The sequence below is a fragment of the Arachis hypogaea genome, chromosome 16, assembly GCF_003086295.3.
Source record: "Arachis hypogaea cultivar Tifrunner chromosome 16, arahy.Tifrunner.gnm2.J5K5, whole genome shotgun sequence".
NCBI lineage: Eukaryota > Viridiplantae > Streptophyta > Magnoliopsida > Fabales > Fabaceae > Arachis > Arachis hypogaea.
The window spans coordinates 148,416,713-148,488,801 of NC_092051.1; the positions used below are offsets into that span (position 1 = coordinate 148,416,713).

Sequence of the window (72,089 nt, forward strand, 5' to 3'; positions counted from 1 at the left end):
TTTTTAAGTTCGAACCACAAACTTATTTAAAAAATTTATTTTGTGAATTAAAAACTAAAAATAAACTTAAAAAATTTAAATGACATTAAATTTATTCTAAGTTTTATAATTTATAATTTATAAAGAATAATTTATTTATCTATCAATTTTTAGTCATATTTCATAACTATATTTAGAATTTATAAAAAAATTTAAAAAAAACTATAATTTTAACCATCTTGCCTATTGGTTAGATTTTTTTTTATTTAATATAAGTGAATAGTTAAAAATCTAAATTAAAAGTAATTTATTTTTATAAAAATAATTTTGACGAGCCAACCAATGAATTTTATAGTTTTTTTTAAAGTTTATGGTCTAATCTTTTAACTAATAAGCCTTACAAAATAACCAAATCTAATCTATTTAATAAAATTAGCTGAGTCTAATTAATCCTAAAACAAGTTGAGCCACAAGCTCTATGGAGTAATCGAGCCTACTTCCACAGTTCCACCTTAGTAAGGTGTAAGATTAAGTTTACTAAAAAGACTTTATATTATCCAAATACTTTTAATTAATAATTTCCAAATAATGTTAGCGTTTACTATATGTTATTGAAACATAGGAAAAAAAAGTTATTGAAATATTATTAACCTGTTTAAAAACTTTTAATAATATAGAATTGAATTAAATTCTGTCAAGTAATACATAAAATATTTTTAAAACACATTTAAAATCATAAACAAAAAATTTAAATATTTGCAGTGGTCATAATTGCATATATAATAGTATTGACAACTTAAAGATTGTGATTTTTAAGTTGTTTTTCTATCTAAACCATTTTCCAATGCAAATTAGGATGTTATTACATAGTATGCACAATCAATATGATTGAATAACTAAACAAATACATATGGTCAATTATGAATCGCTTTCTCTTAAACACATCTACAATATCTGAGATCCACTTTCGATGCAGAAGGATTAGCGATGCTGATGAGGACTAGTATGACGAATAGTAGGACGAAGCGAGGTTTGCGAACTGAGTGGCGAGGAGGAAGGCGATGCCAAGGACGAGCGAGGCGGACGACGGCGTTGCAGAAAAACGGCGCTGGAGATGACGCGTTGGCGCCGAGGAGGACGGTGGCGCAGATGAATAATCACACGGACGAATTAAAATCTTCAATTTTACTGAATTTATATTTTTGGAAGTGTATTTAAAAGATAATCTATTAATAATTAAAAATAATAAAACTGAAACAAAAATTTAAAATTTTAGTTTTATTTAGTTTGTATTTTAAATGTGTATTCAATTTTAAAAAGATACTAAATCTATTTAAACTAGCGGCTCAACAGGCATGGAATACAAATTATAAAACATATCTATTATTCGCTCAACAGGCTCAATAAGTTTTAAAAATTCACATGCTATTTAGTTTGTTTTATTTTTTTAATTATTGTAATAAAAAACTGAATATTGTACAATTTCTAAAGGATATTTAGTTGAATTGATAAATATTTTAGACATTTTATATTTTAAGTGAAATTATAATAGAACTAGAATAAGATCCGTGCGATATGTGGGGTGGTAAATTAATGATAGTATATAATAAATATTAAAAATTATGTTTTGTAGAATTAAATTAAATATGTGTAAACCAAAGTTAAATTTGAAAGGTGTTTTATTTAAAATGATTTGTAGTACAAAAGATTTGGATGTTAGAATTGTACAAAGTAACATTTTTATTTGGTGGTTTGATTTTTGCATTTGTTTTAGTTTATGGACTTAGTCTTTTTATGCTGCGGTCGTCCTCCTTTTTTATAGTGATTGTTGTTTGAGTTGTTGTTTTCTTTTTTCTTCCGAAGAGATGTGTCTTGAATTTGTATGATTTTCTTTTTCCTTAATCTCTTGATGTGCATGCAGTTTTTCAATGATATCTACAATAAAAAAACGAAAATGTATAGATTTTTTTAAATAAGTTATTTTTAATAAGAATAATTGAAATAATATAAAATAAAATTATCCGTTAATATTTTTCTTTGACCCGCTCTTCAGACAATGTTTTAAGTAATGCAAGAGTAAAAAGTTTGCTTTCATTGTACCTTTAATTGGTCTATACAAATCATTTGCATTTTCTATTCTCAAATTTTGTATAGTATAGACTTTTTTTTCTTCTTGTAAAAATATTTGAAATTTTTTCGTCATTTTTTTTTCACAATTACATGAAGAGGTGTTCCATGCAGTATTAGTAAATCATAATTAATAGTTAATTAAAAAAGTTGATTACATTTTTTTATGTTATTAGAAAAGGAACAAGAATAGTATAGTGAAAGAAGTATAATTTTAATGATATTAAATTACAATTATATAAAAAATATTATAAAATAATATAAAAAGTATAAAAAACAAAAATAATTAAAGTGTTTTGTTCGTAAATTCAAAAATAAACCAATTGTCGATTTGTTTGATGATATTGTCCAAAGAATGATACTTCATTGAATAATTTATGAAGTTTGAATATTTATAACGTAAAATTTATTATGATTAATAATATTATTATGACATTTGTAATATGAATGTTTATTACATTTAATGAGTTATTTATAGAAATTAATAAATTAATTATTGAGGTTATATATTTTACTGATTTGAAAATAATAGTTGATTAATAAGAAGAAGAAAGATGTCTTAAAAAATATTTTTATATATTAAGAATATATAAATAGATAGAATTTTAGATTAAATACGATTATATTAAAATTGAATTGAATTTCATTTAAATTAATTTATTTTTTTTTTTTGGTTTAAAACACTGTAAAGAGGTTTCCAAATATGCTATATTACTTAAAAATAGTAGTTTACTTTAAAAAAAAAAAACATTTCTTGTGAAAGAAGAATGGAGTCAAATTTCTACAATTATTATAAAGATTTTGTTTCAAGATTGATAGAATCGTAATTCATTTAAAAGGTTGGAGTAATCTCTGTTTTAATCAATTTGAAACGTACCCTTAGCATCAGCATTCTCCCATAGTCAAGATGGCTGCGACCTCCAATCCCAAAACCAAAACCGAACCGGATCTGAGTCGCTATTACAATGTTGTGACAGCAACAGGCCTTGGATTCCAGATTGGTGTGGCTGGGGACACTGCATTCCAGTTTCTTAAAGCCTTATATGCTTCTCCCAAAGGTGTTAGTACCTTCCACCGCCTTGGAAGCGCGTGCCAGAACGTGCGTCTCCGACCCTATGCAAGCATCCTCACCGCCATTGTTGGCAGTGCTTGTGCTCTTCACAAGGCCCACGACAAATGGCTGCGCCCAATCCAGGATATTCAAGACACACAAAAAGGTACCCCGTGTACGTGCTTCCATTGCAAGTTCTTGATCAAGTGTTTTTCTTGCTACTTTTCTCAATATAAAATTGATTTTTCAGGTAAAAAAGAGCAAGAAAGTGCACTCATGCAAGTATGATTATAAAATATGAAATCTTCACAAGATTTAATAGAAATTTTATAAAATTTGTAGAGTCATTTAAAATTATAAAATAAAAAATTTAAAGAGTTAAATTGAAATTAATTTAAGAGTATAAGATAAAAGTGGAAACTAAGGTGCAGTCGTCGACTTACTTACGTGAAGTTGATAATTGAGAGCCGTTAGATGATTTGACTGATTTGATTAAATTTTCATCTAACAGCTCTCAACTATCAAGTCGACTACACCTAAATTTTCACATTTTATCTAAATTTAGTCAAATCAGTCAAATTATCTATCGACTCTTCACGTGAGTTGTGTTTCCACCTTTAATAACTAAATTATAATAAAAATAAATAAATTTTGATAATTTTTAACATTTCCTCTCGTAAATTTAGAATCCAAATTGTCAGTAATTGTTATGTTTTGTGTTTGTTATTTGAAAAATTGTTATGTATGTACAGTTGTTTTAACGAAGGATCAATCCCTGAAAGGGTGGTTTTGTGAAACTGCCTATGCAACTGGCTTGAATTTCCATTTCGGGCTTATTGGGGGCTCCGCCTACCACTTTCTCAGAGCAGTGGACGGCGGTGGCTTCCCCCGCCTCGGCTGTGCGTTCCGAGCAGTGAGCCTCAACACGCTGGGTGTCGCCGGCAAGTTTGGTGCCTGGTCCCTACTCGGCGACACCTTAACATATGCATCGTCCGTTGCTTTTAAACGGAATTATGATGACTCATGGAAAACTACCATTGTTGCTGATGCTGCTGCCGTAGGGCTGCTCTCAGCCCGCCGTGGCCTCCCTGCCGCTGCTGCCTTTGCCGCCCTTACCGGCGGTATGGAACTTCTTCTCCTGGGGCTGGACCATTGTCTTCAAGATAACCGACCATGTAAACAAAAAGGTTTATTCTCTCTTATCAATTTATGTTACTTAATACATATGCTTACTTATCAAAAATGCTATTTTTAGCTTTTTACGTTAAAATCAACCTATAATATATTTATATATAAATATATGTATAATTTAATTTATTTTTAATGTATATTTTAAAATATATACTAATAATTAATTTTAGTAACTAATTTTAATATACACGTAATATAATCGTTTTATTATAAATACTTGACTTGTTATTTAATTATTATATCATTGCACAGAGAATATTTAAGAATTTTTTCATATTATATGCTAAAAATAAGTCATTATATAAGATACCTAACTAATAATCATGCAAAATTTTGATTATACTATTAGAAAAGATTTGATTATTTTGCTGTTACATTTTTTTATTACTTCTAGAGATGGAAAACTTTGTTAAAATAATATGTCAAACAATAATAAACAATAATAACAAAGTTTTGTCTCACTACATAGAAAAATAATATATCAAACAATATGTATAAATATATGAGTCTAATTTAGTGACTAATTTTCTTTTTTTTCAAAATAATATGTTTTATAGCAGCTTGATAAAATAGTTTGTATTTCCATCATTCAAAACATATCGATGTTCGTAAGATTGTGATTTTAGGTGGATGATGGATCCTCATAAGTTGCTTAATCCAAATGAGTTTATTTATTTATTTATTTTGACTGATATGCTAACATATTTGAAATTTGATGTCAACAATAAGCATGCAAAGAAGGGGTAGAGGTAGAGTAGAGGTAGAGCATGTGGATTATAATATTCAAGATATGAATCCAACTCAACAAGCTGAGAAGACAAACACAAACATGGTTGAAGAACAAGACAATGTTGGAAGCTAAGGCTATGCATTATTTTGCATTATTTTTATACAAAATCCCAGTTATGTTTTTTTTTTCTTTAGTTATAAGAATAGTTTATTTCAAATAATAAGAAATGATTTTCTTATTACTCTTTACATATAATACTACTTTACTTTGGTTAGGAAAATCTTTAGTATATTCATGAGACTTGAGAGTATGAGGTCAGTTGGCATCGAATTTGATGGTCCTTAGATATTAAATAATTTTATAACAAAATATGTTTTTAAAGTTTTTTAATAATTGTTTAATAGTCTATATTTAATTTTAATTACAAATTCATATTTTATATATTATTTAATTATAAAATTTATTTTTTGTTTTATAAATTATTATTTTATTATTCATCTATCATATTTATTAATAATAAAAAACAAAACTAATAACGAATTAAATCTTCCATTAATCGTAATAATTTTTTTGTCAATTCTAATCTATTAAAATTTTATTTTTAATCCACTATATCCCTATAGAATTGTGAAATCGTGTTTTTTAAAAAAATCAATCCATTTAATTCACAAAACAATTCATTGAATTTCAGATTTTCTATAATTAAATTTAAAATTTTTCAACCGGTTTTCTCGCTGTCCAGTAATATCTCTTTTGGCAGGGTGATTGTGAGTTGAGTTTTTGCAGCAAAAGGAACTGAATGAAAAAGTTTGACGATTAAATAGACTCTTAATTACTCTTCAAACCCTTCTCATCCCTTCCTTTTCCTTCTAAAATCTCAACTCAGATTTACACCCTTTGCGAATAATACAGCTTACAGAAAACAGTGAATATATATTAATCCCATGTTCAATCGTTTGAATCATGAAAACGTAAAATTCAGTCGATTGTTTTGTGAATCAAATCGATTAATTTTTTAAAAAATTTATTAATTTTGTAAGAAACAGGATATAACAGATTAAAGATAAAATTTTAATAGATTAAGATTATTAAAAAGATTATTATGATTAATGAAAGATATCATTCGTTATTGTTTTTGTTTTTTATTAATAATAAAATAATAATTTATAAAATAAAAAATAAATTTTATAATTAAATAATTATAAATAATTAATTTGTAATTAAAATTAGATAAAAACTATTTAGTAATTATTAAAAAATTTAAAAAACATGTTTTGTTATTCGACCATTTAATAGTTCAAACGTTTCAAGACCATCAAATCCTTTAACGTGTTACATATCTAATTAATCAGTTTAAAAAAAACTAATAGAAAAATTAGTATTGATTTTTTTTTTCACACAATACATTTATTTGTCAAAATCGTTTTTCATAATATATATATTTTAAATATTTTATATATTTATCTTTCATATACTCATATGCATGATAAAGTAGGTTATTAAATAATCTATATTGTATGACTCCAATTTATATATATGTATATATGCGTATATATGTCATATTTTATTATGGATCAAATTCGAATTAAATAAAAAATAAAGTTAAATATTTATGTTAACGTTTATCATATCTCAATGATATGTTAATTGTTCTTGAAAAAGAAAAAAAGTTTAATAAAAAAAATCATATAAAAAAATATTGATATAATTTTTAATTGAACAAATTTTTTATTAAAATATGTTACTTTATTATATTTTAAATATATTATTTTAAATAATATATACTATTTAAAAGCACATTTAAAATTTATTATTTTGTATTAATAATATTATTATAAATATATTATTAGTTTTTCTTAAAATAATATTTTTTTTCTTTGGTCATCAAATAGTGATAACAAAAATATTTTACATAATTAGGTCTACTAAATAAATATTATATTCATTTATTTCTATATTGCATGCAAAAAAATAACTAATGTTTAAAAGAGTTAATTACATAATTTTATCTTAATAAATTATAATAAGTGAATAAAATGCAATGTTGCATATTTTTTTTGATACAACAAAAAATACTTTTAATTATATATTAAATAGAATAATTATTTATTAGGTTTGTTCTTATACAAATAAGAATTTTTCTTAGTTTTATACCTGTAATATTTTATATCAATTAATTTCAAATTTTAATTATTTTTTGAATAAATTAATAAAACAGTAATACAAATAATTGTATAAAAATAATAACAATAATAAATAAATTTAATTTATCTAATAACTTTTAATAATAAGTTAATTTTTAAAGAGTATTCTCCTCTCTACTTTGTCTGTACACCAGCAGTTTTATTGAATTTTGGCCAGCATGTAATCAGCAGAGAAAGGTGAGCCATTGGATGAAATCTCACACCAATCTCACACCATCAAATCATCATTGATGGCTAGTTGATGGCTAACAATCACAAAAATTGTTGGCCCATAGCATTGCTGTTAAGTTAATTTAATTTATCTAAATACAAAGATTGTTGCCACTAAGAAGCACAAATGGCCAAAATCTGTGCTCAACGAAGCTTGTGACTTCAGTAACTTGCTATCTTCCCTTTGAAAAAGGGTTTGCTTTCACCACATCCTTAAACTTCTTCTCTTCGTGTTCGGTCCACAATCGCCTAACATCTTCCCCTGTCTTGTGTAAATTCCACATGTAAAATGCATCACCCAATTCTAGCTTAAGTTTAGCCCTTTTCTGAGCAACATGAAATTGGATACACTCAACTGAACCTTGAAATTGGCAGCCACATGAATCTTTTCTTCCAGCTCCAATGGGATCCCTTTCGATAAGATTGGTATTCACCTTTGCTGCTGGCCATATTTGGTTTCCAAACCATTTTGAATCACTCTCAACAGCCATGCCAGTCCATTCAGGAACTTCAGCTTGATGGGCCGGGCCAATAGGAATGGGCACGGTGGCAGGTTCATCAAGTGACCATCTCCCGTAACATCCCTTTGTTCCTCCAGCATGTGATTTCTGGTCAGTTTTTAATCTCTCCCTAAGATTGTAGTTTGCCCCGACCTGATCATCATACATGCAAGGATGCATCCTTTGACCCTGCCAACTAGGGTGATCACTTTTCAGAAATACAGCTTCCCGGAACAACAAAGCCTGCTTCCAGATCTCTTCACTACCATATGACTTCCACTTTGACTTTTTGGGCATTGAACCCATTGCAGGATCACAAGGATTCTCAGCCCTATCAAGAATCCAGTGCAGCATTTCTGACATAGACTCTCTCTTCCTCTTTCGACCACAGCTCCCCTTATTAATACTATCTTCATCGCCACTATCACACCTCTTGCCACCATCCGAAACTCCAGTCAGGCTGTTTACTGCATCAGATATATCCGCTATTGATGTTTTACTTCCATTCAAATGGTTGAGTCTATCCATTGCATAATTACGGCTGCATAAGTTTCCAACACTAGCCACATTTGTCTTCCGGTACAGTGAGTTCAAATCAACAATTTTTTTGGAATCACTGAGCTTTGGATTCAAGCACCTAACTCTATTAGTTCTACACAACTTTCTCCCATCTAGTAAGTCGCATACACTCTCCACCATGATAAAATTGTGAAAGAATAGGAAAAGAAAAGAGGAAAAAATTTTATTGATTGTTAATTGAATTGAATTGAATTATGAAATTAAAACTAAATATATATATAGCATTGTTCTATAAAAGATAAAAATAAATAAAGATAAGATAAGAACAAATAAAAATAAGATAAAGATAAGATAAAATAATAAAAACTAAGTGTATTAGAAAAATAAAAAAAATATCTTTTTGAAAAGTTACAATTTATATCTTGTTTTTAAAAATCTTTTTCCTTAAAAAAAGATGTTTTGTAATCATTGATAAACAAAAATATCCTTACTAAAATTTTAAAAAGTTATCCCCTTTCTTTCATGAATGTACTATACATTCAATGTCTCTTTCATGCCTTAAACCTCGTAATGAGGTTCCAACTCAAACCGCAGCTCCTCTGGTAATCTCTGGTTCTCTTGCTGCTATCTTTTTTTATCTATTTTATGTTTTCAATACATATATAAAAAGTCAATTGACTATTTCATACAAAATCAACGCAACTTTTATTTTCTTTTGTTATAATCACACGTGATATCTTTTATTTTTGTTTTTATTTTTATAGATGGATTATATTTTATACGGTATTAATCTTGGCTTGATGTTTGAGATTCAATTTCATTGAATCATTAATTTTCAGTGTTATGATATTTTAAGAATCTGTATCTAATATTTTAGGAGCATTATTATGTAATATTTTACCGAATTCCCTATTGAAAGAATTATGTAATATTTTGAGATAAAATCTTTAATGATTTGATATAAAATATAATCATATATAAATATAAAAAAATATACGAGTATCAAAATATTAAAAAGTAAAAAATCTGAAATGATTCACAAATAAAAATAAAACATATTCATTTAGCTTTTGTGAAATATATAAATATAAAGATTGAAAGTTAAAATATTATTGTTTTTTTACACACTCAACAACAAATCATCAGATTCTTTTTTTTTACCATTTCTTCTTCGTATTGTTATTATTATAAGCTTCATATTACTGTACTTTGTTATTATTTGCTTTCTTTTACCATTTTTTTTCATATTGTCTCTGTCTTCATATTATTTTACGTTTTTGTGTTTTTTTTTTAATTTTTTTATCATTTTGTCATTATTATTATTAATTTATTTGTGATTTTTATTTGGTTTTTTATCATAGTATTTTATTTTTATTTAGTGTTATTATATTCACGATTATTATTTATATTATAATTTATTTTATTAACGTTATAATTTATATAGTATGGCTCCAAAATCTTTAGATAGGCTTGAACAATGTTTTAAGGATATCATAGCTACTAGTTATAGTGTTTGGGCGCTATCAAAAGATCCAAATTCTGAAGAATTTAATAAGAACAATGAGAATTTCAAGAGTGGAGATGAAATGAATTATACAAATGAATTTGTTGAAGAAGACATTGTTAATTATACAGTTGTTCAAAGCCCTACTAGAAAAAAAAGAAGGAAGAAGACTTCAAACAAAAAAGTTGAGAAACGAGCTGGAATTAAGGGAGATGATCCTTGCTCAATAGAAAATTGCATCAAGTTGTCACGTAAATTACCTGGTCTAAAACCATATAGTCCACAGTTCTATTTGGGAATTAGATTAATGGCTAAGCCACAATATAGAGAAACTTTCATTGCATTGAGTGATGATCCCAATCAACAACTTGGATGGCTAAAATCTTTTAAATTAGATGACATGAACTGTCTCTAAACTTTTTTTTTCTGCATAAATTCTTATTATTGTTATTGTTGAACTTTAATTCAGTGACAATGTTATAATTTGTGTTTTGATTTTATATTTTGGAACTTTATTTAATAATGACATTGTGAATAGTATTTTTTGCTTTGTTATCTTATTTTTCATGTTAATTTAAATTATACAGGATGAATGATTATGAAACAGATAATGATACTGAATATGAAGAACATGAAAAAGATTACGAATCAGCTGTTATATTAGCTATTTATGGAGTTGCCAATTATTACTTGCGATATGTCCTCAAACAAGAGAAAAGGACTTCAAAACTATCAGGATATCAATGGCTATTAGAATTAAAGGAAGGGAATGAAATGCGATTTTTTGAACAATTTAGAATGAGAAAATTAGTGTTTAACCGTTTATGCAATGATTTAGTTCTTAATTATGACTTGAAATCCACACATGTTAGTGGAGAAGAGATGGTAGCAACATTTTTATACATGCTTGGGCAAGGAGCTTTTTATAGAATGTTAGAGGAGCAATTTCAACATTAAGGTAAAACTATATTTCATCATGTTCCATCATGTGTGAAGAAATTAACAAAAAATATTATTAGACCTATTGATCCTAGTTTTACAGACACACCTAAATATATTATGGATAATGATAGATATTGGCCATATTTCAAAGATTGTATTGGAGTTATAGATGGTACGCATATAACCATTTATGTTCACCAAGATGAGCAAGTACAATATATTGGTAGAAAAGGAAATACTACAACAAATGTGATGAGTGTGTGTGATTTTAATATATGTTTTACATTTATATGGGCTGGTGGGAAGATTCTGCAAATGATACAAGAATTTTTATGAAGGCTCTTCGAACAAAAAAGCTAAATTTTTCACATCCACCTGAAGGTTAGTTATGTCATTTAAGTTTATTTTGAGGTTACATTCATTTTCATGATAATATGTAGCTTGATTTTTGTATATTTTTTAATGTATTTCAGGTAAATATTACTTAGTTGATGCTGGTTATCCAACTTTTAAGGAATTCTTACGACCTTATCATCATACAAGGTATCATATTCCACAATTTAGACTAGCTCCAAATTTTAGATCAAACAATGAAAAAGTTCAACTATTGTCATTCAAGTTTAACAACAGGAATTGAAAGGACTTTTGGAGCATGCAAAGCAAAATAGAAGATACTACAAAACATGCCATTAAGAGCCAAATTTAAAACCCAGCTATGCAAAGCAAGATGGAAGATACTACAAAACATACCATTAAAAGCCAAATTTAAAATCCAGTGTGATATCATTGTTGCATGTTTCACCCTTCATAATTTTATAAAAATGATGGATTCTGATGACATAAATATTTTGCAAAAATTTAAAGATATTATTTCGTTACAAGCCAATGAAGATGACAGTAAGAAATGGATCAACAAATTCTGAAATTAATGAATGGGAAGAACCAACACAAGAAGATGTTTGGGCAATGGAAGAAATAAGAGACAATATAAGAGATCAATTATCGAATCAAATAAATTAGTATAAATAATTATTTTTCTTTTATTATTATTAATAAACTCTTTTATGATTGAATGTCCTTTTAAGTAATTTTATTATTATAAAAGTACTTTTGTATTTTTGTATCTAAATAATAACATCTTTTAAATAAGTACTTTTAACTAAAGTATCCGAACATAAAATCATTTTTACTTTTGTAAAAGATCTTTTTTTAAAAGATCTTTTTCAAGAATGACGCCCAAACAAACCCTAAAATTGTAATTGAATTTATATATTCTATTGGATTCAAGGTTCTGAGAACCGAACCAGTCATTGAACCGCTCTAGTCACTAATTCACTGATTTATTGGTTCAACCGTGGTTCAACTGGAAAATTTATTTTAAAATAAAATAATAAATAAATTATAAATAAAATATAATTATAGTCTAATATAAATCTTAAAATATTTTCAAATTTTAAAACATTACATGAAATATCATCAACCAAAACTATATGATTTTATCAAAATACAAACTAGAAAGTTAAATAGTAAAAAAAAATATCTAAATATTAAATGCCAATATAAAAATTTGTCATCAATCATCAAAATTCCCAAAAACTTGTTAAGTACTCAACATTAGAAGCCATTAGTTTCAACTTTAACAGAATATAAGTTCATGAACAATTAGGGTAACTCCTGGTCTGAGGCTGCAGGGCACCTTCTTCGTTTTAGTAAACGGTTTATCAATGATGACTTTTCAACATTAGGGTATCCAACTATTTCAGCTCGAACTTTTATACAGTAACATGAATAATTCACTTCAACTTAGTTATATTCATTTAAAACAAGTACTAAAGAGTGAGAACTAAGTGTAAAACTTAAAAAGAAAGATAAACTTATTTTTGTAAAATGAAAAACACAAGAAATAGCCTAAAGATTATACATAGCAATCAGATAGATTATTTTGGTTATGCAATTTACTGATCCAAACCTTTACTCAAACAATGTGTTTCACTGTATTTATATCATTTAGGAGTTATAGGAGTTATAAGAATGCTGCAACAGATAAAGAAGCACAAAATTACTACTCAAGTACTCATACGGTTTAAATTATGTTTTCCTTGTATGGATATTAGATAAGGTAAGGAATTCTTTTGAGCAATAAGAGAAATTCTTTTGCCAAATAATTACTAAAGGAATGACACAAGTAAAATTGACACTTAATTGTTACATAACCCACTGGACGAGGAAGCTGTCCTTTGGCTTTGTGTTTAATATTTACATCGACTGCTAATTCCTTTGCTAACTGGCCTAATTTCATTGTACCCTTTGCAATACATACAACACAGAATTAAGTATGTGGCATATGAAACTTTCTAACAAGAGAGGTCAACAGCTAGAAAGAAATTAATTTATAGCAGCAGCATAACAAATTCATTTTTAGCAATAATTTCAACAACAACATTTACCTATTCCATAGTCAAGTGCAAAACCTGTTCACAGAGCAGAACTTCATATCAATTTATATATTTTTTTAATTCATTAGAACAATAAATACTTAGTAATGCAATGCAGCAAACTGAATTATCCATGACATTATCAGTCTACAACTTCTATATATATATCATCTGCAATAAAAGGAAAAAGTGAAAAACCCAGTAAGCAGTGAAAAATCAAGAATGAACCAAGAAGTTCGCATAACATACTTGTCATTCTCATTCCAGCCAAGGTAACATTACTGAACAGATAAATGACTTCCCTCACCACATCATCCCCGCACTCGCGACGGCGACAATACACGAGCCACCAGATCTGACACGGCGATCCATCTCTGTAGCGAATCTCGCTGGGAATAGCGCCTCGTCAAGCCATGCGGAGAATGCGAAGTCGAACCCACCGTCGAAGAACGGCGGGTTGTGAGGGTCAGCGCGTTGGACGAACGGCGGCGAACTAGCGGCTGGCGCCGGCGAAAACGCAGGGAACCTTGGAGTAGTTGGAGGCGGCGACACTGTTGTTGGAGAGGAGAAAAAGAACGTGAGGCTGCTGAGATCTAGGGACTAGGGTGAAAATTGAAAAATGAGGGTCTTTAGTAAAACGGCATCGTTTAGTAAGAATCGGCCGGTTCTCGGCAGGTTCAACAATTTTTTGCCGGTTCTTTAATTACCGATTTTGGTTATAGGACCGTACTGTTGACGTTGTTGGTTTTCATTTGAACCGGTTCGACTTGTCAGTTCAGTCCAATTTTTAGAATCATGGTTGGGTTGTATTTGTAGACCATGAGACTTCTATATTGTTATCATGAACTAAGGTCGAAGAGTAATTTAATAAAAGTGTACATTGGTAACCGTAACTTTCGCTTTTGAGCGTAATTTAGTAATTGGTTCATGTGCAAGTGAGTCATACGTACTTGTAGGGGTGGTAAAGCGGGCTGACCCATCCCAACCTAGCCAGCCCCGTATAGGCCTGCATTATAAACGGGGCGAGCCGGCCTGTCCCGTTAACTAAAGTGGGTTTAAAATGCTAGTTCGTCCTGTTTTATGGTTAATTGGCGGGTCGGCAGACAAATTCGTTTGACTTTTTTTTTTAAATAAAATTTATTAAAATTAACAAAAAAATAATAATTAAAAAATTAAATACAAATAAAAAATAGTTAAATTATAATATAATTTTTTATTAATTTTTTAAATTTTTAACTTTAATAAAATTGTTCAAAATAATATTTTTCAATAGAATCATTTTTATTTTAAAAAATAAGCTACATAATTTGAGCATATATACAAATTTATAAAATAAAATAAATAAAGTTAATAACTAAAAGAAGAATAAAAACAAAAAATGAAAAAAGTGTTTAAAAATTATATTTTTGTATTAGTAATTACTTTTTATTTAATAAAAAAATAAAAATAAAAATCTTTGGTCCGACAGGCCAGTCCGTTCCGTTCTACTAAAACCCGTAATTTAAGCAATGCAGATTTGGTGAATTTTTTAAATTTGATGGATTTTAAATTCTATCTAGACCCGTCTTTTTAGCGGATTCAACGAATTGGCTAGACAGATTCGACCCATTTTATTACCCTGATACTGGCAACGGTGAAAGAAAGGTTGAGAGAAAATGTTAGAAATTTGAATAGAGAGAGAAAGTTTAAAATTTGAGTTAAATAAGGAAAGAAAACTAGAAAAGTAAGCGGTTAAGGGGTAGTGGATGGGGAACACGAGATGTGTGGATAATTGGATATTAACGTGTACAATATTATTAACATAATAGTACGGCTGAGTTTTTCAATATTGTAGAGAGATGGATGTTTTTCAAAAGAAAAAGTATGAGGAGCCAATATTATTAGTGTACAATGTGTTCAATAAAATTAATTTAAAATTTAAATTAAATTAAAATCAATTCATTAATTTTAAATATTTGCTAATTTGGAATTTAAAATAAATTAGGATTGATTGCCGTAAAAACAAAAACCAAAATTCTTTCTCTCTCTTAACAAAAAAACAAGACTCTCTCTCAACGGTGATACATTCCTTTCTCGTCCTTTCTCACCGCAACACGTTCCTGCCGATGCTGCCGTCCACACCGGCCAATGCCCAGCAGCGCCTCTCGATTGTGTGGGTCATTGTCACGACACCGCATCAACCCAGATCAGGAACGACTCCGTCGCAGCCGGCGTGTGCGTTCCTCCGGACGTCAACGGCGCAAGGTAAAAGGGTAACAAGTGTTTGTCCATTGATACGTCCGTCACCGCATTGAAGTTCGTAAATGGAGTGCAACGTCGTTCATTTTCAGTCGGTGATCACAATTCATCGGTTCAAACTTTTTTTTCTATTTTTTGTTTCTCCAATTTTACGGTTACATCAAATCATAAGAATCATGTGTCAAATTATACATTTTTTTTAATAAAAATTAAATTGTTGGATGATCATAGTTGTTTCTTTTGTTTATTCATCTTCTTCTTCTATTTTGATGGTCAATTTAGGATGGTTATTTTAGTAGGTGTGTGTATGGTTATTTTAATTTTTATGTAGATGATTATTTTGATTGGATTGAGTTTAGTTATATATAATTAAAGTATGCGGATGATTATTTTTATCCTTGACTGGATGGTTATTTTTATTAAAGGTGAGTGACGTATGGTAAGTAGCGACCGTGAAATGGGATTATTGTTGATGAAGGTGGGGTGGCTATCGGGTGAAAAATAAGAGAGTATTAGAGTAAAATATTTTAATAAATTAGGATTTTAATTTTTTTTGAAATAACTAACTGAAATTTTTTAAAATTTGAAATTTGAAATTGGAAAATTTAAAATTTGATGTGAAATAATTGAATAAGAGTTTTTGAATTTATTATTTATCTCTATTAGACTAAATAACCGGCCCATTATACACATTGTCAAGATTCTTCGTTGGCTCCTAACGAGACTCTTTTCAAAATTATTTTGTATAGTTGAATTTAACATTGGTATGAAAAAAATTTTTAACTCTCAGAATACACATAAAACGTCACCACCCTTTTGTGCATGTTAATAATTTTTTAATATTTTAAAAAGAAAATGGCAAGCCGTTTTGTGTTGAAGAATTTTTTTATTTTTTGAAATTAAAAAACTGAAAACGGCCATATTACACGAATTTTAAAGTTTAAAATTAGTCAAAATAGCAGTGATGTTTTCTTCAATGGTGAGGGGACAGGGGAGGAGCAAGTATTTTTAGAAGTGGTTTGTTGTTGTTGCTGAAGAATTGAAAGCAACCAAAGAAAAAGAAATGAGGATGGAGACATGGGATTATTTCTGTTGCTGGGTTATGCAGAGAATAAGAAAAAAGTAAGTCAGGTGTCAAACATGTAGAACAAAACGCCACTAACATTTTCATCAAAATCCAGGTAATGGCGGCACTCCCACAACAATGTTAAACACGCCAATGGGCTCATTTTTTGATCAAACTCACCTAATAGGTCAATATTAAAAAAAAAGGTTCATAATAGTACAATATTTTCAAAAGCTAATCAATACAGGACAATATTAAAGAGAGAGAAAAAGGACAATTGGATTCGATGGTCTTAAAACGTTTAGACTATTAAATAGTCTCATAATAAAATATATTTTTTAAATTTTTTAATAACTGCTAAATAGTCTTTATTTAATTTTAATTACAAATTAGTTTTTTATATATTATTTAATTATAAAATTTATTTTTTTATTTTATAAATTATTATTTTATCATTTATCTATCATATTTTTTGATAATCAAAAACTAAAACAATAACAAATTAAAACTTCCATTAATGGTAATAAATATTTTGCAATCTTAATCAATCATAATTTTATCATTGATCGAGTTATATACGGATTGGGTTGGAAAAATCGTGTTCTTTAGAAATTCAATCGATTGGATGCATAAACCAATCGATTGAAATTCAGGTTTCCAAATTTTAATGGATTAGAATTAATACACAATCGATTGAATTTTGTAAGGCACGTAAAGTTTTTCTTATTCAATCGATTGGTCATATTACCCAATCAATTAAAATTATCAAAGTAATATGAGTTTAATTAATTCAATCGATTGATTCTGTTACTCAATCGATTTTCTTAAGCTATTAGAATGATATATAAAAATTTAATCGATTGGTATGATAATTCTACAACAATTAAGATTGTGTATTTTAGCATGTTCGCCACAATTTATGCCAAAATTAAAATCATAATTCACCTAATATAATGTCTTGTAGCTGAATTGCGTCCTAATATTTTTATACATTGTTTTACTCGCATCGTATCCTTATCCTTCATACTTGTCTGTGCTTCATATTTTTATATCGGATGCGTGATTTAAGCCTTTGACTTGTAAATATGTTTGATGTAATGTCCTCTGCAAAAATAGTAGTATAATAGTCTCTTTTATTTTGAAGTAAAAAAAGAATTTAATAGAAGTAATAAAAAAAAACTTCTGAAAAAAAAAGTCATATTTTACTTCTTCAAAAACTTTTAATTGACTTCTTGAGATGTTAAAAGTTTTAAAAAAAAAAACAATACCAAATACGTGTAATATATAATCCAAAAATTAAAAAAAAGCAATTTTTTGCTATTTCCTAATTGAAGTTTTAATAAAAATGCAAAATACATATATTTAACTCGGGCTATTTTAATTTTAACTCTCAAAGTATTAGTTAAGGCAAAAATGTAAAATACAAAGTACAACATTACAACTAAGATTACACTAATAATTTTGACTCACTAAAGATTGGATTCCACTATTCCTGTGTCAAAAAATAAATGAAAAAAATAATACCTTTTCACAACAAATTAAGGAAGCACCTAATACAAATTAGATAAATATCCTCAATGCATAAAACTAAAAAAAATGATGGAGTATTGTATGTACTCAAAACAAGGATCTAAAAATTAGAACTTACTAACATTAGGGTTAACATATATATTGTAGTGCGTGATCCCAATTACATTGAATTCCTTGTTAACATGTTGCAATATAAAGTGTTCAACTTCTTCATTCACTGCCACAGAAAGTTAAAGATTCCAGTGTTTATGATCCCTTCATAATCCCCTTCTTGAGAGTGGTAACTTGTCCTTGAAGCAACTCCATTGTTCCTTCTCCTTTAAGAGTTCATCATCTTTTAAGAGTTCATCATATTTTGAAGCAACTTGGTTGATATATTTTATTAAGATGTAGTGTTTTTATAGGGGGAGAGAAAATGTTTTAATTTTACAAAATAAATCTTTGAAAATGTTGAATTTTTGTGGTTGACTTTTGTCAACTCATAATAAATTAAACCTCCATGATTGTGACTTGCAATTGGGTGCAATTGGGTGGAGGTTTAACAAGCTTTTAATCTAAGTTTTTTGTTAATAAATATTTTAGGAGCACCACTTAATTTTATTTATTTTGAAAAAAAAAATTCTATAAATTTCTTATATGATAGTGAATGAATTGGATACTTGTTAGTTAAATCTTTAATTTCCAAAATAATGTTTTGCTTAGGGTTGCTCACAAATTAATTTTCAATGTATATTAAAAGATATCAAGCTATAACAGCAAAAAACAAAAAACAAAATCTTATAGATGAATAATATATAGTGTTCCTAATAACAAGGTTATTGTTCATTATAAATTTTAAAAGGAAAAAAAAAAACTGTGCAATAATGCAAGATCAACTAATTAGAAACTACAGCCACAACAAAGATAGAAAAAAGAGAGCATTGAGACCAATGCAATAGCTTCAAAAATTGACACAATTTTGAAAATCATATCATCTATGAAGGAAAGTGGCCAACAAAGCTTCTTCCACTTCAATGAAGACATTAAAAATTTCCAACTCCATGATTTCTTCCTTAGCTTCTTGAATAACCATGTCTTCTTAGTAACTATGTCACTTGATTCTCTCTCCATAATAATAACAATCTCTATATTAATATTATTGCTATATGATTTTTGCTTGGATACTCATAATGAAAAATGGTTAAATATATAATAAGGAATAAAGCAAAAAAGACTTAGGAGAATCTATTAATATTAGTACCACGTGGTTGGTTTTTTAGGCCAATATTTCATTCTAATTCAATGGACTAATAACAAAAGATGCCCCAACTAACTGATAAAGAGTGTAGAGAATATTGTGGCAACTATGAATTAGTAATACTAATAAGGAATCAAGTTTTATGCTTGACAAGATTTGAGTCGGTGTTCTGCTGATGAATTTTTGTGTAGGTTCTACCGAAAGCTCAAAAAAGCCTACAACTTTAAATCAAAATTTAAGTTCGATATATATTCCATTCAAATTACACAAAGTTGATGTATTATGTTCATAATTTTCTTAAACATTGTCTAATACAAAATGAAATGAAAAATAGGCAATTTCTAATGTCTTGAAATTAAACAGATATTTAGAAGAATAAATTATTTCTCTTACCGAAAAGAATTGCATCCCAAAAACAAAATCCAAAAGAAATAGCCCAAAAGGGTGAGTCAACACAAAATATAAAATTATAAATACTATAAATCTTATGAAGCCCAAAAAGAGCCCATTTCATACAATCCAATCAATTTGTTTTCATGACCTAAAATTAAAAAAAAAATCTTGAATACCCAAAAACAAAATCTTAAAATCTTGAATACCCAAAAACGAGTACAACAATTATGTGCTTATTACTTATTAGATGCATCATATTTATATAAATTATTAGATTTGATTAGATAAAAATTAAAGGTTAATATAAAAGAAGAGCATTGATGGATTCTAATAAATACTGAATATCCTAATACATAAAACACATATTTAGAAGAATAAATATTTTTTTGGTAATAAAAGGGGCCTAGGCCCAAGGAAGGAAACACATTAGCCCAGAAGGGTGAGTCAATACAAAATATAAAATTATAAATACTATAAATCTTATGAAGCCCAAAAAGAGCCCATTTCATACAATCCAATCAATTTGTTTTCATGACCTACAATTAAAAAAAATCTTGAATACCCAAAAACAAAATCTTAAAATCTGTGTGAAGGAGGATGAAGATTAGGCTGAGGCTTTGAGGGTCAGGATTGTATCCGGGTCAGGTGCGGGTCTGGGACTTGATGCGGGTCAAGTAACTTCTGTTGCTTTGGGCCGGCTCGTTTGGCTGGCCCAAGCACACGTCCAAAAAAAAAGTATGAATTGTATGAGTCATCATTAATTACTAAATGCAGGTTTCAAAAGATACTACGTGTATATGGGGTGATATTAGTTTTGAATTCTATGATGATATTACTTAGATTGGACTTGTCACTTTTGTATCAATGGAGATGACAATGAATTGATGATGATGATGGCGGTGTTAATATTAAATTGTTTTTCTATAATGACTTCGTCTTTGTAAACACTAATTAAAAGATTTAGACTCTGAATTTATGTTTATGATTGCGTTCAAGGGGAATATATATTCTTCAGTACGCCCAAGGATCTCTGTACATTTTTTTTAGTATTACTACCTAAAATGAAAGTTTTTTCCCTCTAAAAAAAATAGAGATTTTAGAATTTTCTTTTTCCGAATAACCATAAAGAGAATAAGAATTCCAACCAAAATCAAGAAACTTTTCAATTAGGCTATTTCGTTTATAGTTATTAGAATTGAATCACTCTACCAAAAAACAAATTTATGCTATCATCTAAATATATAATTATAAATTATTTAGTTAAATTTTTTAGAGTTAAATACAATTTTAGTCTCTAATATAGAAGTTGAAAATTTTTTTTATCTTCGATCTTTTTTGCTTATAAAAAAGTTCTAAAGATTTACCTTAGTTCTAAAATCTTTTTTCGGACGAAAATACACATCCTCTTCTTCCCCAAAATCAATCAAAAGCAGAAGCAAATTCAGAAACTCAGAAAATCATCATATGCATCTGCATTAGTCCCAAAACTCAAAAAACCACCACCTCTCGCTCACTACCACTCCATTATTATCTGCATCACCCCACCCAAAATTTAAAAAATCATCATCATCGTCATCATTATCAAAATTCAGAAAGTAGAACTCAAAACTCAAAAAAACAAGAAAATCATCCTCATCATCATTGAAACTCATAAATATTAACAAAACTCAGAACTAAAATTCTTCCTCTTTCATTAAAAAAACTCAGATGTAATTACAATAATAAAAAATTTCCAAATTCATTTTCAATTACAAGAACCAAAAATTCATAAATATAATTACCAAAAATTCTTCTGAATTGTTGGAGGACGCGAGAAACATGAGGGTGACCACCACTTCTTTGACGACGACGAGGAACACGAGGGCGTGGGCCAGACGCGTCGCAGCGAGGCTAGAACTCAAGTCACGTCGCAGATTACATACAATTGTGTTTGTTATATTTGTGTCTAGAATTTGTCAATATTATATTTACATAAAGGTTTTTTTTCAATCATTTTATTTATATAAATTGTCCTCTATATATATAGGTTAGATGAAATATATAATTAATTTATTACAATTATATATTATTAATATATCAAGCAAAATGAAAAGCACAATTAAATTTAAACTTTTCTGCAACATTTAATGCAAAATTAAGGTTTTTATAGTAAAATTGTCAGTTTTCAATTATATTAGCTTGAAGTAATTTTAAAACATTTTTCATTTTTTTGTAACACATTAAATAGTACGTAATTCAATAAATTATTCGTGTTAATTATTTTTTAAAATTATTTGACCTGGAAATAAAGCATTTAAAAAATTTTTTATATTAATTTTCTTGATGCATAATAATGTCTATACAAAACGCGAGTAACCTCTTAATTCATACATAGTTATCAGAACTGAATTGGTGATTAATCTGATTACATTATTAATTTTCTAATTTAACAAGTGAATCATTGGTTAAACCATTTAATATTTAATTATATATTTTTGTAAAAAAAAATATAGATACTGTAGTAAAATTAAATGTTCACTATCATATAGTGAAAGGATAAAATAATTAAAAAAAAAAAAGTTGAATAAGTGTTGAGATGGTAGCTAACTTGCTATACTTAAAGTGTGAAGTAAGACTCAAGTTTGAAGTCCACGTTACCCCGCAAGTTGTTTCTGACTTTAGAGATGAAAAATCAAACATCTTGGTAACTCCGATGAGAATCAACAACAACATGATGATGAAGAGTTCCCCAAGATCTTCTTCAACACCAATGGATCCAAGAATCTGGAGCAAGCTACCTCCAGAGATCTTAGAATACATCCTCTCTTTTCTTCCCCTCAAAACCTTCCTCAATCTCAGGTCAACTTGCAAGTCTTTCTGGTCTCTCATCTTCACTCCTCCTTTCATAAACAAACACTCTTCTTCTTCTTCTTCTTCTTCTTCTTCTTCTTCACCTTTCTCTAACTTCCTCTTCCTCTCACACCCTCAGTTCCACCATAGCCACTTCACTCTCTATGACTGCAACCACGCCACGTGGCGCAACATCTCCCTCTCCCTCACCACCAATGATTCTTCCTCCCTTCACCATTCTTCTCCATCATCATCATGGTTCACCACACTTGTTTCATCCGGTGGCTTGTTCTGTCTCTCCGATCCAACCTCATGTTCTTTGCTTGTGTGCAATCTCTTGGCAAAAACTTCTAGAAAGATTCAATATCCAAGTTTCAATCTTCACCTTGAGCATCTCACTTTTGTTACAACCCCAAAAGGGTACACAATTTTTGTCCTTTTCTCTCACTCTTCTTCTTCTCCTTCTTCAAGTTCTAGTAATGTGTTTGTCTATGACTCAAAGGTGCTATCTTGGACAAGATTTGAAGGGCGTTTTGGGGTAAATTTAGGTGATAACATTCGCCAGCATCAAGGTGTTTACTTTAATGGGGGTTTGTATTTTGCAACCCCAGAGCCATTTTCTGTGGTGAAATTTGATTTGGGGAATGGCAAATTGGAGAGGCCAATTGGGGTGTTACCAAATCAAGTTACATTCTTGAGATTGGTGGGGGATGGAGGAGAGGGTAAAAAAATGTACTTGGTTGGTGGGGTTGGAAGCAATGGAATCTCAAGGAGCATAAAATTGTGGGAGTTTTGTGAAGAAAATGATTATGGGAATTATTGGAATGAAGTTGAGAGTTTACCTGATCTTATGTGTAGGAAATTTGTGTCAGTTTGTTACCATAACTATGAACATGTTTATTGCTTTTGGCATGAAGGGATGATATGCATTTGTTGCTACACTTGGCCTGAGATTTTGTATTACTTGGTTTCAAGGAAGACATGGCATTGGCTTCCAAGGTGCCCTTCTTTGCCTCTCAAATGTAGCTGTGGATTCAAGTGGTTCTCTTTTGTTCCTAATCTCTATGCTGCTGTTTGAGACATGTATGTAATGTATCACCCTTTTTGTCTTTTATCTTCTTTCTTCTCTTTGATTTTTCAGTTGCTTTTAGTTTGTTGGAGATGTCCTTAGATTTGGTATGTTTTTTTTTTTTAATATGAATTTTGGAATGAGAATGATACTTGATTAGTTGAACTTATCTTTCTTTGTGAACCTTTAGCCCCATTAGATGTACAGTTTCTTAATTTACTAAGGATTATTGCTTAAGCAGCTTCTGTGTGAGTTTGATTCAGTATTAACAAGATATCACTTCTGTAGTTCTGTTTAGGTCTAGAATTGATTTCTCAAAGTAGTAAGTAAATAATCAAAAGTCATATGTTAAGATAGTTCCATCAAAGTTACAGGTAACAATTTTCACCTAAACCATATTGATTAACACTTTCTTGTCATCTTGTAAATTGTCTTATGCTTAGTCTTTGGGTTATTTTATCAAATTCAATGGTATAATAACTAAAAAGATACTTTTATCCACCAAATTTCCTGAAATAAATTGCTGTTTCTAATACTACAAATTGTTGAAATTTATTTTTAATATTTTTAAAATAAGTTACAAATATGTTTTGAATTTTAAAAATATTTCTATATTAATGAAAGGAAGAATTCTTTAACAAATTAAAAAAAAATATAATAATTAAGAAATATAAAAATAATATTATATATTAATTTTTATTCTCTTAACATAAAAATATCAAATATCATTTTCAAAATAAGGATAAAAATATCAAAATTTCAATAATAAATTTTAAAACTTAAAACAAACATAATATTATTTTTATAAACAATTTGTAAAAATAAATTAAAATTTATTGAAAAAGACGTTATCAACTCAATCCAATTGCCGTTCTTCCATTAATTTGCATTGTTTATGCTCTTGGATTTAGATTGGTACGTCTTTATCGATACTGACACAAGATAATTTCCAGGATCAGGTAAGATGTTACAACATACAAATCAGAATATATAGCTTTACGATAACATCAATCTAATCATATTTGACTATGTAAAATCTTAGCAGTTATTAATGATTATTATCATTTTCTTTGTAGAAAAAATAAAAAAAGGGCATATGTCTGTGGTTTTGTATAGCTATTCTAACACGATACATGTTACAACGTTTGACCTTCCAATTTGTATCCTTTTATTCATAAACTTCTCTCTCTTTGAATTTCTCTTTGATGCCTTCCATCATTTTATTTTTGACATGGCTTGGGAAATGGTCTTACCACTTAATTAGAGGGTTATTGAAAAACCTTTAATATAATACTTAATTATTATATTTTATAGTGTTTTTTTAAAATTATAGAAGCGGGACAATACAATATGCCTTCCAATATGCCTTCCGCCCATGATTTTAAAAAATACTATAAAATACAATAACTGAGTATTACACCAAAATTTCGTTAATAACTAAAAAAATAAACGATCTTAGTTACCCATAAGTAAATCATGATAGAACTTCCGTTATTTCGAATTAATGCTTGATATTGGTTTGATGAATTTTAGTAGTAGTTGTAATAAAGACCAATCCTAAGTTGAAAGACAGTAAATAAAATGAAGTTTCCGATTGGCATTTGAAAAATAATAAGGACAGTTAAAAAACAATTACAGGTCGCATGTCAAGTGTCATAGGCCAAAAAATTCAATGGTCATTAAGTTTCCTTTGAAAATATTATGGAAAATACACAATTATTAATTAAATACCGTCTATGTAGCCTAATTAATTATATTTTTATGCCTACTACTGGAATAGTCATATAAAACAATGAATCTAATTCAATGTCAATGAGCAATATTTTATGCTAATCAAAATTAAACTCATAAATTTTGCATGTTATTGACTTCTACTTAACAAAAGATATAATCATTTTGATAGATCAAGATAGTAGAGGTCACACATAATAAAAGTTATAAATTTAATAATAGTTAATAATTTTACCAAATTTTTTATTTTAGAAGATTTGTTCTCTTACAAAATCACATCAAAATGGCAAATAAAGCTTTCATGGTTGTGGAGGTTGCCAGCTACTACCAAGTACCAACCAACAACACTTTAGCTTACATTTCTTGTAGGGAACGAGTATTAGTATTACTATTTCTTTAGTCCACCTTCAAAGCTTAAATAAAAGAATGCTGACTTTTTAGGCACAATTCCTAGGACTACATTAAGAGGGATAAAAAGAATCTTCTTAAATAAAAGTATCCCAAATTATAAAATTAGAATCAATTTGGACTGATTGAACAGGGTCCCAGAAAAAGACAATAACCGGTCATTATCTCTAAATATTTTAGGGTGCCTTAAGTAAACAGTTATAATATATTATATTACAAAATAATGTCAGTGTTTATAATCTAACAAATAATTGTCAATGAGTGGCAAGTAAAAATTTATACTCATTATTTTTCCAGGTCAAAAAAATATGAATATTGATTCTCCTATATATTAATCCGTAATTATGATCTCACACTGATAATGAATTATTGTATTATAATATGAACCATAACAACGACAGAAGGTCTACAAAGACTGCTAAGCACTAAAAAATAGAAGGGGGCAATAATTGCTCAGATTCTGCATGCAATTAATGCAACATTTCAACAAGGGACATGTTCATAACTTGAAAGAAGCTTACAAAGTGTTTACAATTTTGCTCTACTAATTGCAAATAAGTGGACTTTAGCCCAAATCAGCTCAAAGGATGAGGGGTGAGTTCATTATGGGGAGATAACAACAATGGTGAATGCTTATCAACATATGGAACTGTGAATTCACTGAAAGACCAAACTTCATAAATTCAAGCAACACCCAGAAGTTTAAAATAAATTAATGATAATTAGTTTCAAATTAGATGCTATCAATAATTTAGATTTCATTCCCATGACAATGTCAATACAATCTCAATACAACCAATCAATCATTTGAATATAATAAGAACAAAATTGAAGGCATCGACAATCTATATCGATTTCCTAAACTTTCTTACTCCGTTCTACCTGATTGAAGAAATATGTGGGAAAAAACATGGAATATTTTATCTGTTGAGATTTAGCATTATCACTATACATAAATTCATTTATGGCTTGAGCAAAAGTGAGAAGCCAAACTTGGGGCTATTTTCCAAAGCCTTCGTTTCAAAGGCACCCGAGATAGTCAAGAATGACTTGTCTGTAAGCTCATGCTGCAACACAGCTCCAAGGTTCCCGTGGTTGTTCAGCTTTGCTTTCACAACCGTCTGTGTATCGACTACGTATGAACATCCCACTGTCAATGTGTTCTCATTGGTAGAGAACCTTCTGCTAATCTCTCCTACAACGGCGCCCCCATTCAACTTTTCCAGCTGATGCAAATACATTACCTTCATGGAGTCTCCTTTGTCAGCTCTACAAAGTATACAGAAAAAGAAAGGGAGGAAATAATTATATACCGAGGCAAAATTCTTTTAACATTGACATTGCACATTACTCACACCTGATAAGTTGTAAAGTATGAATCTCAAAACAATCAATACATGTAAACTAACAGTTATTCAACCAGAGTTGCAACAGCAAAATCTTACATGCTGAACGCTTAGGTATAAAGAAAAAAGAAAAGAACCTCTGATTAAAACATCCCACCAAAATAAGAAGGAATTTCATTCCAATAAAGTAATCATCTGAATTTAATATTTAGCTTTGAGGGCATGGCTTGTGAAAGTCACAGTTCAAATCTTGGAATCGCCTCTTTGCTTCCAAGAGATTGCGCTGTACATCTATCCTTTGCACTCCTCAAACCCATGACCAGTTAAGCCCTTGCACTAGGTTGCCCCTTTTAACTTATATTTGACTTTGTAAAAATGCATTACTTATGTCAATTTAACATTCAACAATCAAAAGTATTTCTATACTTACAAAATTACTGAAGCATTGGAAGTCGGCATTTTCAAGCAAACACCAGCATTGTACTTTGTTAACTTGCCAATAGCCGTTGAAAAGCTGGTTTCTGCCCCAAATGCAATGCCAGGAGTCCCAATTGTTGCAGAAAAATCAATTGTAGGGGAACGATTGAAACCAAAGGCAGTAGTAAAAGCCACATGATCATGAAGATACTGAACCTCTAACTGCATCAAAAAACAACAAATTACTAATATCCCAAAATGATATATTTCTCTCCAATCATATATACCAAACAATCCCAATACCTTGCCAGAGTTGTAATCAGGTACTCGTATGGATGCAATGGCTTTAGCAGAAGGCAATATGTCTGATATAGTAAATGTTGTCAATACCTACAGAACAGATATCAGTTACAAGGCATAATATTTCAAAAGATCACTTTTTTAAAAATATTAATTTCAACAACACCACTTTTAGTTAGAGTCATTTAAAAAGAAAGGATTAAGGATTTGTGCATAGCTTCTTAAAAGGTAAAAAGATATAGGAGCAATGCATCAAATAAGGAATATAAACAAAAAATTTAAAAAAAGAGAGAAAGAAATTAGGGAGAGCAACATACACTTGAGAAAGAAATTAGAGAGAGCTACATACACTTGATTCAGTATCAACTTTGACATGAACATCCGTTTTGTCTTTGTATTTAAACAATGCAGCCACATTTCCAGATGAGAGTCCTCTACTTTTCAACAATGTGGAACTCAAATCCTGAAATTACAATCAACAAAACAAAAAGCAATTTTCAATAGCTGCCAATAAATCTCAACAGCATACACCATTACACCTCATAAACAAATCATACGATTACAACATCTAACTAATAATTGCTATTGCACTGACAGCAACTTCTATGAGATTAATTTTGACATATCAATATATCACCAATGTAAAATATTCCCATTATCAACCAACCAAATATCACCCCCTCTATGCCACATTGGACAATAACATAATAATTGCAAAACTACAAAACTACCATAAAAAAGATAGTAATTCAGAATTTCAGATTGTATATCCTACACTTGCATCCTTATAACTCCTCCACTGTATTCGAATATAATAATAACTCTTCACTCCAAAAACGAGCTAGTACGGTTAAAAAGAAAAAAAAGCAATAATTTTATCTCTGAAATGGATAACTACGAACAACTGCAATAATGATTCATGTAATTTGAACCACAAAAAATGGAGCACGGCGAAATGAATTAAAAAAATTTTCAAATTTGGTGTTGATTTGGAAATCAACAATCGGTTAAAAAATGAAAGAAAACGCACAACACCGGTGTTGGAGGAGGAAGAGATAGTGAGTTTGTGATCAGCGTTGTAATCCTTCGTTAGGACATCTGCAGGAGGGGGAAAAAACGCGATTTTTGAAAACGCAGAATCAGAACCAGAATCAGTGCGAGGAAGAAAGAAGGAGGAGTTAGGGTTTTTACCTCTGGCCTTGCTGCCAATAGCAGAGAAGAATCCAGGTCCTTTGTTGCTTGACATTTTTGAATCTGAAGCTCGATGTGTTGCATAAAAAGAGAAAAACACGCAGAACGAGAGAAAAGAGGGAAGAATGGGGTTTAGGTAAAACCCTTTCTCTTTGCCGTCTCCCAAAACGACGTCGTAGGAAGCTTCACGCGACCAAAACAAATTGAAAAGGCTTTAAAATAATGCTCTCGTTGAGAGTCGAACTCAAGACCTCCCGCTTACTAAACGGGTGCTCTAACCAACTGAGCTACGAGAGCTTGTTGGCTATGCAAGATTAATATAATAAAATAATGCATATTAATTTTGATAAAACCAAATTCACATATACTCTATACTTAGTAGTATTCTCTATTAAAGAAATAATAGTGTTTTTCTGATGTGTATATATATAGGCATATTATGTGAAGAGTTAGTTTTAGAATAAATAGTAGTTTGTTGTATCTGAACTATCTACTTAGTATGTGTTTAGATTACAGTTTATAAACGGAAGTTTGAATAAAATTGATTTTACAAATTTGATTATGATGAAAAGTAAACTTGTGTTAAAGTGATTTATATTTGGCAATCTTTGCATCAAAATGAATTATAGCAAAAAAAAATGTTGTTTGGATTATACTACTCAAAATCACTTTTAAATAAAAAAAAATTACTAAAATAGACAACAACTTAAATAATTTTTGTATATTATCTTATCATTTTAATTTAGATATTTGAATAGATCTTATTAATTAATTCTATGATAAAATTAATATTTATACATTAAAATAAAAATAATATATAAAAATTGGCAAAATATTTTTTTAATTAAAACTAACAAAATATAAATTTTAGAGAGTACTAAGAATAATAAAAAAATTAAATATTTATCTTGGTAGTAATTGAAATAAATCAAAAAAAAATTATGATATTTTTTATATAGTATATTTTTAGTACACTTATTTTTTAGTATATTTTTAGTAACATACATAAAGAATAAAGTTGGTAAAAAGTAAATAAAGATGGAGTATTGATGGCCAAAAACCAACGCAGAAGCTCAAAATTGTAGCTTCTTGTAAACTTGATTTTGAAAGCAAAATCACTTCTGCGTTCATGAATCAAAAATTTGCCAAATCAAAAATTGAAACTTTCAAGAAGGATAAACGTGCTTCTTCTCTTATAACGCGTTTGCCAAACACACCCTTATTAGTTGACTATTCCTATTTAGAAATTGAATGAAAAATGTATGAACAAGGATTCAAAACGGTCCCAAAAGCTGAAAACATTTGTGAGGCGACATGCGATGGAAGCTAAGGCACAAAACAACAATAAGGTTATTTTGAAATTATATTTTACTAAGGAGAAGAACGAGAGAGGTTCGATGGAGACCACCCGCTACGGATTGGATGCTTCATTCAGAAAGGATACGAGCTATAGCAGTGGTTTTCAGAGACAACAAAGGAAAGATTTAATCAGAATTTACAGGATTCATTCAAGCAATATCAAGTACAGTAGCAGAAGCTTTAGCTATCAGACAAGCTCTAATCCTCTTCAGAGATGGGAATGATTGGATACTGCTACAACGACGGGAGGGCGTCGAGATGACGACCGGGGGACAAGAGGAGGAGGGCGACCTGGTTGCCGAGCACATTGATGCAGGGGCTTGGAGCTTCGAAGATGCTGCCGTCGATCAGAGCTTCGCCTTGCCGGGATGGCTGAGAGAAAGCTGCTGCAATGGAGGGCGTCGCGCAAGGGGGGAGGGAAACGTAGGTTTGAACTCCGGGTCGGGTTGGGGGCTTCGAGCTTCTGTTTATTTGGGCTTAGTTTAGGTTATCGGCCCGGGTCTTTGTCCAAGAAAAGAAAAAAAAATTGTATTTAAAGAGTATTTTTGTATCATGACCCAAAATTAAAAAAAATATTTTAGTATATATTTTTACCTTCCACTACTTTGATATATTATCTAACGTATACTTATTGAGAATGTAATTTATCGTAACAAAGGCGAGTTTAATCAAGTTGGGTTGGCATAATAGTTAGCTAGTTAATTTATTAGTCTATTTAAATAAATGTTAAATTTTAATATTACTTTATGCATATAGTAATTTATTGAATAATAACAAACTCTTAAATAAAAATCAATAATACAAGTTAATGCTTTAAAAACACAATTATTTTAATAAAGCCCCATGCTAAATAGATGGGCCTAGAATAATCTATTAATGAATCATTTTCCGTTTTTTGTTTTGGTCACCTAAATTACTTTGTTTTTTTTAGTTTCCACAATCTGACAGGTAAAGAACTAATCCGTCGCGGTACTGAGCTCCATTTAAAGGCTTGTCGCTGGCCAATGAACTACTGCATGAACAAGCCAGAACATGTACAAGAAACTAAAACGAACAATAACATGAAACCAATGACAATTTTAAAAAATCAATAAAGAACGTGAAGTACATACAGGAAGCTGCGCAAAATGGATTTAAATTTTTATTAAGTATTGATCCTACAATTTTTAGCAAATATTTTGTATGTAAATATAAGTTTTGGAAAACTTTAAAATGTACTGGTATATTAATATTTTTGTAATTTTTAATCGTTAATTTTAATTATAAAAAACATATATAATTAATATCAACTGATCAACGATTCAAAAACACTAAAATGCCAATAATTTAATATACTGATATACTTCAAAATTTTCTATAAATTTTTATTATAAGTATAACCATACGTATGTGTATATGAATTCGAACACAAATCTTTTAATTTTTAAATATATGTAAGTATTACAATAATATTCTCATAAATTATGCATATAAGTTTTATAATGATATTCTCATAGGGTGCTTGACCCCAAAAAATTTCAAAAATTTGTTATTGATAAAATTTGTGAAGTTTTTAAGGAAGCTGAAACTAATGATTAAATAAAATAACTGTTTTATTTTTTTTAATTTGCTATATCTCATTGACTGAAAGTGATTCAGATTAAATGAGAATATTAAACATAACATATATTTATTAAATTTAAAAATATTTTATATTTATTTATTTTATTTTATTTTTTATATATTTTATATTTATTTTTCACTTGACCTTTTTTCCTTTTTTTTTTTTGCTTTGGTTTTATTTATTTTTTATTTTTTTTAGTCTTTAGCTCGACTTTTCTAAAAAATTGTTGAAATAATATTTTGCTCTCTATATTTTTATTTCTTGGACCTGATTCCTGTATTTTTGTTATTATCTAACCATCTATATATTATAGACTTCAAAACACTAAAGCCCTTTATGTTGGTACAGCATAAGTTTAAAAACAATGTCAAAAAAATATTTTATATTTAAATATGATAAAAGTTAAATTTTAAAATAGTCTTTCAACTTACTATTGAACTTCGAACTCATCCGTAAATTTAACACTGAAAAACTTTCTGTCCATTGCTTGTCATAAAAAAGTTGAGTTGGACTGATTCCTATCACGCTAGAACTATAACGCAGCAACAATCACAAAAATAAATAGTTAACAATCAGAAAAAACAGCAACAATTATAGAATAAAAAATAACAAAAAATTAACTGTTTCTAACTACATTAAAACATAATCAGTAGCAACAATCGCCCAAAATATTAAACAACAATGATTGAATAACTAAAAATTTTTTTAAAAAAATTCACTTTGACGGTATGCAAAGGGAGAGAATCGAGCCAGAAAAAAAAAAGAGAAAGACAGAAGAAGACAGAAAAGAAAGAGGAGACAAGAGAAGGGCGCAGATGCGCGAGGAATGACGGCAACGAGTAGAGAGGGAGGTTGCAGGGAGTGATGGACAGTGAACACTACGAGTAGAGAAGGAGGCAGCAATGAGTAGTAAAAGCGAGAAACGAAACGACGCAATGACGTAGAGGAGCCGGCGATGACACGGCGACGAGATGGAGGCCGACAAGAGATGACAGCAAAAAAGGTTGAGGCTTTGTGTTCTGTTTCTATCGTGTTTGAGTGATGTGGGTATGAGAGATTAGGTTGGGGAAGGGAGGAGAGAGGCGCGGCCCAAAACGAAGGTCGACGAGAAGCATTTTAGGGATGTGAGTGATGGCAAACGATGGATGAAAAGTATTTTAGAGACGATTGGTATTAAATTTAGAGATAAATTTAAAACAATTTTAAATTTAAAGACAAATTTAATGTCCAATTATAAATTTAAATACTATTTTAAAATTTAACTCGCATGATAATCTTGCATTATTGTAACATAACCCGAAAATCAAGATAATTACATCGAATAAAGACCTGTAATTCTGTTCATCGATCATAAAATAACTTATTATTCTATGCCTCCAGATTGCAACTTTGCAAGAGAAACCACAAACTTAAAAATACCAGGGGTATGATACACCTCATTTAATCAGGTGCAGGTAAAACTCAGTAAATCGCCTAAAACTAGTTATAAAAGCAGTAAAGGAGCCTTTCCTCAATGAGAAGCTAGAGTTAAAAAAAGCAAGTCCACACGCCGTCAACCATGGACCCACACTCCCAAACAACTATCCTATTCACCGCTTACCGCTAATCACTTCGGGAATATGCTAACACGTGTCATTCCCTCCTTGGTCTCACCCAATCTTTGTGCATTATCGATATCATTATCATTATCATTATGTTCTGTGCAAAAAGAGAAAAGAAAAATAAAAATGATGAAATATTACGCTATTAGCCATAAAAACAAACAAAGCTGCTTACGACTGCCACCGCTCCTAACCCTACTTAACATTCTTAGCCAACCACGTGGAAACAACCATTTCAAACCATCCTTCTTCTCTTCACTTTTTTATTTGTTTTTCTTTCTCGGTGTATCTTCTCATAATCTTTCAAATTCATTGGGGTTCGAAAATGAAAGGGAAAGCTACAAAATTAATATCCACCAGCAAGAGGAAATAAAAATCTTCCAGAAATATCTTCAGTAATTATATATGCACGAAACAGCACGTTGCAATTATATATGTTGTGGCTCTCTCTCACAACCCCAATAATCCATCCATGTACTTATAAAAATGATAAACAACTCTAATCTTAAAACTATATAAAGTATTATATATTTTAACTTAGCACTAATTTTAATGTGTCGATACCATCTCTCATCTTACCTAATCGGCTGATGGGTGTGATTCGAAAAATTGGATGTTTCTTTTTAGCCTTCCTTCTCTTAGCTTCTACTTTTTTTTTATCATTATACTACTCACACACTCACAAATCCACACTTTCAGATTATTTTAAACTTCATTCTTGTCTCAGCTGGAGTTTAAGATTGGTGCAGCTTGATTAAAAAACAATGTCATTACCACTTGATTTGGACTTCTGCTGCTTAGCTTCTACTTTTAAAACCAACTAAAATTTCATTTTCTCTTAATATACGAGACAAATATATGAGACAAAAGGACTCGAATAAAAAATATCGTTACACATGGAATTTTTTTATAAATTAAGTCTAATTAAATTAAATAATAAAATTTAGAATAATATTAACTATAACTAAATTTTTTATATTAGACTAATTAGATGTGTGGTATTATTTTTAAAGAAAATACAAAAGGATTAATTTAGGAGTGTCGTAATTAACAATAAAAGAAGAATAATTAGAATTGGTACGACTGAAAGGGAAAATTAAACTTAAGCTCGTATTATTTTTGTATTACAAAATTTACAAGAGGTTCTTCTTCTTTGTCACATAGATATTTACAAGTAAGGCCCATCACCCTTAACCATTTTCGTTGATTTAACTCTTTGTGGCTACAATTAAAACACGCACGAATATGGTGGGGGAGCTGGGGTTTATAGTTCACACTTCACAGTGACACTTCTGACGCACGAGCAGTGCCATTGTTGGATCTTGGTTGCCTTAGAAGCTCAATCAGTTTCTCTGCCTGTTTCACGTGCATAAACGAGGAACACACCAACGAACAAACATTAGCTTTCACATTCTTGTTTAATCATATATAATGATATCAATAAGACTATTTGACTCTCACTATGATTATCTTAATATGAAATAAAAAAATATATAATTTATTATAAACAAAGAATAATGGAATAAAACAGTGGGTTGTTTTTGGCAAAATGTTATGTGCACTATACAGAAAAGGACACTATGCAATTGCAAAGTCCACATATATAGCGTTCTTAAAATATTATAGTAGCCAAAAACTCAACCAGGATTGTGTAGAAATGTTCACACTGTAATGCATTCCGATGCAAACAATATCTACATTTTGGTGGTGCGAAGCAAACCATTTTAATTGGCCACTTAGAAACAAAAGAAAAAAGATACCAGTGGGTGGATATCCACTCTGCAAGGGAAGCTAACGTGGCAGTCACATACCATTCCTTCACATTGCTTAATAAAACCTCTACCGTATATCCCTAATGCATCTATGTAATAAATTTTCTAATTGAAAAACAGAGAAATGATAATATATTATATGAATATATTTATTATATAATAACTCAAAAAATAGAAGCTATTAAAATTCTAAAATAACACGTTTCAAAAATAATTCAACATTATCTATAAATAATAAGATAAAATAAACAAAGAAAATGCACATACTTTTAAATTGATTAAATAGATTAATAAATATTAATATATTTATTGATTTATTTATTTTTTTGTTATAGTTTTAAAAAAACTAAGTATAACTAATAGTTAACTTGAAAATAGTTTAAATAACTAGCCATTTATTTTTATAACCTATTAACAATAAAAAAAAATTCAATTTAAATGAAAATTATTTGTATTTTTTATTATCATATCCATATAATACAAAATTTAATGATATTTTGTCCTGCCATCAAATCAAATAATGGTTCGATTTTTGTACTCTCAGAGTACCTTAGTACTACTAAGAATTGAACTTCCTCATTTTTTGTTAAAAAAATAAAAAAATCTTTAGTACAAAAATCAGACTTTTGTATTTTAATTTAGTTCACAATTTTTATAAAATATCAAAATTTTACAAGGCTAATTTCTTGCATAAAAAAGATAAAGAGCCAATTTTTTTTTGCTGACCTTTTCTTTGGCGCGATTGGTGCCAGATTGGGACAAAGCAACCAAAGGAGGGATGGCGCTTTCGTCAAACACAAGCTTTCTGTAAGCAGCACTCTCTTCACAAATCTGCAAAAGTATAACCACAGCAATTTCTTTTTGCCTCTGCGTCCCAACCTCCACTATCTCTACCAGCACTGGAATCCCCCCTTCTGCCACAAACGCAGCCCTTCCCTCCGCTACTGTCACCACTACGCTCGCCACGTAAGCTGATTTGTCTACCATGTCTCCCTCCAAGTCTGCCATCAACTCCACCAGCACCCTCATTATCCCTGCCTTCACTGCCCTTACCTTCCATCATAGTAACAATTACAGTTAGTTAAACATTCCATTACCAATTAGTTACACTTCAATTCAAGTTAGTTACATTATGTTAAGAAATAGTTACTTATAATATCTACTAGATCTTATATATTACTTCCACCTCAAAAATTGTAATCGCTTAAACATTTTTCTTAAAAATTTAGACACATGAATAATTGCAAATTGAATTGGTCGATTATTCCAGTAATTTCACACATGGTACCTTGTTATCTTTAGTAGAACAGAGCGAGTACAGAGCAGTTGACGCGTCCTTCTTTCCGCGGCCACTCCCGATTTCCAGAAGCTTTACAAGCGGCGGAATTGCGCCCGCCCTTCCTATTGCCGGCTTATAAGCATCCACCTGCGACAGTCGGAGAAGCGCGCACGCCGCGTTCTCCTTCGCTGTTGAATTTCCTGAACTCAGCACCCGAACCAGAGATCGAATCGCGCCGGCAGAAGCTATGGCGTCTTTGTTCTCGTCACATAGGGATAAGTTGAGAATAGCTGTGACGCCGTACTCCTGAAGTTGAAGGTCTTGCGACGAAATAAGCGAAATTAACGGTTTGATCGCTCCGGCTTCGGCGATTCTAATTCGATTCTCCGGCTTATTCTTCGCAAGGAGGCGGATCTCCATGGCTGCTTGTTTTTTCTCATTGACGGAATCAGAGCCCAGATCAGACACGAGCTGTCGGATTAATTCGTCAGAGTTGTCGGTGGCACACGCAAGTAGGAGGCGGCGAGTCTGAGAAGAGGCAGCGGAGAATTCACCGGATCTATCGCTGTTGCAATCGCTAAAGGCGGAGGAAGAGGACTCCTCGTTGATGGTGAGATGGCTTATGCTGCGCCCCAAATAAGAGTAATTTGTCGTGCTCTCGGTCCCCATGGTGCGTGTTATGGCACCGATTTTGGGTAATGAGTATAATCGATTAGGTTGGACCAGGATTTAGAGTTATTGAATTTTCTTTTAAATTGGTTTGTTTTGTGATAGAATAAAGAAGGGCAAGAGAGAAGCTACAAATATATGAGAGACCAACCTATGGAGATTTTACAAGTGTAAGGAAGTATTTGAGCGAGGAGATAACACGTGTGCATATTGAATATTCGGGGAGAGACTAAATTTCAATGCAAGCAAGCACGTGGGAGGGTCTTGAATGTGCTCCTAAAAGGATCACTGTTTTGATATTTGTGATTTTTTTGTTTTATTATAATATAATGTTTAGTAGTCATTTTTTCAATCAATTTTTTTATATAGGTTTTTTGTTCATGTTATAAATATTATTTTTTTAAGAGTTTTTTTTAGTATTTTTGAATGTACTGTTATTTTTTACAGAATTTTCAGTACTTATTGTTTATACAAATTCGTAGTCTCTTTTATTAATACAATTTTTTATATATATATTTTTTGTATAATTTTTTTCGTTGTATAATTTTTATCGTTGATTCTTGAATTAGAGTGTATTATATTATTTTATAATATTAACTATTGATTCAAAATTAAAAAAATTAAATTAAATAAAAAAATATACTAAAAAGAAATCTCAAAGATCTTTTTGAATTTGTTTGATAATATAAAAAGTTAAACTTGAAAGATATATATATATATATATATATATATATATATATATATATATATATATATATAAAAGATAACAGAAAATGTATTTTCTTAAATCTTTTTATTTTAAAAAAATAAAATGTGATCATTATTAATTTTATAAATAAAATTAAAAAATATAAAAAAAATTCAAACGTTAGAGATTACGCTTAAATTTTTTTATTGAACAAAATTTTCGAGAAGATCAATTCCTATAAGAGTAAGGTACGAAGATTTTACAAGTGTAGAAGTGTTTAGATACATGTGCGTAATTGAATATTCGACGTAATTAAATTCTTAATTCAAGCAAAAATCTTAAGAAATATAATCTTTTAATAGAGTGTGTTTTTTCTTTTCAGTACTCTCGTATTTGTTATCTTTTCGTGATCTTTTAACTTTTTTCTTTTTTATATAATAGTTTTAGTATTCTCTGTCAAGTTTTAATTATTTTTATCAATTATTTATTTATTTTTTTTCATATTATAGATATTATGTTTTTAGAGTTTTTTTAATGTTTTCTAATGTATTGTTATCTTTTTTACGGAATTTTTGGTACTTATTGAGTTATTGTTCATAAATTATTTTAATCTTTATTATTGATTTAACTAGAAAAATTAAATTAAATAAAAAAAGTATATTTGATTTTTTTGCAATTTTTTCCGTTAAATTATATATATTGTACTAACTAACTTGGATTGGTTGAGTAGCCAGTAGAATTCGATAACAAGCTCTTAAATAAAATTTAAATTCATAACGAATTAGTCTTTATCAGATAAAATACTGAACAACTAAAAAAAGTTAACATATGAGATACTAATATCAACCATAATTGATGGTAAAATGATACTTGTATCCTTTGAGTTTTAATTTTACAAATAAAAAAAATACATTTTTAAAAATATTTTTATTTTATTTTTTAGATTTCAATCAAATTAATTTTATATATTTCAACATTATTCATGGTTCAATGACACTAGATAAAATTTTATTTTATTACTTGTGAATCTCTCTATCTTAACTTACGAACAACTAGAATTTTTATTTATCACCTTTTCAAATTTCAATAGGCTCATTTGTTAGGAATTTTCATTTAACACCTCCATCCCACAAGGAAAAATTGGTCAACCATTAAAGTATCCATATTCTTCTTATGGTTGGGTAACTTGTGTTTGAATTTTTCTTATACAAAAATCAAAAAATGAAAAATAATAAATAGAGACATATATTTTTTATTTTAAAAAAAATACAAAAATACAATAACTTCGTATACATAACTTAAGTCTATATTTGTATAACTAAATAAATATTTTAATTTATTATTCATGTATTTTTGTTTTAAAAAAAAAACAAGAATATAGAATTATTCTCCATCACACGTGCACATACATAAATTCCATTAAATCCTAAGTGTATCTGTGTATGTAACAGTTAACCACTTTGAATATATTTTTTGCAATATTTTATGTTCTTTAATTCCTAACAATAAAATATGGCAGGGATGTGATAGAGTGACAGTGATATTGATTTCTCTTGCCCGTTTATATAGTTGACATACATGGCCAAGCAAGTTTTTTTTTTTTTTTTTTTTTACTAAAATAGCTTTAAAGTTGACAGAATAACGAAATATTGATAAATGAAAATTTAATATGAGCATGGTAAATAATTTAGAGTTTAACTCGGAGTAAAATATATAATTATTTCACATCTTATAGTTTTATATTAATCAGTTAAAGAAAATAACGGACACCCTGCATTATTGTACTTTGAAACTGGTGGAGTGGAACCATTGATTTTATATAAATATTTGTTCCGAAAAGTGTGTATTGTTCTCTTGTTAATAGAATCTAAACTCTAAAGTGAAAACTAGTTTACTCCTTTTCTAGGTTAACTTGATTTAGGGCCTAAGAGGTTACCAAAGATGGTTTCTTCAGGAGAAGTAGAAGAAGATAGGATATAAAGAATAAGAAGAGGATCAGATTCTTTGGGTACTCATGACATTTTTTCCCATTAATTTTTGAATGAGAAAAACTCCGCACATAACATAATTTATTATTTTTTTGCTAACATCTTTAATTATTAGTCTAATTTTTTAGTTTAGTAATTCAACAACATATTTTTAGCCTATACTTTTGTTCCGGTCCAGTTCATCAGCGATTCAAGTCCGGACATGAGCGGCTGATCCGACGAGTCGCTCGGCCCGAGCTAAGAGGCTGATCCGACGAGTCGTTCGGCCCCGAGCTAAGAGGTGACCCGTCTTCATCTCCCCATCCACGTAAAATTTGGACAGCTAGTAGAAGTTTTTAAGAAGGTGGGTCTAGTCTCAATGGGTCCATCCGAATACGGACTATAAAAGGGAAGGAACTTATCCCTCTCACAGGTACGTCACCTACTCTAACCCTAAACACTGCCTTTTGTATCGATACTAATTTGAACGTCGAAATCTTTGCATGTGGTCCCACCACATCATCCCTCCGTAAATCCGAGTAAGCATCTTCTCCCGATACCGTAACTCGCACTCAGGTCCCAATTTTCTCAAATTTCTGCTCCACCAACAAACCAACCCGAGCCGTCGAACATTAGAACAGACGAACATTTTTTAAATAATATTTACTAACTATTAATAAAAAATAATAAATTATACTAATCTTCTAATATTTTTTCTTTTGAAGTAGTTTTTTTTTTATCCAAAAATTTTTCTTAACAATTAAGGTTACAATAATCTATTAACTCTTGCCAAATGTCACTTAATATGAACCATCAACAACAATAATAAAACTTTATTCTATTAGATAGAATTAACTATATGAATTAAATAATATTATTAAATTTTATTATATATTATATTTACAATAAAACTGTTTACATGAATTTTTTTTTGTGAGTGCAATATAATTACGATAGTTGTCGTAAAATATGACAACCCTATAACACACCTATGTATATATGTTGCAATAATTTAGAATTGCTAGTAATTTAATTACAATAATTTCCTATGAGCTAGCTGCAAAAGAACAAAATAAATAAATAAATAAATTTTAGGAGCTAAAAATTGTTAATTTATCTATATATATTCACTTGAAAATTAAAAAGAATATAAAAGGAATTGTGATTCTTTTATATTTTCCTCGTGGACAATAAGGAATAAGATTGATTCATGATCGTAAAAGTTGGATAAGAAAGTTACTCTTGTTAGTTATCCATATTCAATAATCGCTTATTCGAGATAAGATTTTGATAAGATATTGTGATCACTTATTTTCATAAACACCATACTTGTTCATCCATCAATGTAATATCTTTATATGAACCTTCCTCGTATTCGAATGTGAACCTATATCATTATCAAATTGAATTGAAGTGTTATAAGCTAAGGGTTATTACAACTTAACTTTTGAAGTTAAGTTATAGCAACTCAATTCATATTTTTTCTAATACAATTTTTATTTGAATATATATGTTAAATCTTAAGTGTACTATACCATTTTTTTAATATAATAGATAAATTATTACTAAAAAAATATAAAAAATTATGTCAAATTTTTAGAACGTAAATTTTTTTACGACAATCCTTCAGTCTAGCAAGCTAAAGATATTTTCTCACAAATCTAAAGTCTATTTAAAGATTTGTCATTAGTCAATAAATTATTGTGTATATAAAATGATAGAATTTAAACTTTTTGGTACTTACTTAAGCAGACGAATAATTTAACTACTCAACTAATTCAAATTAGTTTTTAGGATGCAATAAACTCGCATTCCATCATACATATCTATAGAAATATTTCACAAACTAAACTATCTCACTTATATATTTACATATTGAAATGGTATTGAGACGCCATCAAAGTACAATACTAAATAAAATTAAAGGGTGATCGTAAAGGAAAATCAGAATAAGAACATCGCACACCTTTTGTAATATTAAAATGGAAATTATAAAATCCCCATATATTAGGAGAAAATAAAATAAGAAAATGTTAATAGTTGCATTAATTAATTTATCAAATGTCATCAGGAGAATTATTCCTATTACTACATAAATAAATAATATTCCTATATATTATACAAACAGTCACATAGCAACAAAAAGTCCACACTTATTAGCTTAATCAGAAAATAGCTTTACATTATTATTTCTGCTTCATTCACTTAATTTTTTCAATAAGCTAAGGTACTCATGAAAGAGAATTAGATAGAAAGTTAGTTGTTAGGTCGCATCAACTAATGATAAATGTTTAAGCCATTTGCAGCAGTGTTTGTATTCATGAACCACATGCGTTGACTATTTGTTAGCCGGAGCCCAAAGAGTAGAAAAATCACATCTTTATAAAATATTGATGAAAAAATATATTTATTATTTTATTATATGAGAATTTTAAAATAAAAATGATATTTATAATAATAATGATTTGAATCTATATACGAACTCGGAATTAGAAAATTAAAGTTAAACAAATTTAAAAACTTATGTATAAAATTATTTTATAATTCATATTTATAATACATCAAAATTGAATTATATATATATATATATATATATATATATGCGCATGTGCATAACCAAAGAAAGAATCATTAAATCAATTACTATATATTTGTATATATATAATTGTTACGTGGATAACCTGAAATAGATAGATAGATCGGACAAGGATAAAAGGTTCAAATAAAAAAAGAGGGTAGTTTTCGATCTGTTTTATGTCTGAATTATGTATATGAAAAAATGGGGGTGTCAGTCTATTTATAAATAATGTGTTAATACTTACTGTTGGAGTGGTTCTACTATTAGTGGTATATAACCATTTTTTTATCTTAGGGTTATTGAAATTCTTTTTTAGAAGTGAGTGAAAGATTTAGGGAATAATTACTTATTTGAGTCTGTGAGCTCATATTGAATCCGACTTCTTTAAAGAAGCCAGTCAAGTGATGAAAACTAAATCTTTAGTTTAAACCTTTTTACTATAGTTGGACCTGACCATAACATTGGGCCAAATATAAACAATAATAATATATGTTTTGAGGAGTACTAGAGGATTAGTAAATTTTGTAATTTGTAACTATTAATTAGTTATTATTAGTGATTTTAATAGTGTGAAATTTTATCTAAGAATTTAAAATTATTCACTTTATTTTTAATAATTAAATGCTGACTAAATTTTAATAAAATTGCTGAATCTAGACTTTTCCTTAATAATATAATGTGATTATAATCATTATTATCATGTAAGTGTATATGTGTTGTTGTAAACACACGCTATCATATATTGATGTTCACACATAATTTCTTATCTTTTTTGTGAGACTTAACTAATAACTACGACCATGCCAAAATTATGGGCAGCAAACTAAAAGATCTCAGCCACCAAAATTGACCACTTGATTATCACTTAGAATCCAAATTGATACATATTTGACATGTGTAATTAAGGTGAAAAAAAATGTCACTTAAACATGTAATAATAACTGTCTCTAAACACCATTTCATAATGGGAAATTTATTGCGGACTCACTAGCACATAAATTAATATAATCCGACAATCACTGTTCCCTGTTATTATTATGAATGAATTGATTTCTAAGTTAGAGCAAAGATGACGAAAAATTGGTCTTTAATTTTTGGCATGTGATCCATGTAGATTTGCACCTTGTGTAAAACGTGGAACTTCAGAGAAAAAGGAAAAATGTACCTAAATAATTAGGTAAAAATTTAAGTGCAGTCAACTTCACGTGAAGTTAATAGTTGAAAGCCATTAGATGATTTGATTGATTTGACTCTCAACTATCAAGAAAAAATGAATTTAATTTTCATCTAACGACTCTTAATTATCAACTTCACGTGAAGTTGACTGCGCCTAAATTTTCACCATATTATTTATTATTTATTAATATTATAATAACTAATAAATATTAAATAAAACAAGTTCTGTTTTTTTTTTAACATCACCGATAAATATATATATATATATATGTTTTTTATTTTTTTGATAAGATAAATATATATATATATATATATATATATATATATATATATATATATATATATATATATATATATATTGGTATAGTGTATGTGTGAACTATAAAGCCATTTGAGTGCTTCCGAAGAACTTAAATTTTGGATGATTCTTTAACTTCATTTCACACACGATTTGACAGTAGAAGGGATCCTCTTCTAAGTGCAAAATTTGTCTTTTCATATTTAACTTCAGATGCAACTTTTGAAGGGTTTTTTTTTCGAGTGAACATACAATTAGATACTTATTCATTCACAAAAAGGAAAATGTGATTCTTAACAAGACAAAATAATGGACAATACAGTTCATCATATTGTAATTTTGAGACAATGCAAACTTTAATTTGTTAAAAAGATTATCAAATACTAATAAAAATTAATTTTGTACCAATTTTATTTATAATATATGTAGAGGTTTCTTTTAAAATTATTCTCACACAGAATTCTATATAATAAAAAAGCTAACTACAATCACTATTTTTTTTTTCTTTACTCGCACTTTACTATATTTTTATTTTTTAAAAAGTCTTCGTACCACTCTTATTTTTTCTTCTTACTGTGGTATTTCTGACAATAGTTCTTCTTTATCGGATCACCAGCAGTGAATGAATTTTAAAAAAAAAAAAAAAAATTGTGTTAGAATTTGACAAAATTTTTAACTTAAGAATTGTGTGGTCTCAAAATAAAATTGTGAGTTATGTCATCTATATTTTATTAAAATCGCGTTATCTTTTATGTGAATGGACATATATGATTTTTAATATTTACTTATTTTTCTTCTAATTGATCAATTATATAGTGGTCAATTTATATTATGAAGTAACATACAAGAACTTTTCCTATTAATTTCTACTTTCTATGAGAGCCAAATTTAAAATATTTCTTAAGAAACCATTAGAAAAATGATAATAACTAAAAAAGAGGCGTCGTTGAGAGTAAATTAAACTTATATTAAGTGTAATTTTATAAAATTGATTTTATTTTCTTATAACCTTAATATTTTCGATTTTTTTTAAATCGCAAGAAAAGTGAAATCATATAATTATTTGATAACATGGGGAGAATATTTTAATTTACACGGATCTGTCATGTTTGTATTCAAATTTGAAAACCTACATAGACTTGTCTTGACTTTCTTAATAACAGTACAACATAGTTTATTTAACACTAAGCTTTTGAACTTTGTCAAAGAAAGAAGAATGGATCAAATCAAATACCGTATTTAGTCTCTATAAGAAAATGGAAATTTGAAAATGCCAGTTAGCTTCTAAATCGCCTTCAAAAAATTAAAGTTGATACTACCTAAATCCACATCAATAATGTGATTAAAAACTCCACATAAATATATTGACTTATCTCATTTTTATTTTTTCTTTTTTCATTCATTATCAAATCGATTAAATTTTTGCTAAAGCGATAAGTGGTTGAAATAATCATGTATGTATATAATAACAACTGTTGTTTCAATGGGAGCTGGAATTGTTGAACCAACTCCATCAGCTCTTACTGTCAATGAAACTAATAGCTGAGAAAGAGAATAGAGTCTTTTGGAAATTTGATAAAAGTGGTATTTTTTCGACTAACTCCTTTGTGCGGGTGATGCAGGAAGCAGTTCTCCTAAAAAAAATAACTAGCTATAGCTTCACTAGCGCTATTTGGAGGGACTTTGTCCCACACAGGGTCGAACTGTTACATGGTTTGTGTTGATTGAGAGGGTCCATACTAAAGAGAGACTGTCCAGACTAGGTGTTATTGATTAGGTGGATAATATCTGTGTGCTGTGCTGTAAGTCTGTTGAGTCTACTTTTCATCTGTTTATTAGTTGCGAGCTCACTTGACAGGTGTGGTGTGCGTGGCTGTTCGCCTTCGGAAGATCATGGACCATACCAGGTACATTGAAGCAACACTTTGAGAGCTGGACGCATGCTGTACGTAGAAAGCTTGAGAGAAAGAGATTGTTAGTTGGATTCTTTGCTGTAGTGTGGGCAATTTGGCTAGAGAGAAATGATGGAGTGTTCAATAGCCATGGCTCAAGTATAGTGAAAATCATCAACAGATCTTTTATGCTCTCTGACGAGTGGCTTGGTGATGCTCCCTTTGGTTGTTGATAACAATGCCGAAGATGACGAGGGGTTGGTATCACTTTTGAGATTGTTAGTAATGTTTGTATTTTGAGATTTTCTTTTGCTTCTGGATCTGTTTGCTCTACCTTATTGTGTTGAGCGCTTCTTATTTCAAAAAAATAATGTATATAATAAGTTAAAAAAAATTTTAAATATACCCGAAACACAGTGTTCCAATAATCTTAATAGTTGATTTTAATTAATATATATTATATATATTTTTTATAATTAAGATCAACTATTAAAATTATTAAAATCCGATATATGATATATTTGGTACACTTAAAATTCTTCCAATAAAATATACAATCTATATATTTATATGACTACTCTTTTAAAAAAAATAGAACTTTGATTATTTATTTGAATGATATGTATGTGTTTGCTTTGATACTAATCTTAGTCTGCAAAGGTCAAAACATCTTTATCAGATTTGGATGAATAAACGCTGAGAAATAAGTAAACAAAAATTTGTCACTAAAACACAAATAAAATATTTTTTTTTTCGCTCAAAAATAAAAACAAAGCACAAGGAATCATTCACCGAGTTCGAAGCCTTATTTTGTTTGCGTGTATCCAATAACGACCCAAAATCATAGTGTTATCTCTTTTTTTTTCCTAAGCCAATGTTCTTAACATTTTATCATTATATGTATATCCTAATTATTTTTAGACTACTATTGAACCGATCCCTAGCTCTAATCATGGGCCAGCCCAGAAAAAAATTTGGTTTGGCAAAAACAAAAATAAAGAAGATTCTATTACTTAATTACTAAATGTTTCATCCAAAAAAAATAAAAAACTGATAGCCAGAATTTATTTAAAGATCAACATATATATAAAATATCCGATTCTTAAGTAGCTAGGACAAGCATTCGATACCCACCTAAAAAGGAGTTTAGATTATATATAATAACTAAAAACTACTTTTACTGAAATAAAATAGTTTATGGAATTTCGGTTATCATAGGTTATCATAATTTGAAGATAATAGAGAACATGATTCCGTCAATTTGCAATAAGAGGTATGATCTTTATAAATTATGTGTGTTTATATATCCACCATGTTTCATTACTTCAAAAAGGTTATTTCTCTTTTAATTTTTTTATGAAGTCATTCGTTATTTGATGAGCTAAATCTGAAAGTAATATTTGAAGTTACATTCAAATTTTAGAGTGGTTATTGAAATAATAGTTACTTAATTTTGTCCTCGAACTTATGCTCCGGAACTTATATTAGTTCTTAAAACAATTTCCGTTCATCAGAATATTGAAAACAATATTATTTTGTATTTATTTAAAAAAAAACGTAAAAACTCCTGTCTTTTTCCGAGTCTCTCCTTTTCTTTCTCTTTTCCCAACTCTTTTTCTTTTTCAACCTAGGCCCTTTTCTTTTCTCTTTCTTTTTTTCTTTTTCAACTTATTTTTTATTTTATAAATATGAAACGACATTGTTTTAGTGTTTCAATGAACAAAAAATATATTAGGGACTAGTACGAGTCTTAGAGTATAAGTTCGAGAATAAAATTGAATAATTCTTAACTTTAAAAATTACTTTGAGATTTGAGTACAACTTTAAAAACTACTTTAAAGTTTATCATAATTTGAAGATAACAAGAACATGATTCTATTCATTTGCAATAAGAGATATGATCTTTATAAATTATGGATGTTTATATATCTATCATGTTCTATTACTTCAAAAGGTTATTTCTTTTTTAATTTCTCTATGAAGTCATTGGTCATTTGATTGATCTTTTATAACTAAAACGCATTTTTAATTAATTGCAAGAGTTAATGGACAAATATAGAACAACAAGAACTACTATAATTTCTCGAACAATAAAAAGGTTGATTCTTATAAACTGATAAATTAATGATTTTAAAAGAAAGTTGACAAGTTCGTAGTCTAATATTTAGTTTATTTACTCCCATTGGAGCCCGCTAACAATTTTCAACACTTACTAAGTTGTTGATATTAGGTCAAATATAAATTAATCAATTAAAAATTAGATAACAATTAACAAGTCAAAAACATTGTCCTTTTTCATAGTTTCAAATTGTGGCATCTGAATTTTAATATTTGAGAGTATCATTTGGTTTAGGACTACAACCCCACTGATTTAAAAAAAAAATTATTTAATAAATACATTAGGAATTAAAATTTTACATTTTTACAAAAAATTAAATTAATAACTTTAATATTGTTCATACCCTAACCCAATGATAAGGCCTAGGATCCAACGAAAGGCCCAATCCAAAGGATTGAGCCTCTCCCTACACCGACCTTCAATCTACGAAGTCGGTGCTTACCACGACTTGCTCTAAAGAAGTCGGGAGCGAGGGATTAGCTGACAGATAAACCCTCACTCAAGAGGATAACTGCCTCTAAAATCTCTTTAACTACTTCCAGGAGCAATATCTCAAATTCCCTAAGATAAAGGGACGGTTATTCCCCTTAAAAGGTGGAACTACTCCAATGGTGGTTATGGGTTCACCACTATAAATACACTGACATCCCTCAGGTATCTCTAAACCCAATACTCTCTAGACCTACTTACGCCCTTGCTGACTTAGGCATCGGAGTGTCTTTGCAAGTACCACCCCCCATTCTTTCACATACACAACTCGGAGACGGCTCCTAGACGTAAACCAAATCGGATACCACCTTCCTCTAACACTTGGACCTCACAAACAAGCACAACCACCATCCGGTTCTAGGTAAGTCCCGGAACAAATATGTATCCTTAAAAAAAATTCCACAAAAAAAGATGCTGAACCCAAATAAACAGTGACATTGAATAGATTTGGATATTTACAAAAGGATTATTATAATGCAGTGAACTTAACAACTTTTCAGTCAAATTGCACTCATTTTGCCACTTTCTAAAAAGTCTCAAACAAGTCTTCAAAAGAGTTATGAAACATAAATTTGGTGATTGAAACTTCTATGGAACTGTTTTGCTATAAAAATATTGACATTTGATTTTATTAAATTTATGACACTTGCTGTTTTATATATAAAAAACTAAAATTCATTTCAAAGTATTCTGCTCTTATATTCATCTTCTAAACTAGCTTAAAATAAATTTGAATGAATATAAAATATTAAATTAATGTTCCACAACTTTTTAACACCAATATTTTGGGTGAGCTAATTTCATATATATTTTAGGTTTTAAATTGCTTTTCTTTTTGTGCTAATTGAACCATTAGCATTCTAATCTGATTATCAAGAACTCAACCTGGATAAAATCTGTTAAAAAAAATAAAAATATCTTAATTATTATTAGAAAGATTAAAATACTAAAATTAACCATAAAAAATTTAAATGTTGTTAAAATTGACTATAAAAAATTTAAAATTAAGTTGTACCTATAAAAGATTATTTAAAATTTTGGTAGACCAATTCAACTTGATTAATATACAATACACCCACACACTTCTCACACATTTTATCATATTTTTCTTCAATTGCATTCTCTAGGATTTGAATTCTAGACCTTTAAAGTAGAAAAGAGGAGATATGTCATGTGAGCTAGGGTTCATTAGGAACCTGACGCTTATTGAAGCCAACAAATGAACTAATTAATGGAGTCATATTCCTTTGTAATTCTCTACTTGAAAAAAAATGTTGGTGAGAATTAAAAATTGAAGACATAAAAGTGGACCAGGCCCACGAATAATTATGTGGGCCAATGATATTACAAGATCCTATTGAGGAGAAATTGAAGAACAAAATACTTTATACCAAAAAACAAAAAGAAGAACAAAATACTTATTTGTGGCAACAGCAGAGCAACAAAATGAGTGATGCCCAAGTGGATAAGCCATTTGGAAATTCCGTACATCAGTCGCATCAAATAATTGAACTAAAACCCATTTCTCTTTCTATTCTTTTTGTTGTCTCGCCCTTTCAAGAACTAGTTCATCATATTTTCTTTTGATTATAGATTTTCAATTTGAGATGTAATGAACAAAAACCTGTGCGTTTTATAACGGAATTTTATTAGTATGTCTTATGGAAAGTATAATAAGAATAGTGTTAGAGAACCAATCTTTTCAATCAATATTAGTCAACTTCTTAAAAGTTATTTTATTTATATTAAATAGAATTTGTCTAAAATTAATCTTATTATCATTAAATTAACTCGTTTTAGATTTTGTCTTCATTATTCATGTATTGAAATTATATAATTTGTTTTTTTTATTATGGGATAGAAGTACTAATAATTTAACTGAGAGTTCAAATATAAAATATCATATGAAAGTAACTTCTTATAATTTTTTTAGATGAAATATAAGACTTAAATTCATATTATTTTATTGTTAACGTACGAGATCTCAAATCAACTCATTTACAAATACAAAATTGAATATTATTTCACTATTATTTTTTTAATTGAATTCAATTTTGATAGATCGAAATTATCCATTTCCTATGCTAAGCAATATTCTTACAAAATTAAGACAAATTCATCAACAAAGACAATTCCATGACCGTGGAGCATAGTGAACCAAACACAAATATTAAGGAAGTTAAAAAAAACAATATTCATATATATTATTTAAATAAAATATATTAAAATATAAAAATAAGATTAATATATAATCTTTTGGGTAATTTATATTAATAAATTAATTGAAGATTAATTTTACATAAATGTAAATAAAAATTGATTACATATCTGCCTTAAATAGATTTATACAAATTGAATCAGGTAAGCTCAATTTAAAAAAAAAAAGTACAAACGTTTATTATACATAATTTAATTATGAAAAAAGAATATCTTATCATAAAAAAAATGAATACATTTAAACAATGTTTGTATTTTTTTTATATTTAGTAATACGTATTTTTTTGGTGAACAACTAAGAGGAAAAACAAAAAAATAAAAAAAAAAGAAAAAATTAGATTCTTAACAATAAAATAAGACAAATCATTAATACATACTATAATAAATTAAATTAGACTTATTTGATTTAATATCTATATTTTATACAAATAAGGATTAGATTTACCAAAAGATTTAACTCGGATATAAAAATATCCAATGTTTCTCCAATTTACACAAAATTAATTTCCAATAAATTTATTGATATAAATTATCCTAATCTTTTATTTAAAAAAAAAGAGACTGTGCATCACATGCCAATCACGTGCATATATTTTATCAATCATGGTCTAAATTTATTTTCTTAATGTAATTAAAAATTGTTAAATAATATTTTAGTCCACTATATTTTTTACAATAACGGTATATTAACAGAACTACACGTAATTTTTACCGTTAATTAATCCCACACAATAAGACCCTCCCTAACAAAGATCCATACATTATTTGCCACGTGTCCAGACCTAAACCTCTTGTCCTTTCTTCTTTTTCTGCCTAACGTAAAATTAAATTAAATTAAATCAAAACTAAATCAACAACCTTCACGCTTGTACTTGTACTTCACGCGCCGCCGCTAAGGAGAATTGAGAGCTATATCCAGCTGTCGAGCAAGGTAGGAAGGAGCACTTAGGTGAGGGAGGTGCCCCTCGGTGTCGAGCCAAACCACCATGCTAGGTCCACCAAGGTGCTCCTCCATGTACGTGGCCACCGTCGCCGGAACCGAGTGGTCCCTCGCCGTCTGCATGATGCAACAGGGGACCTTCACCAAACCTAGGATACCCCGAAGGTCGCTGTTAAACACCGTCCTCGATACAAAAAGCGTTATGTCCGGCCTCATGTTGAAGAGTGTTCTAGAAAATTCCCTAACTGCCTCCGGCACATCCGCCCCCACTGCCAGCGGCGCGAAACCACACACCCACGCCTCGTAGTTGGCCTCCATTGCCGAAAACACTTGCTCAATTTCACCTTGCTCAAATCCTCCATGGTAATCCTTGTCGTTCAAGAACCTTCGCAAAATATAAAATAAAATAAAATTCAGGGTTTAACAATGACAATGGCATTAAAATTACATAGATTCATAGTGTAAGAATTTAAGTTTAACTAATTACATTAACATTTCAATGATGACTTCATTATCTGATAATTATTAAATTCTTTAAATAAGTAATTTTGAGAAATGAATTTGTTGAAAGAGGGAAACTAATCATCAATTAAAGAAAAAAGAAGTTATAAGTTGCAGTTGCCAGCTTATTATATCTAATATACTTTGTTATGTATTACTTTAGTACTCCGATCTATATATACTCTTGTAATACAAAAGTAATACATAACAAAGTATATTAGATATAATACAGCTGGATAGTAAAATATAATTGAGAGATTGATTGAGGGTTACCGAGGGGAGGCGCCGATGAGGATGAGCTTGGAGAAGAGTTCGGGGCGGCGGATAGAAGCAAGCATTCCGATCATGGCGGAGATGGAGTGACCGACATAGGCACAGCGAGTAACGCGGAGAGCGTCAAGAATTCCGATGAGGTCATCGACGTAGGCGTCAAGGGAGGTGTAACGGCGGTAATCGAAGTAGTCAGGGTTGACGCTGCCGGCGCACACGAGGTCGTAGAGGATGACGCTGTAGCGGCGGATGAAGTAAGGGAGGACACGCTGCCAGGCGGATTGATCGGTGCCGAAACCGTGGGCCAAGACAAGGTACTTGTCGCCGGAACCTTCTACGCGCACATTCAGCGCGTCTAAGATTGAGGTTCCCATCTTGAGAGAGAGAGTGATTGGGTTTTGAAGGTTTGGAGTTATATGTGAACTAAATATTATGAACAGTGAATTTTTAGTTACCCCTTACTTTTGGACTTTTTGCTTGGTTCTCAAAGAGACTGTGATCTGGTTAGGTAGTATTTATAACTGGCTACCACAATGAGTGTTACCATCAGATCCATCTCGATGCTTCTTCTGCTGTTTTTGGTTTAAAAGAGTCAATCAACCAATAGTAAAATAAGTTTATCTTAACTCTTCTTCTAAATTTGAAAATGTTCATTCAGATTTTTTTTAATTTTTATTCCTTTTACTAGATCACCGAATTAGATGTGTGTTTGGATTGACATTTGTCAAATTAAAATTAAATTTGTTAGTTTTATAAAATTAATTTTAGATAAAAATGAGTTTGTAATAATATAATTTATGTTTGTTTATTCTATACAAATTAATTTTGGTAAAATGAATATTATTTAAATAATAGTAGTTAAAATTATATTTAGATAAATAATTATTAACAAAGATATAATATTAAATTATAATGCTATTTTTTTAAGTATGTTATTATTTGTGATTAATTTTTTATTTAATTTATTCTGTCTAATAGAATTAACAATTTATATTATACTTATAAAAATAATTTTTTTTATTATTCTATCATTTTTTTAGGTATATATATAAGAACGTTAGTTTTGTTTTTTTTTAATACTTTTTGCAAGGTCTTTTTATAGTACGTTTCCTATTCTTGTTTTTAGTACTATTTTAAATTATTATTTTATACAATTTTATTAATTTTTTATTTAATTTACCTTTCTAATAAGATCAATTATTTATATTATAAAAAATGATAATAATGAACCGTACACAAACATTATAGTAAGAAATTTTATAAAACCAAACTAAAATAGAATTACAAAAGTAAATCTATATTTTTTATAATTTTTTTAGTATTTTTTTATTTAATATTATTTTAGATTATAATTTTTTATTACTTATAATTTTATTATTATTTTATGATTAATTTTTTATTTAATAATATGACAGTGCCTTTAGTGCCTTTGTTAAATCCTAGAAAATATTTTTTTTTTTACATGTATTCACACATGTAATTGTACTTTGTGGTCAGATATCCACACTTCTACTCTACTCTCTCTTGATTCTCAACTGGTTATTTAATTTTAAAATTTTATAAATAATTTTTTATTTAAAAAATTTAGATAATATTTTATATATAATTTAATCATAGGGAGTGACATGAAAGAAGAGTGGCGCCATGACTCCATTCCTGTTCAAGAGTTGCCAAACACTCTCACATGGCAAATTAGTAGGAGAGATGTCCACATATTGGCTTGGTTAAAAGAAGTCAAAATAACATGCTTGGTTTAACTTTCCTTTTAAAAAGAAAAAAATTTTATAGTTACACATGAATCTCTTACATAATATGTTTTAATACATATTAATAATATAATTATAATTAAATAATTTCTAATGTCATATATCTTCAAAATAGTTCCACTTGCTATATGTTTCACATATAAAAAAAAATTCATGGTCTCATTCATTGCAATTAAATACGTAAGTAGTTTGTATAAAAAAAATTAACAAGTAACTTTAGATAGTATAATACTAGTACTAGATCATAAAACTCCTTTTAATTTACCTTCGGGCTAATGAATTTCATATGATTAACGGAAAGATTAAACTAATCTCGAGAGCAATCGTTAGATTTTAGAGAAAGTTGGAGGGGGTATGACAATAACGATGATGAAGACACACCTAATTATCTGTACGGGAAGGCAAGTTCAACGACAAAATTACTTTTGACTTTGTACACCTACCATTTGCATTGTATTCTTTTTTCTTTTGACTTTCAACATATTGTTACTAGCTAGGGTTTTTCTTAACTTTGGGCTAAATTTTCTGGAAGAATTTTTATTTAAATAAAAATTTTTTCAACCAAATTGGGTTCGTCTGTAGTTAATTTACTAGCCCGTTTAAGTAAGTGTCGAATCTCATTTTATGCATGTAGCAATTCATTTAACCAGTTACAAACTCTTAAATAGAGCTTAATATCACAACTAATTAATCTTTAGCCTATCACATTGAAGGATACTATAAAAAAAACATAGAAATTATGCTTATGCGTATCATTTATTAATTTCCCAAGTAGTGTTATTTTATAGACATATATTGTAAAATTAAGTTGGAAAAATCATATTTTACAATGCCAATAAAATATGAATAAAATAGTTAAATTATACAATTGTTATTCTTTAATTATTTATTGATATTTATGTTTTAAAACTAATAGTAAATAAATAAATCAATAACTTAAATAGTAGATTTGAGTTTAAAATTTTATGCCATCTTAGAGAGGACTATAAATTAGATTCAGATTTTTAACATTAAAAGTTTAAGTAATTATATATTAGATTGCAATGAATTAAAATTGTTTTAATAAATTTTGAAAAATAATTAATTGTTCTGTTTTAAATTTATAAATTTGTATAAACATATTTTTTTTGTTTCAATTAGAACATAAAATTTATATTTTTATTATTAATTTTGATTTTTTATATTTTATTTGAATTTAGGTAAGTATTATTTTTTTCTATTAAAGTAATTGCACAGAAATTGTTGAAGAACAAAAATTGTATATATATATATATATATATATATATATATATATATATATATATATATATATATATATATATATAGTTTATTTATATCAGCGAAATATGCCGAAAACATTTGCATATAGTCAATCAGATACCCTAATGATAAAAAAACATAAATATCTCAGATTTTAAACAAAAATGTAAATAATAAGTTTTTTTTATTAAAAAGCCTAAGTTTATTTGTCATATAATTATTCGAATATTTATTTATATTGTTAATATTGTTACTATATTGTAATAAAATTTAATTTAATTATGCTATTATATTTAATTTTATAATTAATTTACATTAAAATTTTTAGATACAAAATTGCTTAATAATAATGTTGCATGTATCTTGATAGAAACTCATTTAGTAATCTATTATGAATAAAAGATTAATTGATCTGACGTATATTATATACACATTCAAAACTAAAAAAAAAAAACACATTTGATGAAATGTAATATATAAGGTTGAGTTTAATTTTATTCCAACTTATAATTACTTACTTAGATCCGTAGAGGTAGAAATATATGAACTCGTAAAGGCGGGTCAACTTTAATTTCTCTTTTCTTGAGTTTATTTTTCCTCCAGAAAAAAATTTTAAAATTTAAATTAATAATCCAGCTGAGCCTAGGGATTAGAAGGTAAAACAATTTTATTAGGAAAACATTTTTAAAAAAAATAAACAAAGTGAAATAGTACATAAGCCTCTAAAAATGATTTATTGGCGAGAGATTTAGATAAATATTTAAGATTAAAAATTTAACCTTAACTGTCAATGATAAATACATAAATATTAATTATACAAACCTAATTTCCTACCAAAAATACCCAAGTTTATAATTTAAAAACTCTAAACGATTTAGGCCGACGGCGGTCTATTTGGTCCACTGGCTTAAATAATTTTGTTATATAAATCAATATCTTTACGTGTTGGGCAAGATAAACTTGGTTTGTTAAATATAATAATATATTAAGAGCGAATAAAGATTCTCTAGAATAAAAAAAACGGTAAAGTGATAAAATAAAAAATTAATTATTATTAATTTTATAATTTTTATGGAGTATATATTTTATTATTTTAATTAAAGAATGATTAATTTTTTATTTTATTAATTTTTTTACTTTAAAAATTTTTAATACATTTAGAACGATATTATATAGTCAATAAATTAAATTTTATTATTTTAAACTAATACTTAGCTAACAAATATATTTTCGTGCAGCGCTTTTTTGACAGAGTATTTTTGGCCAGGTCAATATGATGTTGAAGGGAAAATTTGACTCAAAACTTGTTTGTCTACTTTAGTAACTCTGGTTTTTATGCTCTATTGAACTTTGTTTTGAGTTAGTGAATTCAAATGTTTATTTGATTTTTATGGTACCAGTTATGGTTAAATACAAACTCAGAATGGCTGATACTACAAGAGCCAACATGACTCGTAAATTCGGTTTTAGTTATCCATGTATAGCTTTGTTTTTAAGTAATGAATTTTTTTTTATTTAACACAAAATCGAAAATTTATTTAATGCATTAATTAGGTTGCAGTATTTGAACCTTATTTTTCTATTAAAAAAATATCGAGGATTAGAACAATTATAAGAAGGCAATAATGTTTATACAAAAAAAAAATTCAACTTAAAAAAATCTTGCAGCGGTTCGGAAAAACCGCTGCAAAACGAATATCAACGTTTTCAAAGACTGGACATTTAGCAGAGGTTACAGAAAAACCGCTGCAAAATGACATTATTTAGCAGCGTCCCCTCAAACCGTTATAAAATCCGCTACAAAATGGTACATTTCGCAGCGGTTACCGAAAAACCGCTGCAAAATATGATCATTTGGTAGCGTCTCCAAAAACCGCTACAATAACTGCTGGCATATTGGTTTAATAAAACCGCTACTAAATAACCGCTGCTATCTGCCGGTTTTCTTGTAGTGATATATAATATCTAAAAAATACGAATTGATAAAATATTGAATTTTAAATCTTTAATTTTAAATTTTAATAATATAAAAATACAATGTTATTCGAATCATTCCTATGTATATTTCGGAAGTTAAATTAAAAAATAAAAATATTATTTGTACACTAAAATTAATCACTAAAATTATCTACCAATATATTTATATATAAATACATATGTAGTTTAATTTATTTTTAATATATATTTATATTTTAACATATATTTTATACCGATAACTGATTTTAATGTACACGTAACATAGTTATTTGAAAAATTATAGTTGTTCTAAGAAGATTAAGAAAATGTATTAGGATAAATTACATTAATAACCTTCTCATCAATTTATTAGGTGACAACAATAGTACACATAGTACCCACTAATTTATATTGAACATCATTAATATTATATTTTATAAAATACAAAAATGCTATATAGCCTAAATCTGATTAGAGTAACTAGGCGAAGTTAGTATATATAAACACAATTAATTTGTAAATGAAGAGGTGCATAATAATAGCTAATCATATATTTTAATATTATTCAAATTTTTTATGTTTTTAATGTATAAAAACAATAAATAGCATTAAAAGATTTCATTTTATAGTAAATTTAACTTATGTTTTTAGGACATATTAATTAGGATAGCAAAACCTAATTTATATTAATTTAAAATTTTTTAAATAAACTTAATGATTTGTCAAAATATTGATATGCCAATGATTGTGTAGGATTTAGAAAAGCTATGGTCATTAATTAATCTAAATTAAAAAATTGGAGGAATACAATCATCCACATAGGACATGAAAGCATACAATGAATTTCTTCCAAAAGAAAAAATAGTGAAGGATGATAACACATGGAATGTGACTATTGAAACACATGGACACATAATAAATTAAATGTTGACGTTGGTGATGACGCCAATTGAATGGCATTATTATTTATTATAATTTATAAATGATGGCCATCCTCGCATTAATCAAAGCTTTGATGGCACTAGAAACTAGAAAACAAAACAATTACATAAACACCATGTCTCACAAAATTTCTATTAAGTTTTCTGTAGTTGGGTGTGGACATTTCAGATATAGAATATTAGAATCTGCATGCACTTCTCTTCAAGATTAGAACAGGGATGATGGGGGTTCAGAGAGTGGAATCTGATTCAATGCAAGTTGCCTTCAAACACCACTCTCTCCTTCACCCCTACATACCTAAGCTAGGGTTTAATTTCACAAGTAAAAGGAGGTCTCTATCAATCACATTTTATAGTTTTTAATTTCATCTCTAATATTCTCATTTAATTTAAACATATATATATATATATATATATATATATATATATATATATATATATATATATAGGGTAAAGTATTTTTTTTTTCGAAATTTGTTAAAAATTTTAAAAATACTCTTAAGTTTTATTTTGCTTTAATTTTGTTTCAAAAGTTTTCGATTTGTATCAAATATATCCTCGACGGCTAAATTTTCAAAAAACTTAAAACCAATTTAACAATAATGCATGAAAATTATGCTTGATTTGTTTGTGTTTAAAGGTTGATTTTATGAAATTATTGTTAAATTGGTCTTAAATTTTTTAAAAAATTAACCGTCAGGAGCATATTTGATGCAAATCTAAATTTTTTTGGACAAAATTAAAACAAAATAAAACTTAGGAGTCTTTTTAAAACTTTTATCAAACTTTAAAGACAAAAAATATATTTTATCTATAGATATAAATTCTATAAATTTAAGAATTTAGTTAACATGTGTTTTAGAACAAATGCAAAAAGTACTAATTAAAAATTTTATTATAAAAATTTGTGCAGAATTATTTTTTAATGTAATTATTGTGTATTTATTAAAACAAGATATTTAAAATTTTTTATCAATAGTGATTTTAAGATACATGGCAGCTAAACCTTAAATTTAATTATCTAATTTGAATCAAATAATACATTAATGCATGGTCCATTTTTCTTCTCTTTTTTCCGCATCTAAGTTATGGTCTATTTATTCGGAGTAGTTCACTATCTTTAATTAATTTGACAAAGATAGATGTGTGCCTTAATTACTTTCCCACCCTCTGATATCCACCATAACTCTCTTACCTTGACTATATGATGCTTGAAATCATTATTTTATAGTTAGAAGGCATGAAGAAAATACGAGAAACATAACGAATTATAATTTAAATAACATCATCTTTTTATTTTTATTTAAAAATTTTAAATTTAAGTCTCGCTCCTAACTTAAAAAAATATAATAAAACTCTTAATTTACTCGATACAAAGAATAAAAAAATTAAAACTCTTAAAAATAAAAATATTCAAAATTTACTATTAAAAAATATTTAAAATTTAAACTCAATACACATTTATTTTTAATTAATTTCGTACAAAATTTGTTTAACAACTTATTATAGAATTGATTGTGATCTGAAATTCACCATTATAATATTGATTCTATAATATTATTCAGAAATAACTTGTCAATTTATCATATTTAACTAGAAAAGGGCGGCACCTTATCCTTGATTATATTACTACAAATATTAATAAAAAATGCATTTATAATAACTTTGACCAACTATGTTATATATACACTAAAATTAATTATTAAAATTAGTCATTAGTATAAAATATATATTAGAATATAAATATATATTAAAAATAAATTAAATTATATATGTATTTATACACAAATATATTAACGACTAAAATAATAACGGTGAGACTTTGCCAGATAAAGCAAACATATTAGACGGATGGAATAAACAAATGGTTCATGCTATTTACAAGATCGTTATTTTAAAAAAGGTTGTGTGCATAAAAAGCCAATAGATTTGCACCTCAGGTTAGCAAATCCAAGATAAGAGCATATGAAGTCAAGCAACCATCCAAAAAGAAAAGTAGATAAGTTTTTGGAGGATGCATTATTTGGGACCCTCAACAAAACTGGCATATTCATTCATTGTGACCCCAACTACACTGAGGGATATGGGAGTTCTTGTAAAGTTGTGAAAAAGTTCTAAGTTTAATTTACCCACAAATTTAAAGAATTCGGATTGGGACAAAGTTTCTTCGTTCCTTCTCATTTGTTCTGCTGAGTCATGAACATTATTGTTGTTGTGGTGGTTGTTATTAATTATTAGCAACTACACCATTATTTAGCGTCGGTTTTGAAAACCGTCACTAAATTTTTACCACCATCTGTCAATCATCTTGTGGTTAATTAAAAAAAAGGTTTAGTACGATTTTAATCCTTAAAATAAAGGTCAAAATTTTTTTTCATTCTCAACATTTTTTGCATACAAAATGGTTTTTAAGGTTTAACTTGGTTTTAAAATCATTCTTAAGGCTTAACTTGATTTTAAATTTATGACGGCGGAAGCGGAGGCAGAAGTGTATCGTGGATAGTTTCTTCTTCTTCTTCCTTTTCCCCTTTCTTCTTCTTTGTTTCTCCTTTTGCTGAAATACTCTTCTTCTCTTTTTTTTTTATTTTATAATTTTTTAATTATGGGTAATTTGATCCAAAATTTTAAAATTTAAATAAAATTGACGAATTTAAAACTTAATTTTAAATTTTAAGGACAATTTTGTATATAAAAAAAGACTAAAAACAAAAAATATTTTCAAACTATACTCTAATACTTTAAAAACCAAAATCGTACTTAACCCTTAAAAAAATTATGATTATAACTACGTACAGCGAACTAATATATTGTTGAAAGTTGTGACTTTAATTTTTTTAATCTAAAATATTTATGTTTAAAGAAATTTGTACGACCAAAATGTTACGCTCGTTTTGTTCTCTTTTAGATTTTTTCTTTTCCAATTTTATTCTTTCTCTGTTTTTTTTTTTTTAATGCTTCTCATCATTTGTTCCTATTATTGTGCTCTTTTGTCTTTTTTTTCCTCCAATTTTATTCTTTCTCTTTACCTTTATTTAGAAATGTTTCTCATCATTTGTTTCTATTATATATTGTGCTCTTTTGTCTTTTTTTAAATATATTTATCAACAATGTTTAGAAGTTTACAAAATTTTTATGAAGTTACCATTTTTCTTTTAAAAAATTAGTATAATTTTGTAAGTTGCCACATTTTTTTAGTTGGTATAAATAAATTCTGGATGCATAAGTAGCAGGATCCATATTTAAAGCCTACTAGACTCTTATTTATCCTTAGTTCGTTAATTAGGTCTAGAAGTAAAATTTTTTCAACAAAATAAAAAATAATTAAAGGAAAGTTGCTTCAACAAGTTTTTTCCTTTTTATTATAAGACTTCAAATTTGTTTTTTTAAAAAAAATACTTTATTTCTTTTTTCATTTTAAGTCATTCAAACATTGAATCGAGTCATGGCCCTCTCATCATTCACTAATTCTTCTTTAAACCTTGACTTTTTCCCCCACTCTTTAAAAAGCTAATAATGCTTTAATTTGTGGTTTAGCATCTTCTGATATTCTTGAGGGAGTGGAAATTGTAAAGTTACAACGGTGAGAGAAATGTATAACTAATCCGCATTTAATTAAAGGTTTATTTTTGTTAGTGAGTATCTTAGGCATGCATACTTATTAAAGTTACAATAGTAACACTATATATATATATATATATATATATATATATATAATTTTAAATTCTTAATGTAACAAATACATATATTAAAATTTTATTTATACCATGAAATATGTCCTTTGTTTTTGATAATCTTAACATATATATAATTATTAATAAAATCATTGAACTAATGGTGAAACTAAAACTACCACGTTGTTTCTATATTCCTTAAATGTTCATAGTTGGAGAGGCAGAGCCTGATACAAGATAAGAAGGACAATTACTTCTTCCTTTTCTATAAGTAGTTATGCATAATTTTTTTTTATTATTTGTTAATTATAAAAATTTTTTGGCCCCTCCCTAAAAGTTAATTTAACTCCACTCCTGCATGAAAAATTCTAAGATAATTTCTTATGCTTACATAGGGTCATGCTAGTTGAATTCGGAATATAAAAGTCAGATCATAATTTAAGCACCCAAAAATAACCTAATTCCCCATTTACCATGGAAGAAAAATGTCAACATCACAAATATTAAGAGAATAATCTACTAATAATTAGGAGCTAAAGCTTTTAGTGATAAAAATAGAGGACTAATGTTGATTGAAATACAAAAAAGAAAAAAGATTAATTATCTAATATTTTTCATATTTTATATGCACATAACTTAAATGTGAAAACTCAAGTGCAGTTGACTTTACGTGAAGTTGATACCTAAGAGCCGTTAGATGAAAATTTAGTCAAATTAGTCAAATCATTTAACGTCTCTCAGATATCAACTTCACATGAAGTCGACTGCACCTGAGTTTCCACCTAGTTTAAAACAAAAAAATCCATTTTGTTAATGTATAAACAAAAAAACTTGCTGAAAAAACAATGTTGCTTCTTTAAATCCAATTCAAAATCTTTATCAACATCATTATAGTGTAACTAAATGTTTAGCTCCAACATAATACTAACTTCTTTTTATTACAAATAATTGCTTCATTATATTCTGTAAACATATATTAAAAAAGTAAAAAAAAAAAAAAAACTTCATATATAGTGCGATTTTTTTCCGATAGTTTCTAGACATATGCGTAATTGTGTTAATATATTATTTTATATAATTTTCCTTAATAATAACTGAAAATATTGAGATAAATAATTCTATAATAAATATTAAAACTTCTGTTAAATATTTAAAGTTTGATCTGATTATTAGAAAATATAGGGCAACTTAAAACATAAGAATACACATGATCATTTTCATCTATAAATTAGTGGTCTTACATTGGATTCGAATCTAATCTCATGTTTTCCTTCTGTGATTTTTTTTCCCAATTCAAATACGACCAAATTATGGTTCTTTAGGGCACAGCAAGCGTGGCAAAAAGAAAAGCTGCTCCCATTAATTTGCGTGGAAGTTCCGTTCAACTAAAGGATTCTAATTTTATCTGCATGATAATATATATATATATATATATATATATATATATATATATATTGTTACGGTCTGGTTCAAGGAACCGACGGGTCGATCCGGCCCGAGCTCCACCCGACCCGGTTCCGCGCCCTTCAAACGACCCGGACACGTGTCCTGTGCGACCCACGCGCGGCCGCAGGACAGTGTCCTTGAGAACATGGGCCTGTCCTCATGAGGGGCCCACTACTGACATGTATATAAAGGGAAGATTGGCTCTTCCCCCGAGGTACGTCACCTTTTCATATCATTTTTCCCCGCCTGCACACTGGCTGACCCGAGCGTCGGAGTGTCTTTGCAGGTGGCACCCCCCTCATCCTTTCTCCAGGACAAGTGCTCGTCTACTCGGCAAACCCACAACCAGCGCGACCAAAGCTAAGGCGCTCCCACCCCTTCACCCGTACACCCGATCTGTCCGGAACCCGACAACCGAACATTGGCGCCGGGCAGAAAAAGGAAGATACAAAAGAAAGAAAAGAGTGCCAAAACTGGCCTGTTTAAAAACCACCTCCCCAGGAAGCGCGAAACGTCTGGGGGCAGAATGGTCTTTTCAGCAAGGGTTTTCCACCCCATTAAGAGCATTTAATGCTCGGCACTGGGAACGATGCGACGAAACGGTTGCTAGTACAACCAAAGGACACGCACGTTGGGGGCATATCCTCATCACGAACGGCCGACCAGACGATCCCGAATGAGAGGCGAGACAACACGCCATTGCTAGCTCCCACAGCTACCATTGGCGCGTGGGGGCACTGTTACGGTCTGGCTCAAGGAACCGACGGGTCGATTCGGCCCGAGCTCCACCCGACCCGGTTCCGCGCCCTTCAAACGACCCGGACACGTGTCCTGTGCGACCCACGCGCGGCCGCAGGACAGTGTCCTTGAGAACATGGGCCTGTCCTCATGAGGGGCCCACTACTGACATGTATATAAAGGGAAGATTGACTCTTCCCCCGAGGTACGTCACCTTTCCATATCATTTTTCCCCGCCTGCACACTGGCTGACCCGAGCGTCGGAGTGTCTTTGCAGGTGGCACCCCCCTCATCCTTTCTCCAGGACAAGTGCTCGTCTACTCGGCAAACCCACAACCAGCGCATCCAAAGCTAAGGCGCTCCCACCCTTTCACCCGTACACCCGATCTGTCCGAAACCCGACAACCGAACATATATATATATATATATATATATATATATATATATATATATATATATATCACTTTGATTTTCACGCTCACGGTATAAAAATGTTTATACGAACGTTTAATTAGGCTGATATATTTAGATAATTTTTAAATAATAAATCTAAAAATTAATCTTTTATTAATATAGTAATAACAAATAGTTGTTTGTGTAATACTTTTTCTGATAATTGTACATATGAAAATTAAACTTAGGTTTTTTTAACTTAAATAAAACAAACTATTTTAAAATTATTTAATTTTTCTAAAACAATTTTCAAAACATGTATTCTATTCTTAATATTATATAAATTGATCTAGGGCCTTGTGGTTTATATAATACATTAATCACTACACCCTAATATGATTTATGCATGAATGATTTTTTAAGAATAACATGTAAATCATCCCAGAATAGCTAAATTTATCAATTTGTGAATAAATTATCCCAGAGTACGAGAATTTACGTGTTTCAAAGTTAAACCACAAGAGGCTGACACAATTTATGTGTAACTCCTAACCCACAAGACTCAATCACGATTTATGTTCAAGTTAGCACACCCTCAACATCCTGCCGCGATTTACCCTCAAGTTAGAAGCTGAAGACATAGCAGCGATTAACATTGCACACGAGACTTCCATTTTCACCGTATTAAAGCTTTCGAAGACAAGGTTAAGGAGGAAGAGAGTGAGAAAAGTGATAGTGAGTGGTTGCATGCGGCGTACAACGGCAAGGTTGTAGTAGCGGCCGGCGGAGTGTGGCACAGAACGACGATTAGTGCGTTGGAGTGGAAAGAATCAGTACTGAGGCAAGGATGGTCGCCAATCAGAAAAATATTTACTGTTTGAACAGCATTGCGCATGTTGCCTGATTTATCGATGATGAGGTTAGTTATCAGAATCTGTATTTAGTTCATGCAATTGATTTGTTGATGATATTTATATCTTGATGATGAATTTAATATAACTTTCAATACGAATATCTAATGAGATCATGGCTAGTTTAAAGGCCGATTGGTGTGATTGACTGTTAGAATATTTGTGATGATGAAATTTAGTGTTTCATTGTTTAGTGAATTTTCAGGTTGTTGGATGATTATAAAGGATATTAGACTTAGGTAAACTTAAAGACTTAAAGTTATAAATTTCGTTCATAATGTATCTATGTCTATGACCTTTAGACTTGTGATATTATAATGAATACCTATAATTTGGCCTGTTTTAGGTCACTCGCTTATACCATATTCTTTTTTTACTTTGAATTATATTTTTTGTGTATAATGCTCTCGTAAATTATGTTGTTAATATTTCTGTTTTATTAGCCAATTCGATGTGTTAAGAGCGTCCGTAGGCAATAGAAAATGATAATACATGACCGGGTATTGCCCAACTCAGATCGTGCTAATTTACTATATGTTGCAAGGCTGGATGATTATTGGTTTAAGCTTGATGAGTCGCTGATAATGCATTTGTAGAGCGATGACGTCCTGAGACCCATATGTTTCATATGCCATTTGGAGAGTGAACGATAACTCTACAGGATGTGTGATAAGCCACTATTTTATGATATATTTTAGACTACATTGAGTGGGTTTTGTGGACTATTCTCACACTTATTCATGTAAATTGCATGTTTTTCATTTCCTTCCTAATTTTATGCTATGATTGAAAACATGCTTCCTAGGCCTTAAAATTGTTAATTTTCAATTCTCCTTTATTACCATTTGATGTCGTGATGTGTTTGTGAAGTGTTTCAGGTTTACAGCGCATGAATGATTTAAAAGATGAAGATGAGGCATGTTAAAGTGGAAGGAACACAAGAAACTAAAAAACTGAGAAGCGAGGAGCGACGCGCACGCATAGCTGACGCGTGCGCGTGATTTGGAGCGTCTTACAGCGACGCGTACGCGTGATTGACGCGTATGCGTGACCAGTGCAGAAATTCAGCGACGCGTACGCGTGGCTGACGCGTACGTGTGACAGAGCGTCACGTGCTGCACTTAACAGAACTCGTTGGGGCAATTTCTGGGCTGGTTTGGACCCAGTTTCAAGTCCAAAAATACAAACTAGAGGCAGGGATAGAGCTAAGATTGAAGACACTTCATTTTTCATTTTAGTTTAGTTTTAGTTTTTGAATTCTAGAGAGAGAAACACCTACTTTTCTCTAGGGTTTTGATTTCTTAGTTTTGCTTTGGATTGAATTTTGAGAGAGCTGCTATTACCTTCAATTGAAGTCATCATCCTTATAATTTTCTTCTACAATAATTCAAATACTCTTTTCTATTTAATTACTTTGAATTCATATTTGGATCTTGTTATTTTTTAATTTTATTAAAGCATTGAAGTATTTTTATATTTATTTTTATTGCTTGTTTGATTCATATTGATTATTGTTCGTGCCAGTTTTAATTTAATTAATTTCTCAGAATTACTATGTCTTTTATTTACTCCTATTATATATTTATGAAAATGGCATTCATGTTAATGACTTAAAGCTCTCAACTTGGCTTAGGGGTTGATTAATTGGGATCCCTTGAGTTGTGATGCTCAAGTATTGATCTGTAATTGAGAATTGCTGGCTAACTCAATTTTCACTAACTCTAGTCTTTCCCTATGAAGTGACTAGGACTACTTGTGAATTAGAGTTAGTGACAGCCACTTGACTTTCCTTCAATTATTAGAGGATAACTAAGTGGAAGTAATGAACATTTACTATCATACTTGGGAAAGACAACAATGATAGAAACTCCAATTAATCTCCCATAATCAAGGACTTTTATTTTAAATAGATAACACCTCTTGTTATCTGCTCATTGCTTTAATTTCTTGTTTTCTTATTTTTCCATTCTCAACATAAAAAATATTTAGAAAAATCCTGACCAATAATTTACATTCTGTATCAACTCTTAGGGACATGACCCAGGATTCTATTCCCGGTTATTTATTTTTCATTGTGACACACTTTTAAATTAATAATAAAAATTTCGTCGGTTAAGGCTGTACTTACAATTCTATCTTCATCATAAATTCTTAACTGGCATTTTTCTATCCATCAATGTGGCATACCAATTTGGTCTCCCTATTGATGGACATGCAGTTAGTGGATGTCTAAGCGACTTCGAGCAGTTGATGGAGGGGGAAAGCCTGCTTGGGTGTGGTTTGGAGAATTATTCGGTAAACTTCTACTAGATGATTGTATCGATGAGTTCACAGTTTCTTTTTGTGGTTCCAAAACAAGTTCAAAATCTTGTCTGCCACTGCATCAAAGGCAACGATTTAGATTTATGCACGTAGTTACATTATGATGTTGTTGTCCACGACGCTATTCAGGAACAAGTCTGGTGCTAGGGTTCACTTACGGTGGCTTCCCTATGTTGTGGACCTCGACGGGATCGACAAGTATAGCTGAGGTTCGGCTACTTTGTCATGGTTGTACAGGTGTCTTTGCAGAGTTGCTAACTGACAAGTTAAGAACCTAACTGAGCCACTGACATTGCTGCAGTCTTGGATTTTTTTGGGGTTTTTCGACGTTTAAGCCCAGAGGTTTTGACACCATACTTTGGCCGCTTGCATCGAGGTGAGTACTTTTTATGGATGATATTTACTGTGCAGTAGTTCAAAATCTTTTTTTGTAAGTTTAATGTTTATCATTATGAATCTTCCATGTGGGGTAGGTACCTGCCATCGTCAGACAATAAGGGTTCTCAGCCAAACGTCCATATGTTGACTTAACAAGTGAACCTACTGGTAACTTACATGTTCTCTTTAGAACGACATTAATACACTCAAAGATGTTTATAGTCATATATATGTCCATATCAGCGGCCGTCATCTCGATATTGAGTCCACAACTCTAACCCAATCTTGTTGCACCAATCAACCATTGCCGGGTCTTTCTGCATAAGGATATCCATATAATATTGATGCTTTTATTTAGTCTTTGCATATGCGGCATTCACGAGGATCTTTCGGGCATCTTTAGATTTAAAGTTTAGTGCGAAATTAGTAGCGATTTGTCTTGCACAAAATATAACTTTGAATTAGTTAAATTTAATTTCTAAAAATAAGATACAACTCAAGGTCCAAAACACGGCCACAAAGAAACACAAGACACACATCACTAAATTCAGAGTTATGGTTAACCTAAAGCAAAAATAAAAATATAATGATAAAAGACAAATAACAAATAAAATTAGCTAACAGCTAGATCAGTAATGACTACGCATTATCAACATCAATATCATCTAACGAAATATATAACACGTTATCAATAAGTTAAAAATTAAAATTATTGTAATAAATGATAAGAAAATAAACTATAATACTCACGAAATAAGTTTTTAATATTACTAGAAAGATCAGACTCTTTTTCAACAACCTCTTTTATCATTCAAAAGACAACCAAATTGATACTTTCATAATTAATTAATTATATTGCACCTTTCGTTTCTTTTTTTTTTTGAGTAAAGTATCGTTTTTGTCCCAAACGTTTGGGGTGAGTCTCAAAGTTGTCTCTAACATTTCAATCGTCCTATTTAAGTCCCTAACGTTTCAAAATTGACTCAATATTGTCCTGCCGTTAGGGATCCGTTAACAGAATTGATGATGGGACAAAATTGAGACAATCTTAAAACGTTAGAGACTTAAATAGGACGAAAACGTCGGGGACAAAAATATACATAGAAATTAATTTTAGTTTTATCCTTTAATAATATCAATTTTTTACTATACATAATATTCAATTATTTTTTAATCACATCTAAGTAAATTACACTTCATCATATTACTTTTATTCTAAATAAACTTTTTTTATATTATTATAATAACTTATAACTTTAAGTGTAAAATTATAAAAAAATAAATTTATTTAGAATAAAAGTAATGTGATTAAGTGTAATTTACTTATATACAATTAAAAAATAATTGAATATTATGTACAATAAAAAATTAATATTATTAGAGGATAAAACTAAATTTATTTCTATGTATCATTTTTGTCTCCAATATTTTCATCTTATTTAAGTCCCTAACGTTTCAAAATCGTCTCAATTTTGTCCCGCCGTCAATTCTGTTAACAGATCCCTAATGGCAGGACAACACTGAGTCAATTTTAAAACGTTAGGTACTTAAATAGGACGATTAAAACGTTAGGGACAAATTTGAGACATACCCCAAACATTTGGGACAAAAACGATACTTTACTCTTATTTTATCTTTCTTTCCTAACTAAATTAAATACAATATATACAAAATAGCATAACATATTAACTATACAAAATCTAATGATATGAAATGAAAGTATAAAATATATATTATCTGAATTTAAAACTCAAATTATATGTAACATACATAATATCATTGAGCTTATTATACTCTAGTCTATTCTTTCTTTTCGTATGAATCTGATAAAAAAGACTCCAATTCCTTTTATACTCCAAAAAAGTAGATGTTTAGCTAAGAATGCGAACGGCCATATTTTGTAAACATGGAGCAGAACCACCAAACAACCTCCATCATTCATCTACAAGTGACAATCCCATAACCATGCTATTAGTTATCAAATTAAGAAAATGAAAGTATAAAATAAGTTACTATCAAACAGATATTCTTACCAGGTTGAAGTTCTTTTACTTTTTTTTTGTATCGCCTCTAACCACTTGTTTAGATTGTAATTGACTATGTGTTTGTTGTTCTTCTTCCACTATTACTTCATCAATTGCATCCTCAATCTCATCACCATCCTCTTCACTAAAACCTACTTTTTTTTTACTAGTTATATTTTTCTAAATTTCTTTTAATAAATCTTCCATTTGTTTTTCTACGTCATAATAGACTTTAGGACACTTTTTAATATCTCCACCTATCTTTGCCAAATATTTTTTTATTCTATTAATTTTTCCTCCTCCAAAAATACTCAGACAAGACAAGCATTGCTATTGCGACTTTCCATTTATTACTTGTAAAGTAATATATCTCCAAGTTGGATCAATTTTCTTCTAAATATTAGAAGTTTGTGATTGACTATATAGATTTAGTAGAAAAAGAAGCTTCATTCAAAGCAACATGATTCAAAGTTGAATTATTTTCTGCATTATTATCCCTATGTGTTTCTTGATTAATACTCTCATCCATATCTAAAATTACCAACAATCCAATAACAATATTACAGGCGTACAACAACCCAGTAATTTCAACATAAATAATTAGATACAGTGATACACAATAAAAAGATTAACAACATCAAGGTTCAAATCAAGTATATCATAATCAAATCAATCAATTAATAGAATCACAGTATATCAGAATCAATATTCAAGATCATTCACAATTCTAAATCATAGAAATAAAAAATTACAGATTAACCAACAAACAAAAAGCAACAATTATAGTAAAAAAATAAAAAATACCTTTTGAAAAGAGCAAATAGAACACAGAAAAAAACAGAAAGCATAACGAAAGAGTTGACACAGCTAAAAGGTTGGAACGCGATTGAATAGAGCTAGAGCACGGCGGGACAATAGCTGCGGAATGGAAGCACAAGGCGAGACTAATTGCATTGATGACGTTGTCATTTGGACAAAAATTTAAAACATGTTGAAACTCAGTTTGATTCGACTAGACGATTCCCAATCTATTCAACGGTCCAAATGCAATTTTTAAATTCAACGATTATGGTTTTGATCAATCTACTATTTTATTAGTTCATGATTCCACCGATCAATTCGAACTGATTTTTAGAATTTTAAATTTCTACGCATCTTCTCTATTAATGATTATTTATTTATTTATTTATCTATCCGCGATTGTATTTGTATGTATGTCTATTGATATACTTAAGTTTTACTATGGACAAAATACATTTATTTTTATCAAATAAAACTTACTACAAATAACATTTATACTAAAGTTTGTAATATTAAAAATGTTATTTATATATTAAAATTAATTATTATATATTTATATATAAATATATATTATTTAATTTATTTTTAATATATATTTTATATAGTGATTGATTTTAATAATTAATTTTAATATACGGGTAGCATATAATCGTTGTACTATTTATATTTACACTTATTTTTTATCCAATAGGATAGAGCTTTGGTTTTAACATGGTAAAGTTCAATAAATAGGATCGCTATACCTAAAGATAATGAGTGAATAATTGTAGCCCACAAAAGCAGAATATATAAGGTTGCCTATGGTCTTATTATTCTTATTACCATTTTACTATTTTATAATTTATAAAGTGGTCAACGAAAACTATACCTAACAAGAATCAATCCACAAGATAAAAAATTAATGATGAGAAAATCTT

At 29.1% G+C, this 72,089-nt stretch overlaps 5 protein-coding genes, 1 long non-coding RNA gene and 1 other non-coding gene across 8 annotated transcripts; 1 reads left to right on the forward strand and 6 right to left on the reverse strand.

Moving 5' to 3' along the window:
* Nucleotides 1-7,419: 7,419 nt before the first annotated feature.
* LOC112698326 (AT-rich interactive domain-containing protein 1-like) lies at nucleotides 7,420-9,260 on the reverse strand. Its single transcript, XM_025751625.3, has one exon. The coding sequence runs from the start codon at nucleotides 8,689-8,691 to the stop codon at nucleotides 7,666-7,668; it is 1,026 nt and encodes a 341-aa protein (XP_025607410.1). The 5' UTR covers nucleotides 8,692-9,260; the 3' UTR covers nucleotides 7,420-7,665.
* Nucleotides 9,261-13,106: 3,846 nt separating this feature from the next.
* LOC112697765 (uncharacterized) lies at nucleotides 13,107-14,015 on the reverse strand. The gene is made up of 2 exons (XR_003151289.2): nucleotides 13,642-14,015; nucleotides 13,107-13,428 (listed from the first exon to the last, which is right to left on the reverse strand). It is a non-coding gene; the product is annotated as an uncharacterized lncRNA (long non-coding RNA).
* An 8,185-nt stretch (nucleotides 14,016-22,200) lies between these two features.
* On the forward strand, nucleotides 22,201-23,923 carry LOC112697766 (F-box/kelch-repeat protein At5g43190). Its single transcript, XM_025751084.3, has one exon. The coding sequence runs from the start codon at nucleotides 22,432-22,434 to the stop codon at nucleotides 23,761-23,763; it is 1,332 nt and encodes a 443-aa protein (XP_025606869.2). The 5' UTR covers nucleotides 22,201-22,431; the 3' UTR covers nucleotides 23,764-23,923.
* Nucleotides 23,924-26,615: 2,692 nt separating this feature from the next.
* Nucleotides 26,616-29,328, reverse strand: LOC112697767 (mitochondrial outer membrane protein porin 2). Of its 2 annotated transcripts, XM_025751085.3 has the most exons (6): nucleotides 29,148-29,328; nucleotides 28,987-29,054; nucleotides 28,306-28,419; nucleotides 27,960-28,046; nucleotides 27,670-27,878; nucleotides 26,616-27,162 (listed from the first exon to the last, which is right to left on the reverse strand). In XM_025751085.3, exons 1-6 carry the CDS (start codon nucleotides 29,200-29,202, stop codon nucleotides 26,856-26,858), a joined length of 840 nt encoding a protein of 279 aa, XP_025606870.1. In that variant the 5' UTR covers nucleotides 29,203-29,328; the 3' UTR covers nucleotides 26,616-26,855. The 2 variants fall into 2 exon arrangements, with proteins under 2 accessions (XP_025606870.1, XP_025606871.1); XM_025751086.3 differs by lacking the exon at nucleotides 28,987-29,054 and having other exon boundaries at nucleotides 29,148-29,317.
* Nucleotides 29,329-29,370: 42 nt separating this feature from the next.
* Nucleotides 29,371-29,444, reverse strand: TRNAT-AGU (transfer RNA threonine (anticodon AGU)). The gene has a single exon. It is a non-coding gene; the product is annotated as a tRNA-Thr (tRNA).
* Nucleotides 29,445-34,794: 5,350 nt separating this feature from the next.
* Nucleotides 34,795-37,906, reverse strand: LOC112697768 (U-box domain-containing protein 4). Its single transcript, XM_025751087.3, has 3 exons — nucleotides 36,771-37,906; nucleotides 36,209-36,535; nucleotides 34,795-35,066 (listed from the first exon to the last, which is right to left on the reverse strand). The coding sequence occupies exons 1-3, from the start codon at nucleotides 37,428-37,430 to the stop codon at nucleotides 34,989-34,991; spliced, it is 1,065 nt and encodes a 354-aa protein (XP_025606872.1). The 5' UTR covers nucleotides 37,431-37,906; the 3' UTR covers nucleotides 34,795-34,988.
* Nucleotides 37,907-51,446: 13,540 nt separating this feature from the next.
* LOC112697769 (strigolactone esterase RMS3) lies at nucleotides 51,447-53,159 on the reverse strand. Its single transcript, XM_025751088.3, has 2 exons — nucleotides 52,569-53,159; nucleotides 51,447-52,179 (listed from the first exon to the last, which is right to left on the reverse strand). Exons 1-2 carry the CDS (start codon nucleotides 52,937-52,939, stop codon nucleotides 51,747-51,749), a joined length of 804 nt encoding a protein of 267 aa, XP_025606873.1. The 5' UTR covers nucleotides 52,940-53,159; the 3' UTR covers nucleotides 51,447-51,746.
* Nucleotides 53,160-72,089: the final 18,930 nt, after the last annotated feature.

Coding starts and splice junctions, on each gene's coding strand:
- LOC112697769 (XM_025751088.3), bottom strand. CDS start 52,939: ATGGGAACCTCAATCTTAGACGCGCTGAATGTGCGCGTAGAAGGTTCC. Junction 52,180..52,568: donor CTCATCGGCGCCTCCCCTCG/GTAACCCTCAAT, acceptor TATTTTGCGAAG/GTTCTTGAACGACAAGGATT.
- LOC112697767 (XM_025751085.3), bottom strand. CDS start 29,202: ATGTCAAGCAACAAAGGACCTGGATTCTTCTCTGCTATTGGCAGCAAG. Junction 29,055..29,147: donor TATTGGCAGCAAGGCCAGAG/GTAAAAACCCTA, acceptor CCCCTCCTGCAG/ATGTCCTAACGAAGGATTAC. Junction 28,420..28,986: donor CCTCCTCCAACACCGGTGTT/GTGCGTTTTCTT, acceptor TTGTAATTTCAG/GATTTGAGTTCCACATTGTT.
- LOC112697768 (XM_025751087.3), bottom strand. CDS start 37,430: ATGGGGACCGAGAGCACGACAAATTACTCTTATTTGGGGCGCAGCATA. Junction 36,536..36,770: donor GTTCTACTAAAGATAACAAG/GTACCATGTGTG, acceptor CTATGATGGAAG/GTAAGGGCAGTGAAGGCAGG. Junction 35,067..36,208: donor CCAATCGCGCCAAAGAAAAG/GTCAGCAAAAAA, acceptor CACGTGAAACAG/GCAGAGAAACTGATTGAGCT.
- LOC112698326 (XM_025751625.3), bottom strand. CDS start 8,691: ATGGTGGAGAGTGTATGCGACTTACTAGATGGGAGAAAGTTGTGTAGA.
- LOC112697766 (XM_025751084.3), top strand. CDS start 22,432: ATGGTAGCTAACTTGCTATACTTAAAGTGTGAAGTAAGACTCAAGTTT.